The sequence below is a fragment of the Sceloporus occidentalis genome, unplaced genomic scaffold, assembly GCF_023333645.1.
Source record: "Sceloporus occidentalis isolate IW3139 unplaced genomic scaffold, rSceOcc1.0.p SCAF_45, whole genome shotgun sequence".
Taxonomy (NCBI): Eukaryota; Metazoa; Chordata; class Lepidosauria; order Squamata; family Phrynosomatidae; genus Sceloporus; species Sceloporus occidentalis.
In genome coordinates this window covers 392,587-456,170 of record NW_028317025.1, presented here as the reverse complement: position 1 = coordinate 456,170, position 63,584 = coordinate 392,587, and the positions used below count along the sequence as shown (strand labels likewise).

Here is a 63,584-nt window from a genome sequence, read left to right as displayed (position 1 = left end):
TGCTTTTGGCACGCAGGATCCAGTTGATGCGTTGGGTATGTTTGTTTGTAATGGCATGTTTGTTCCAAATGGTGTAAAATTCAATATGAACCAGTCCAGGAATTTGTTTTGTGTGAAACTGTTTGTTTTCAGCCTATTTCTCGTAGGACACACAGATACTGGGTCCATCCTCTGCATTGTAACTGTGGAAAAAACGCCATAAAAAACGCCAAGGCAATAAACCCACATGGCTTTTTCATGGCGTTTTTTCTCTCCCATAGACTTCTATTGGAGAAAAAAAGCCAAGATTTCTTGCAAAAAACGCCAGAGTGTCAACATGCTGCGATTTTGAAAAACTGCCACAGAGCCCAAAAAAGCAGAAAAACGCCAAAGAGGACTGAAAAAACGCCAGACAGAAAAACGCCAAGTGGAAATGGCATTTTGCGATTTCCTATTGAAGAACAGCTAACATCTGGCTGCAGCCGTTTTTCACAAAAAAAACGCCAGGTGGCGCTATTGGCGTTTTTATAGGCGTTTTTAGCAAAAAAAACCCAAATGGAAACCTAGCCTAAAGGTGCAGTATTGCAGTTTTTTCATGTCCAAAAAACTGCAGTTTGGCTAGGTTTCCACTTGGTTTTTTTTAGCTAAAAACTCCCATAAAAACGCCAATAGCGCCACCTGGCGTTTTTTTAGTGAAAAAACGCAGCCGCCAGATGTTAGCTGTTCTTCAATAGGAAATCGCAGAATGCCATATCCACTTGGCGTTTTTTTGTTTGGCGTTTTTTCAGTCCTCTTTGGCGTTTTTCTGCTTTTTTGGGCTCTGTGGCAGTTTTTCAAAATCGCAGCATGTTGGCACTCTGGCGTTTTTTGCAAGGAAATCTTGGCGTTTTTCTCCAATAGAAGTCTATGGGAGAGAAAAAACGCCATGAAAAATCCATGTGGGTTTATTGCCTTGGCGTTTTTTATGGCGTTTTTTCCACAGTTACAATGCAGAGGATGGACCCAGTATCTGTGTGACCTACGAGAAATAGGCGGGAAACAAACAGTTTCACACAAAACAAAGTTCATATTGAATTCTACACCATTTGGAACAAACATCCATTACAAACAAACATACGCGACACATCAACTGGATCCTGCCTGCCAAAAGCAACAGCAAACAATTTGCACCATCATTTGGGGCCAATCTTCCTAGAGGAGCAGACATTCGGAATAAAGCAGGCCTTACAAACCACAGAAAAGTGACAAAAGGGTCCGCCGGGGCGTTTAAGTAGAACTCTACCAAGTAAATGACATCAGGGGGCAGATACTTGCCATTTATCCTAATCCCTTTTAGCTGGGTGAAACTTCTAACTTGTAAAGGCTGGAAAAACTGCCTAAGGTCAAAAAAAGCAATTTCCACAGAAAGGCTAAAACGCCAGAAAAAACTCCAGAAAAAAACGCCAAAACGCAGGAAAATGCAGTGGCAGTTTTCTTGGCGTTTTTCATCAAGAAAAAAAACGCAGGACAAAAACCCAAGTGGAAACCTAGCCTTTTACTTCAGAAAAACTGCAGTAATTTTTCGTAAGGGTTGGAGGAGTGGAAATGTGTTCTATGGTGTGATGAATCACGCTTCTCTGGCAGTCTGATGGGCAAATCGGGGTTTGGCAGATGCCAGAACATTACCTGTCTGACTGCATTGTGCCAACTGTAAATTTTGATGGAGGAGGGATAATGGTATGGCGTTCTTCTTTAGGGGTTGGGCCTCTTACTTCACGTGCAGAAAAATGCTTCAACATACCAAGACATTTTGAACAATGCTATGCTCCCAACTTTGTGGGAACAGTTTGGGGAAGGCCCTTTTCTATTCCAACATGACTGTGCCCCACTGCACAGAGCAAGGCCCATATAAAGACATAGTTGGATGCCTTTGGTTTGGAAGAACTTGACTGGCCACACAGAGCCCTGACCTCAACCCCATCAAACACCTTTGGGATGAACTGGAATGGAGATTGCGTGCTTGATCACAAATGATCTACTGGATGAATGGGCAACAGTTCCAACAGTAACACTCCAAAATCTTGTGGAATGCCTTCCCAGAAGAGTTAAAGCTGTAATAGCCGCAAAGGGGGGACCAACTACATACTAATGTCTGTATTTGGAATTAGAGAACAGACCCAGTTTTAGCAACCTTCCATTTCTCCTGTACTACAGACAGATATTTAGATCTCCTGAGATTCCTTAATTTTAGTGATAATACTCAATGCAGCCTAGAGGTCACCCACAAGTTCACATCCTTGATCAGAATGTCTGCATTGATTAATTCCTTGTTCCTTTCAAGGGTAGACTGCATTTTTGGCAGTATATACAGTCAAAGCAGTCAAGGTATGGTGTAAAGTTATACAAACATTGTGAAAGCAGTATATGAAATACTCATACCTGGGAACTTATTTACTCCGGCTACCCGGAGCCTTCCCTTGTAGGACGCGGCCAGGACTGCCCTCTGGCAGTTACGGGTGCCGGCAGGACACTAGCTCCGTGAGGAACAGGGCTGGTTGGGATGATCACAGATCGCCATACCTGGGAACTTCTTAGCTCCGGCTACCTGGAGCCTTCCCTTGATGGACGTGGTCCGGACTTCCCGCTGATGTTGGTAGGCGACCCCGCTGACGTCGGGGGTGTGACGGGACCGACCTGTACCCCGTCTGGGTACTCCCGCCAAACGCTGCTTCCTCCTGCCGAGACACCAACAATTAACCCCTTCAGCGCCAGGCAGAACCAGCGTTGTAGATAGAAGGGGGGACGTCGCTGCACCGAAGCTGCATTGGCACTGTGGCTTTCTGAAGCTTAGCTACACAGTGTGGCTACAGCCCACCCCAAACATCAGACAACACTCATGTTGAGGTGAAAACAGGACTCCTTTATTAAAACCAAAGACAGAGCTATATATACACAAGTAAGAAAAGGGGCAAGACAAATATCACATGATCTAATTACCATGTCATGAAGGAAGTAATTAGATCAAATCCTGCAACACAATATCCGGGGGAAGGACAAAATGACATGAGACATAAATAATTCCATTAATTAGGGACGTAGACAGGATTAACAGCTACCTGTTATGTGATTGATAATTAGGTATGCAGTAGTGACACCTAGTCATACCTACAGGGGGTCTTAAGACAAGAGCTAACTCACACAATAACAGGAGAAACACTTCACGCCTATACAATTAACAAATCAAAGACAATCAGCCTTTTTCCTACCACAGGATGTCCAGCTGACGTTACAGTTTTCAGACTCTGAGTGCTAAAACATGGGGAACATCAGCAGAAACTGAACCCCAGTGTGAATGTCGGCAAGAAATCTGACGACACCAGTTCAATGAGTTGAGTAAGCAAGAGCTTCTTTATTCAAGTGCGCACAGGGGAGAGTCCAGTTCGCAGACTTCTCTCCCCCTCCTTAATTTTCTAACAATATATAGGTAAAGAAGCGCAAACAGTTATCTTATGTCTTATCCCGGTGCTCAGCACTGAAGCTGCGCACACTTGAAGGGAGCAATGAAGCAGAGGTTTGTAAAAAGCAGACCTCACTTTCTCTCCAGAGGACTAAAAAAGGAGAGGCAGAACGATAAGAGATGAGGAACAAGTGTGTCTAAGGGAAAGTAAGTGTACAACTGCAAGGAAGTGTGGAAGCATGTCAATTAATTTTGTGTTTTGGTTTCATCTTCCTATCTCCGATTCTACCCTTATACACAACAAGAGCCACAACGATATATACAGTGCCCCTCTCTCTCTCTCTCTCTCTCTCTCTCTCTCTCTCTATATATATATATATATATATATATATATATATGTCACTGTCACACAACACCCCAATACATGTTCAGCAACATCTCCTGAGTACAGTGATACCTCCAATGCATGGGTATGCCTGGCTGTTTGGGGGCAAAAGGGCCACAGTTGAGGCATGCGCATTTTTCAACTTTGACATTTGGTGATCCACTGCCCATGCCCTATTTGGTACATCTTTGAGCCTGGCCAATTCAATGTGCAATATAAAACCATATATTTTTGAAAACTAGACATCCCAGGGTATTTCAAATGCTGGTATTTTAACTCTTTGCATGCATACATTTTACCACCAGCCTTTGTCAAAGATTGCAGTAATATTTTTTTGTGCTTATTTTTCCCCCACAGGTTGTACTTTAGGTATGAATTGACAGCTTCTGGTACATGTCACTGTCGCACAACACCCCAATATGTGTTAAACAACATCTCCTGAGTACAGTGATACCTCATACGCACATGCCCCGATTTGGGCGGGACAGGCACGATTTTGAGCCTCTGTCCCGCTGTCCCGCCTATCCCTACCTTTGTTCCGCTTTTCAGGGGCAGAGGTAGGGGGGAGAGCCGTTCTCACCTCAGGTGACTGCAGGACTAGTTGGGAGATCACGATCTCCCTCTAGTAGGCTCAACATTAGGGAGCGCAAGGTCTTTCACTTCAGACCTCGCTTTACTGCTCCCTCGTCATTAAACGCCGGCATATAATGCAGAGTGCGGAGATATGACGTCATCCCTGCGCTTTGCAGCAATAGCCTGCGCGTAGTGATGAGGGAGCAGTAAAGCGTGATGAGGGAGCAGGTCTGAAATGACAGACCTCGCGCTCCCACTGGAGGATGGTGGAAGAGGTAAGAGATGGGGAGAAAGGGGTGTAATGGCAGTGTATGTGAATGTATCTGTTTGTAAGCTTGTGTGTGTGTGTATGGGCAGGTGTGTGTAAGAGCAGTATAGGTATTTGTAAGCTGTGTAAAAGCAGTGTATGTGTATATGTGTATGTAAGCACAATGCACGTGTATATGTGTGTGTAAAGGCAGTTGTGTGTAAGGGCAGTATATGTTTATATGTGTGTGTAAGGACAGTGTATGTGTATATGTGTGTGTTTACGAGCAGGTGTGTGTAAGGGCAGTGTATGTGTATATGTGTGTGTAAGGGCACTGTACGTGTATATGTATGTTTATGGGCAGGTGAAACTTTTTCAACTTTTTTTTTTTTTTTTTTTTTTAAAGGATGCTTTCAGCGACACCATTAAAGTTTAGAAGGTGACTGTTGATTGCCTCCTAAACTCTTTTAAAACCGTTTAACAAATTTACTTCATGTATAAATGTACCCTTATTGCATTTATTTTTCATCTTTGGTAAAGCAACTAAAAATTGAGAATTAACCATGAAATACCTTTTTTTAATTTTAGTAAATGATTTTGTCCTCTGGTTTCAGCTTTCACCAGATATACTGGCAACTTTATTAGGTACAACTTGCTAGTACTGTGTTGGCCCCCCTTTTGCCTTCAAAACTGCCTCAATTCTTTGTGGCATACTTTCTACTAGGAGCTGGAAACATTCCTCAGAGATTTTGGTAAATATGGACATGATAGCATCACACAGTTGTTGTAGATTTGTCGGCTGTACATCCATGATGAAAATCTCCCATTCCACCACATCCCAAAGGTGCTCTATTGGATTGAGATCTGGTGACTGTGGAGGCCATTGGAGTACAGTGAACTCATTGTCATGTTCAAGAAACCAGTTTGAGATGATGTGAACTTTGTGACATGGTGCATTATCCTGCTGGAAGTAGCCATAAGAAGATGGGTACACTATGGTCATAAAGGGATAGACATGGTCAGCAACAATACTCAGGTAGGCTGCATCAATTAAATGATGCTCAATTGGTACTAAGGGGCCCAAGGTGTGCCAAGAAAATGTCCCCTAACACCATTAAACCACCACCACCAGCCTGAACCGTTGATACAAGGCAGGATGAATCCATGCTTTCATGTTGTTTATGCTAAATTCTGACCCTGCCATCTAAATGTCACAGCTGTAATATAGACTCATCAGACCAGGCAGTGTTCTTCCAGTCTTCCATTGTCCAATTTTGGTGAGCCTGTGTGAATTATAGCCTCAGTTTCCTGTTCTTAGCTGATAGGAGTGGCACCCAGTGTGGTCTTCTGCTGCTGTAGCCCATCTGCTTCAAGTTTCAACGTGTTGTGTGTTCAGAGATGATATTCTGCATACCTTGGTTTCCTTGGTTGTAACAAGTGGTTATTTGAGTTACTGTTGCCTTTCTGCCATCTATACAAAAAACAAAATACTATCTGCGCTAGTGAGAAGCGCAGATAGTATTTTGTTTTTTGTATACATTGTACAGTCAACACACTGTATTTGCAGCTTGCTCACACTGTTTGGTAGGCCTCATATTATACATTTGTATTATTTGAGCCTGAGACTAGCTTAGCGCACCGACATTTTTTCTTTTCCCCCTTTCTGCCATCTCCAACCAATCTGCCCATTCTCATCTGACTTCTGAAATCAATAAGGCATTTTCTTCCACACAACTGCCACTCACTGGATATTTTCTCCTTTTCAGACCATTCTCTGTAAACCCTAGAGATGCTTGTGTGTGGAAATCCGAGTAGATCAGCAGTTTCTCAAATACTCAGACCAGCCTGTCTGGCACCAACAACCATGCCACGTTCAAAGTCACTTAAATCCACTTTCTTCCCCATTCTGATGACTACGTCTACATGCCTAAATGCATTGAGTTGCTACCATGTGATTGGCTGATTAGCTATTTGTGTTAACAAGCAATTGAACAGGTGTACCTAGTAAAGTGGCCAGTAAGTGTGTGTGTATATATATATATATATATATGTGTGATGGACCTACCAGGGACCTCAGGTTGCCCCTCTCCGCCAAGAGCGACTTCTCCCTTCAGGACAATAATTCCCCGCAACCCGTAGGCAATATCCCCAAGCAAAGTAAAGGGATATCGCTATCCAGTTCCCAAATAACCAGGCAACTGATTTATTTTAGACACAGACGGCTGGATATATCCAGCAAAACACACATTAACATAAAAGAAGATATTGGGATACAAACCGCCCCCTTAATCTGCATCCCAGAGACAACAGGGGCAGTAAAGGGATTAACAATATAAAAGGATACAGATAAGGAATACACATTGTCTTGATTAGATTATCTCCCAGACCTTAGTGTGCTGTGTAAACAGTTAGGAAATAATAAAATACATTTTTATTAATAACACACAAAAGGATAACATGGCACTCTTTACCAGGGCCCATAGTCTGTAGTAAGGAGACTGGCACTCAGTCCCCTCCAGGAGCCCATGGCACGGAGGCTTCCATGACATTTCTCCCCCATAGCAAAGAGACTAACACAGGTGGAGACCACATACGGGTTGACTCTGAAGTTAGTCAGTCCATCCCGTCCCAACTGGTCCCCTAGCCCAATTGCCCCTACAAGTGCAGTGCTCACCCGGCCAAACTCTGCCTCTCCCGATGAACATACCAGCCACTGGAGAGAAGTGCCGATTGCCCCTTCTCCCTGGAGTGTACTCAGCCGCTGGGGAGTATTGCCACCTGCATCCCCTCCCTGGTGATCCTGCTGGAGGGATGGGCCGGTTGCACAGGTTCTCCGGCACTTGCTCAGCTGCTGAGGAGTGACGGTGCCTGCGTCCCCTCCCTGGTGCTCCTGTTGCCACTGGGGAGGAAGGACAGGTTCTTCCGCTCCCGGGCTTGTGAGCTGCTGCTGGGGAGACTGGCCGGTGACGCCACCTGCACCCCCTCCCTGGTGCTCCTGCCGTTGGGGAGATGGGCCGGCTGCGCCGTCTCCCAGGCCATCTGTCAGCCTCTGGGGAGGGAGGACGATATCCTCAGCTCCCTCAATTGGGATCTGCCGCTGGAGCGGGAGGACAGGTTCGTCCGCTCCAGGACTTGTGATCTGCCGCTGGGGAGACTGGCTGGCTGAACCATCTCCCGTGCACTCACTCAGCCGCTGGGGAGTGATGCCACCTGAATCCCCTCCCTGGTGCTCCTGCTGCCGCTGGGGAGATAAACTGGCTGCGCCGTCTCCCAGGTCCTCGGTCAGCTGCTGGGGAGGAGGGACGATACCCTCAGCTCCCTCAACTGGGATCTGTCGCTGGGGAGCAAGGACAGGTTATTCCGCTCCCGGTTCTGTGATCTGCCGCTGGGGAGACTGGCCAGCTGTGCCATTTCCTGGGTACTCACTCATCCACTGGGGAGTGATGCCGCCTGCATCCCCTCCCTGGCGCTCCTGCTCAGATGCCAGCTCTTCTGCTGGGCTGGTGCCAGTGGAGACCGCAGTCCCATTCACTGCCACATACTCTAGAATAGGCTGTTTTTCAAGCTTAAACAGCCCTTGTCCACGCCATTCATATACTTGAATCCAGAGCCGATCCAACTCTCTAATAACTGCAAGGCTCACCTCCACCGGAGGTTTGGTGCTGTACAGAGACAAACGCCGTTGGGCCTTCCGCTCTGCTCCAGGTGAGTCCATCAGCTCTGCATAGCTCACCCCATTCTGTTTCCTGAAGATTGATCCTGGTGTGGAATGTCCCTCTGACTAGGAAGCAATCCCAGTGTCAGTCCTGGAGAAGTCAGATACCACCGCTGCCACCAGTTGTGACGGACCAACCAGGGACCTCAGGTTGTCACTCTCTGCCAAGAGCAACTTCTCCCTTCAGGACAATAATTCCCCGCAATCCATATGCCATATCCCCAAGCAAAGTAAAGGGATATCGCTATCCAGTTCCCAAATAACCAGGCAAGACTAGGCTTTAGGTACAACAAGAGGAGAACTGATTTATTTTAGACACAGAGGGCTGGATATATCCAGCAAAACACACATTAACATAAAAGAAGATATTGGGATACAAACCGCCCTCTTAATCTGCATCCCAGAGACAACAGGGGCAGTAAAGGGAGATAATGAAAGGACAGAACAAATAAACATAGGGAAACCAATAAACACATTAACAAATCAGAGACAATCACAGCAATTAAACACGTTGGACATTAAGATGAATGTTCATATGAAGTTCTGGTGGTGCGCCAGGAAACCAGAATCCACATTAAGTTCCTCTTTAATGGTGCTGAAATGCATTATAATTTTCATTTCAAATGTTTTCCTTTCCTGAGAGTCTTTGAAATTCTCTTTGAGTACTTTAATTTTCAAGTTTTGGATGGAGTGATTATTCTGTGTAAAATTATGTCCTACTGGGGTGCAATATTTGTCTTCCTCTGGATTTTTGAGGGAACTTCTGTGTAGGTTCATTCTGAGGTGCAGCTTAAGCCCCGTTTCTCCAATGTAGCACCCTTTGTCACATGCTGAACATTGTACACAAAAAGAAAGGTTGGAATGCAGCACTCAGTAGTGAGATGGTGCACGAGCCAAGGTACCACCAAGTCCTTCAATAAATCCAAAATAAAGAAGCAGAGGCTCAGCACTGAAATGATAAGGTGAGTTTATTTCACGCAGGCAACGTTTCGACACACGTCGAAACGTTGCCTGCGTGAAATAAACTCACCTTATCATTTGGATGCTGAACATTGTATCATGTACACCACGTTTGCAGATATACATGAGTATGAATCCTTGATGATGTATGTTTTGTCGTTATGACTGGCTGTGTCACATATATGTTGGCAAAGTTTGCAGCGGGATTTGTTGCATCGTACAGTGCCATTCTGTGTATTCTACTGTTCTTGGGCCAGTTCGCTGCGCGCTAATCTTTTCCTCAGGTAAGGTGGTTGCTTAAATGCCAGTATGAGGGAATATTTTTTTCAGTATGGGGTCCTCTGATAGTACTGGCTGTAGGTCTTTAATAATTTTGCGTATCTCCTCAAAGGTTGGGTTGTAGGTAACCGCCAGAGGGATCCTGCTTGTGTTATCCTTTTTTTTGTACTCTAGAAGCCTTTCCCGTGTTCTTAGAGCGGATTTATTTTTTTTTAGATATAGTTTTTTCCTTGTAGCCCTTCCTCTGAAATGACTCTGCCAGCGTCAGCGTGCCTAGGTGTTTGTCTCGGTCCTCAGTGTCAGAGTAAATACGGTGGTATCTAATAGCTTGGCTGTAGATGACGCCTTGTTTTGTGTGATTGGGATGAAAGCTTGAATTGTGAAAGTAGCTGTACCTGTCTGTAGGTGTTCTGTATACGGAAGAGTGTAGTGATCCAGCGGCGACAGTTATGGCGCAGTCCTGGAAGCACATACTATGTTTTGAGAAATTCATTTTGAGTTTTATAGATGGGCGGAATGAATTGAAAGATTTGTGGAATTTTAAAAGGTTTTTTTCTTCTTCTGTCCATATTATGAAAATATCATCAATATAACGATAATATTTATGTGGTTTGTGGGGGTGAGTGGCTAGGAATCTCTGTTCCAAGTCGGCCATGATAAGATTATTGTGCTGTGACATTTTGGTCCCTGTCATTTGTTGGTAGTTAGTGTTGTTGAAATTGAAATAGTTGTGTGTAAGTATAAATTCTATGAGCTTGGCAATAGTTTCACTGTTATATTTGTCTGTGGCGCTGTGGGAGGGGAGGAATTTAATGCAGGCCTCAATACCATCTTTATGGGGGATTTTACTATATAAAGATCCCACATCCATGGTAGCAAGTATAGTATTAGCAGGTAGGTTAAGAAAATCTGTGGTGTCCTGTATAAAGCTCTCAGTGTTGATAACTAGGGAGAGGGGGTAGATAGTGAGAAGCGAGGGAGGGGGTGAATAGTGAGAAGGGGGTGGATAGTAAGAAGGAAAAGAGGGGGGTAGAAAGTGAGAGTGGGGTAAATAGTGAGAAGGGAGGAAGAGGTGGGTAGATAGTGAGAAGGGAGGGGGTAGATAGTGGGGAGGGAGGGGATAGATAGTGAGAAGGGAGGGAGGGGGTAGATAATGAGAAGGGAGGGAGGGGGTAGATAGGGAGAGGGGGTAGATAGGGTGAAGGGAGGGAGGGGATAGATAGGGAGAAGGGAGGGAAGGGGTAGATAGTGAGCAGGGCCGGCCTTTGGGGTGTGCGACCTGTGCGACCGCACAGGGCGCCACACTCCAGGGGGCGCCGCAGCCGCCGCGGGGTCCGAAGCCACCGCCGCAGCTGCCGCCGCCGCTGGGTCCGCTGCTGCCCCCTCTGCACCTAAATTAACCCCTTAACGACCTTTGCCGGTTCAGGACCGTCAAAGGTCATTAAGTGACCGTTTTTCCATGACGGTCCTGAACCGTCAAAAAATTAAATAAGCTTAGAAAGTGATCAACGATGTCGAGGCATTCAGCAAGGCCGAGATCGGCATCGGGGGCCATATCTGGCCCCTCCCCGGGGCATCAACAGCCGCCATACATTGTATGGCGGTGGACGCCCGTTTTAAAAGTGTTTAGGAGGCGATCAACGATCAACTTAAATGGTGTCGCTGGAATGCCTCGATCAGGAGGCATCCAGCGACACCAAACACTTACCTTGGGATGGACTGGTTGGACTTGGGATGGACTGTGTTGCTGAACACATATTGGGGTGTCGTGTGACAGCGGCATATACCAGGAGCTGTAAATTCATACATAAAGTAGGTGTGTGTGGGACAAATACACACACAAAAAATCAGCCTTTGTCACAAAGGGGTTAAGGGGTTAAAACATCGGGAGGTTTTTTTGTTTTGTTTTTTTTTACTTTATTTAACATCCTCCATGTTAAATAAAGTTGTTTTTTTACTTTATTTAACATGGAGGATGTTAAATAAAGTTAAAACAAAGAAAAAAAAAATGTTTTCATTTATGTCCTGGGCAGGGGCGCCGAGCGGTCGCTTGTGAAGTTTTCAGCAACCGCTCAGCACCCCTCACTCTCCGTGACTCCATCGCGGTGCCGCGTTTTATGCTGAGCGCCAGAATATTCCAGCGCTCAGCTGTGAAGCGAGCACCACGGGAAGACGGACGCCTCCAGCTCCCACCGCTGGACTCAACAAGGTAAGTAAGGGGAAGGGGCAGAGGGGGGGGCAGTAAGAAGAGGGGGGGTCAGTGAGAAGGGGCAGAGGTGGTAGATAGTGATACAGGGGGATAGATGGTGAGAAAGGGGAGTTTTGTTACAAGTTTTTATTCCTTTCTTTTTCTGGGTTGGGGGGGCCAGAGGAGTAGTCTGCACAGGGCGCCAGAACAACTAAGGCCGGCTCTGATAGTGAGAAGAGAGCGAAGGGGTAGATAGTGAGAAGGGAGGGAGGGGTAGATAGGAGAAGGGAGAGGGAGTAGATAGTGAGAAGGGAGGGAGAGGGGGTAAATAGTAGGGAGGGAGAGGGGGTAGATAGTAAAAAAGGAGGGAGAAGGGGTAAAAAGTGAGAAGAGAGGGAGAGGGGGTAGATAGTGAGAAGGGAGGGAGAGGGGGTAGATAGTGAGAAGGGAGGGAGGGGGGTATAGTGAGAAGCGAGGGAGAGGGGCTAGATAGTGAGAAGCGAAGGAGAGGCGGTAGATAGTGAGGAAGAGGGTAGTAAGTATCTTGAAATAAATAAACAGTGTGAATGAGTGAGAGAATGAATGAATTAATGTGTGGATGCATTGTGTGAATGAGTGAGAGAATGACTGAATGTGTGGATGAATTGAATGAGGGAGATAATTAATGAGTTTGTGTGAATGAGTGAGAGAATAAATTATTGTGTGAATTAATTATGAGAATGAAAGTGTGAATTAGTGAGTGACTGTAAAAGTGTTTCTGTGTATCATAGATGTATAATTGATTTGTGTAAAGGTAAAGATGGCACAGGCAGGGTGTTTATGGGACAAAGATGGCACAGGCCGGGCTGTTTGGGGACAAAGGTGACTCATGCTGGGCTGTTTGGGGACAAAGATGGTAAGTCCTATGTGTGTAATTTGGGTGCTGACCAGGTTCTATGTGGGCAGTGTAAACGCCAGGGCTTTCATCTATGCCTGTAATTTAGGGGGTTTTATCTATACCTTCATTGCTGAGTTTTTATGTGATTTCCAGTTGATCTATACCTGCAATGCTATGTTTCCATACATTATTATTGTATACCTGCAATAATGGGATTTGTATGTCTGATTCTATGCCTTCAGTGCTGAGTTCACATGTGAATAACAATATTAATATATATATATATATATATATATAATTGCTAACAGCAATCACACTCCTATCATGGCCAGTCAACCAGTAAATGCTAGAACAGGGGAGTCCTACCTACGGTCCTCCAGCTGCTGCAGGACTACATCTCCCATAATGCTCTTTCAGCTAAGGGGCTGGCTGAGGAGGATGGGAGATGTAGTCCTGCAAAAGCTGGAGGGCCGCTGGTTGGACGCCCCTGTGCTAGAACCTGGGTATGCCTGGGCATGATAGGAGTGTGATTGCTGTTAACAATGATATATATATTAATATTGTTATTTAATTTTTTAATAAAAGTGCAAGATTTTTTTTTATGTTGGGGGGTCAGTTTCGGCCAAGTAAATGCTGAATTTTCTGGTTTCTGTCCAGAATTTCCACTTCGGTGCATCCCTAAGACAGACACTGAAGTGGTAGGCCTACACCACATCAATGTTTGGCTTAATATATAGTGATAGGGGTTATGCTGCACTATTGTCAATGTCTGGCTCAATGTATAGTGATAGGGATTACGCTGTACCACCGTCAATGTCTGCCTCAGTATATGGTGATAGGTGTTATGCTGTACCACCTTCATTGTCTGTCTCAGTATATAGTGATAGGTGTAATGCTGTACCCCGTCAATGTCTGCCTCAGTATATAGTGATAGGTGTTATGCTGTACCACCGTCATTGTCTGCTTCAGTATATAGTGATAGGTGTTATGCCTTACCCCTGTCAATGTCTGCCTCAGTATATTGTGATAGGTGTTATGCTGTACCACTGTCATTGTCTGCCTCAGTATATACGGTAGTGATAGGTGTTATGCTGTACCACCATCAATGTCTGCCTCAGTATATAATGATAACAGTAATGCTGTACCACCTTCAATGTCTGCACCAGTATATAACGATAGAATGGCCCGCAGGACCTCAAGGTGCGTGAGATCGGCAGCCAGGATCACAAGAGCCCTGCTGCTTACTTGTGGGAGGGTCTATTCTCTGCTCCAGTCCTGCCTCCTCTGTGGGGAGAACGAGGGAGGCCGCGCCCCCTGCTGAAGACTGTGATCGGCATTGAGAGAGCTGTAGTGCAGGTAAGGGGGTGGGTGTTTGAATGAGTATGCCTGATTGAGGGAATGAATCTGTGAATGAATGAATTTGTGTGTGTGTGTGTGTGATAGCATGGATGTGTAAGTGCTGGAACCTAGGCATGATGGGACTGTGATTGCTGTTAACAATCCCACTCCTATCATCACAAGTCAGTTTCAGTACATGCTGAAACCTGGCTAGCTGCCTCCTTGTGTATTGATGCTGCCAGCAGTATGGGGGGATCTGCACTTACAGCCACCCTGTACCAGCATGTACTTGCTGACTTGGGATGATAGGAGTGTGATTGCTAACAGCAATCACAGTCCCATCATGCCTAGGTTCCAGCATTTACTGGTTGCCTGGGTATAAAAAGAGTGTGTTTGCTGTTAGCAATCACACTCCTATCATGCCAAGTCATATTGTTGATTTTTTTTGTCCAATTGTGATGTGTTACTTTTAATGAAAGCGTCGTTACACACTAAAATTGGACAAAAAATACAATGCCCAGCCAACCAGTACATGCTGGAATCTGGGTATGCCTGAGATTGCTGTTAACAATCATAATATATAATTTTTTGTACAATTTTGGTGTGTAACTTACTTTTATTAAAAGTGTGTGGGGGGTCATTTTCAGTTTCGGCTAAGTGAACCCTGAATTTTCGGTTTTGGTCCAGATTTTCATTTTAGTGCATCGCTAAAATAAATAGAACTATTTTATTTTTACTTATCCAGAATCCTGAATTTGTAGTCACAAAACTTTCTAGGCCCAGAAATCAGTAAGAGGAAAAGTAAAGGTTTTGTGTCATTTACTTTATTTTAATCTGCATATTTTATTAAAGGCCATATTTTCTCACAGTGAAAAACGAGTGCAGCCCTCGCACGGATACAATTCTGATGAAGTGGCCCACTGCAGATAAAACTTGGACACCCCTGCGATAGAAGCTATGCAGTTTTAAAGTGTGTGTGTGGGGGGGTGCCACATACAGGATCCGCCCCAGGTGCCAAATACTCCTGATGTAGAAAGTCCCTATTTGTGGATTGGAAGGCACAAGATTTTCTAATTCTTCTTGCATATGTTTTGAGAAGGATCTGATTAGTTTAATAACTGAATATTCCCTGTGGGGTTCCGGTTTCAATTTTCTGTAGTAGAATTCATCAGACAACTCTCTGTTTCCTTCTGCAATGTAGTCCTGGGTGTTCATGATGACCACTGATCCGCCCTTGTCAGCTGGCTTGATGATGATGTTTTTATTATTCATTAGATTATGCAAGGCATGTCATGTTCCACCTTCCACAGCCTGGAATACTCAAGCCTCTGTGCTGCTCTTTTCCTTCAGCAACCACTAGTGGCCGCCCTTCTCACTCTGAAGTACCCAGACCTGATTACCATGTTCAGCTGCACCTTGTTACCTGATCAGCCTGCCTATATTAACCTGCCCAGCCCTTCAGTCAGGGCCTATGCAGTTAAGTTAGTGGACTGTTTTGCTCTGGCTCTGGCTCTGGCTCTGGCTCTGGCTCTGGCTCTGGCTCTGGCTCTGGCTCTGGCCCTGGCCCTGGCCCTGGCCCTGACGTGCCATTTGTATTCCTGTGTACCTGATCCTGACTTGTTCTTGGCTTCCTTTGTACCTGATCCTGAATTGTTCCTGGCTCCCAAGCCGAGCACTTTGCCAGTGGGCTCCCAAGCTGAGCGCCCCATCCAGAGGGCTTCCTGCCATGCGCCCCATCCAGAGGGCTTCCTGCCGTGCGCCCCACCAGCGGGCTTCCAGCCAAGAGATTTACCACCTGTATTTGTTATTCATACCATCATCTGCAATACAGATCATATCACTGTCTGTGGTTTGTTTCTTTGCGCCTGTCTGTAATATCCCTTTATTCATCATGCATCGTGGGGTACAGACGGAACCCCTTTGTATCCCCTGCACCTGGGCTCCTACCAGACCTATGTTCCCGGTTTGTGACAAGGCATTTCCTTCCGGAGGTAGCAGGTTGTGTAGGATTTTCTGTTGTGTGGTAGTGAGGGATGCTACTCTTATGTGGAAACTTTCAATATAGTTGTCCAATTTCATATTACGTCCTGTTGCAGGTGTAAAGTATTGTTCTTTTTTCTCTCATTATTAACGAGACTGGATGTGCTTTCTTTGTCAAAGAAAAATTTCTTAAGCCTCAGTCTTCTAAAGAATTCCTCCATGTTTGAGTATAATTGAATGTGGTCCAGTTTTGTGCTTGGACAAAATGTAAGCCCCTTGGATAGGACTATTTTCTCAGGTATTGATAGATGATGATTCGAGAGGTTAAAAATTTCATACTCACCTTCACGCGGCCCCAGTGGGAGAGGATATGTGTTCGCAATTACCGCTGTTCCAGGAGTGCCAGGGATCAGGAAATGTCGTACAAGTTACTGGCCCTCTGGTATCGACCCCCTGCACTACTCTCTACCTACCGCCCTGATGTTCCTGACCGTTGTTGGCGGTGTAGCGCCACCCCAGGTTCCCTCCTTCACATCTGTTGGGAGTGTCCGGGTATTATCCCTTTCTGGACTGCTATCCATTCCACGCTTCACCGCTTTACGGACTCAGTTCTCTGTCTCTGGCAGTGTATTCTCGAAAATTAAAGTACTCAAAGGGAATTTCAAAGACTCTCAGGAAAGGAAAACATTTGAGATGAAAATGCTAACATATTTCAACACCATTAAAGAGGGACTTAATGGGATTTTGGTTTCCTGAAACACTACCAGAACTTCATATAAACATTCATCTTAATGTCCAACATGTGTCTAATTGCTGTTACTGTCTCTGATGTGTTAATGTGTTTATTGGTTTCCCTATGTTTATTTGTTCTGTCCTTTAGTTATCTCTCTCTACCTCTCTGCATTCTTCACCTCCAGACCAAAATCTCACTCAATCTCAAGACCACTGTTGTGTGAAGTGAGAGTGATGAGTGGAAGCCTTCCTCTTGGCATTTTTAATACCCCTAACCTCAAGATAATGTGGGAATCCTTCACAATTTTGGCTAGGTGTTAGAATTTACAGAAGATTTTACGCTGATCCGCCTGTAGAGGCATGGTCTCCACTAGACCTCTGAAGGTGTGCTGTGATATCTAGCACCAAGAAGTTAGCAGCAGATCCTGTAAGTTGCGAGGTGATGCCTCCATGGATCAACTTGTTTGTCCAGCACATCCCACCGATGCTCGATTTGATTGAGAACTGGGGAATTTGGAGGCCAAGTGAACTTGTTGTGTTCCTCAAACCATTCCTGAACCAATTTTGCTTTGTGGCAGGGTGCATTATCCTGGTGAAAGAGGACAACGGCAACAGGAAATACCGTGTCCATGAAATGGTGTACATGATCTGCAACAATGCTTAGGTGGGTGGTAAGTGTCAAAGTAACATCCACGTGAATGGCAACACACAAGGTTTCCCAGCAGAACATTGCCCAAAGAAAACATGATTCATCAGACCTGGCCACCACCTTCCATTGCTCCGTGGTCTAGTTCTTATGCTCATGTGCCCATTGTAGGCGCTTTCAGCAGTGGATAGAGGTCAGCATGGGCCCATATGCAACAAACTGGGATGCACTGTGTGTTCTGACACCTTTCTTTTAGAACCAGCATTAACTTTTTCAGCAATTTGAGCTACAGTAGCTTATTATTTATTATTTATTGTTTTATATAGCGCCATCAAATTCCGTAGCACTGTACAATGGGTGGACAGGACATAATAACTAGTATGTAACATAACAAATTGACTAACAGAGACAACAAGTGAGGAGGACCCTGCTCAAACGAGTTTACAATCTAGAGGGATTAAGGGTGTATTGCACAATAGGTAAAAGTGCCGTTGTAAGGGATAGACCAGCCACACTAGTAAAAGTATTGCAGGAGAGGGACTAGGAAAGGTGAGCTAAAGGCATATGGGAAGGGATTAATGTGCTATGTTGTAAGCATCCTTAAAGAAGTGGGTCTTGAGGGATTTTTTGAAGGAATAAAGGCACGGAGAAAGACGGATAGGCCGGGGGAGGGCATTCCAGAGGATAGGGGGCACCACTTGAGAAATCTTGTAAGCATGCATGAGAGCTAGAAATCAGAGGAGAGAATAGAAGGAGATGGTTGGATGAGCGGAGAGACCGGTTAGGAGTGTATTTAGAGATGAGTGAGGAGATGCAGGGAGGGGAACCACTGTGAAGGGCTTTGAAAGTAAGAGTGAGGATTTTGAAATGAATCCTGAAGTGCACAGGCAGCCAGTGACGAGACTGACAGACAGGAGAGACGTTAGTAAAGCAATGTGAGAGGAAGATAAGTCTGGCAGCAGCATTCATGGTGGATTATAGAGGGGTGAGACGGTTAAGAGGGAGACCAGCTAAAACAGAGTTACAGTAATTAAGACGGCAGATAATCAGGACATGGACAAGAGCGTTAGTGGCATGCAGTGTTAGGAAGGGACGGATGCGGGCAATGTTTTAAGATGGAGATGACAGTTTTTAGAGACAGGCTGAATATGGGGATGTGAACAAAAGGAGTCAAGGGTGACACCAAGACAGCGTGCATGAATAGACAGGGAGATGATGGCACCATTAACATTGAGGGAGATAGATGGGCGAATCTTAGCATCCCGCAGTGCGGGAACATCGTCGTAGAAACGTGAATGTCGTAGAAACGTGAATGTCGTGAGGAGCGAGTAGTAACTGGTGCTACATGCTTAAGAGCAGATGTGAGAGTGGAGTTATAGACAGAGGTAGTATCGTTAGGGCACAACATGTTTGAGATTGGAGAGAGGAGAGAGAGTAAATTGATTGAGAAGTTCTGAAGGTTAATAGAGCTGAGGTCTCTGTTTAGGTGGGGTTGGGGTGCAAGGAAGCGAGTATGAGGCAACGTTAGAGAAGAGGAAAGGAAGTGGTGGTCAGAGAGGGGGAAAGAGGAATTAGAAAGGTTAATGAGAGAGCACATGCTTGACATGGGTGTCAACTGGGATGTTGAAAACCCCAAGGACAACAGAAGGAACATCGGAAGAGAGGAAGCCATGAGGAGAAGTGATCAAGAAAGATGTTAGCCGGGCCAGGGGGGAGATATATAACAGCAATGCGTATGGAAATGGGATAAAATAGTCGGATAGCATGGACTTCAAATGAGGAGAAAGAGAGTGATGGGGCAGAGGCAATAGGTTGAAAAGTACAAGTAGGGGAGAGTAGGAAGCCTACCCCTTCACCCTTCCTGTTATCAGGTCTGGGAGTGTGAGTGAGGTGTAGGCCACCATAAGAGAGAGCAGCGAGAGAGGCGGTGTTAGAAGAGGTTAGCCAGGTTTCAGTTGGAGCGAGACGGTGTAAGGAACTTATCTATTGGATTTGATCACACCAACCTTCGCCCCCCACGTGCATCATTGAGCTTTGGTCACCCATGACCTAGTTTGCTGGTTTACTGCTTTTTCTTCCTTGGACCACTTTTGATAGCTCTTGACCAAACAGACAGGGAAAACCCCACAAGAGCTGTAGTTTTGGAGGTGCTCCCACCCAAACGTCTAACCATCACTATTTTGGCCCTCAAAAAAGTTGCTCAGATCCCTGGGGTTTCCCATTTTTCCTGCTCCTAACGCATCAATTTTTGAGGATGACATTTGCTGCCTAATAAAGATTATCAGTGTTATTTACTTCTCCTGTCAGTGGTCATAATGTGTATGGAAATCAGAAGCCTGTGAGATACAATGTATTTTCTGGTAAAATCCTAGAAAATTGGATAATAACAAATACAATTTAAAAAAGACTGTTACGTATGGGTAATTAAATGGGGCCATAGAGACCATCAGCTTTCTGAGGTGACACAGATTGTAGTCTTCTAATTAAACCCAAGAGAGCTTGGGTGCAAATAGCATAGTACCGCCGGGAAACTGTGAGAAGCTATATCTGTGAAGAAAATGAAACAAAGTATCACTTTCATGTACATATTCTGTTTAAAGGCTGTCTAAATTCAAATTCTTTAATAGCTGAAAACTACATTTTCCATCATTGGTGTATGTTCCACAACCCATGCAACTTATTTTAAAATTTTTATGCTTTAACAAAGTGTTTTATTATTACTATATTCATATTCGAAGGTGAGATAAATGCATTTGCTGGAAAAAAATGTAAGTAGGGTGAATATCTTATACTAATATTTTTACTCAAACACCTGTATAAATAATGTAATGAAGAACTGCAAAGCACATGGTATTGTCAGTGGGACAATGTAGTGGCATATACATTCTCATTTAGTAATCAAAACATTTATTCACACTAAGTTTTCATGTCTAGTAATTATATTGATTTTGAATAGTTTATTTAAAACTGCATGTTTTGCCTTATGATGTGTGGAGTAAGGTATTCTTTAATAATTATTTTTAGTTGCATTTTTAATTTCCGAGTTTAAAGTGTGTGCTAAAATTTGGACTCTGGTGGGTGAAAGGCTTTCACTGTGTTGAAAGTGTGCTTGGAGAGGTCACAGCTACAGATGCCAGGACCCTACTCATCTAGGTTGTATGATAGCCCAACCTACAGACTTCCAGGGTTTTCATTATCCAAAAAATGTGATGACATGGTTTAATCAGCTGTTTGCAAATAAGGGGCCCAGAAGAACATTATATTGACTATTAAAGAGAAAGAGGAATTAAAATTACATAAAAAACTGTGTAAATCATAGTTTATCAATATTTAGAAAAAGGATCAGTTATCACGTTCTCTATAGTTCATAAGTGCCATGAGTGCTTTGTAAGATTCCTAAAATAAATATGCAAATTCATAATCTCTTGATGGCTAATTTGTGTTTTGTTCCTAAAATGTTTAAACTCCAATTAAAACATAAATTAACCTGAATGAAAAGCTAATATGACATTTTCAGCTGTTTTTGTTCTTCGTTCTGCTGGATTAAATAATTTGGGACAAATAATAAAGTATTCTTGTGTACTTTTTATTTTATCAAGTTATATAAAAAAATCTATGTATCAAAGAAATTGATTTTTCATTAAAATTCTCTCCTTTTTTCACTCTCTCCTCACAGACAATGAGCAATTACAATAACACTATAGTGACAGAATTTATAATCATTGGTTTTAAGAACCTTCATCAGGTCAGAACATTACTGTTTATTTTCCTGCTTCTTACCTACATTATGATTTTCATTGGGAATTTCTTTATTATTACTTTGGTGCCATTTTTTACCCACCTCCATACTCCCATGTACTTCTTTCTGGGTAACCTTTCCTTATCAGATATTTTGATAACAACAAATCTCATACCCAACATGCTACACATAATATGGACAGAAGAAGGTTCCGTGCCAATCACTGACTGCATAGTGCAATTCTACATTTTTGGTTCTCTCACAGCTACAGAGTGTTTATTACTAACAGTGATGTCTTATGATCGCTACTTGGCCATATGCAGCCCATTACGTTATTCTTCGATCATGACCATTCCTCTGTGTCGCTATCTTATAGTTTTTTCTTGGCTACTTGGATTTACTCCCACTCTACCAGTTGCTATTTGTCTATCAAAGTTGCTGTTCTGTAACCTTAACTCTATTGATCATTTCTTTTGTGACCTTGCCCCATTCCTGGAACTTGCATGCTCAGACATCACATTAGTAAAATTTGTATCCTTTATTTTGTCTTTTCTTGTTACATTCTTCCCATTTTTTATTATTCTAACATCTTATGCTTTTATAATATACACAATTGTCAGGATGCAGTCGGAGAAAGGACGACAGAAAGCCTTTTCCACATGTAGCTCTCATCTTACTGTGGTTTTCATATACTATGGAACTTTATTCATTCTGTATGGGGTTCCTTCACAAAAGCACTCGCTAGAAATCAACAAACTACTTTCACTCTTGTACACTATTGTCACACCTTTACTTAATCCTGTTATATATTCGCTAAAAAATAAAGATTTTGCTGAAGCTGCTGAAAAAATGTTTAAAAAAACATTTAAAAAATAAATACACTTTTACTTTGCATGATGACTGGTTTTGTGTTTTTTCTAATTACACTGCACAGCCAGGTAGTGAACCTAAATGTTTTTATTGGGAGAGACTGGTTGAAAGGTTTATGACCACTGATTTGGGAGACAACCAGGTAAAACTTAGGACAGTATACCACCTTAAAATTACCACACTATCTCATAATGTTCCCCCAAAACTGTTCAAATATTGGTATTAAGGATAGTTGTCTTAAATCCAGCAGAACATGCTGGTGATCCCAGCAATTGCTGGGAAGAATATAATAGTGGAACATCATATATGACCATTCTGTGAACAAACCCATGTTTGTATATCCTCTATTAAAAAAGAATATATATAATATATATATTCTGTACTGGTACTGCATACTGAACCTCGTGATGTTTGTCCCAGCTTCTTCAGCAGTTAAGGTCTCTTTATAAATGCTTGTATGTTTTAACCTAAATAATAATAAAAAAAAAAATTGCATGGCACTCCCTTCATGAACACAGACAGAACCCTGATCAGTTTATGAGACAGTTGACACTTTTCACCATATTGATTTACTTTGTTATTCCTAATCATACTTCAAACTGCAGCCATTCTAGAGATCTCATGTCTTATGATGCTAAACCGTACATGTCGGCACTGATAAAGATGACTTTGCTGGTGAAGCCAAAGAAGTGGTGAGACTTGGATTGAGAGGCGAGTAAAACACACTGTAGCAAAGAGTGACTGGAGAAGTGCCAATATAGCAGAGTATTGCGTAGGATGTGCATCTGTTATGCCTATGCATAACATAAGTACACACATCATTTAATACTGTTACTCACAGGGCTATATGTCACATCCAATGCATACCTATGGAACCTTTCCAAACCAACATTTGAAAAGCTGTTATGTGTACATGTAATATTCTAGCATAGGCTGTTATCCCTTGCATCATTAGGCATAAAAACTACCTCACCCCTCCCATAACCTCAAATATTTCTTTCTCAATATGTGTACAAAATTACCCTTTATGCAAGTGTCTAGCCTACCATATAGGAAATCTATCCCCGCTAATACATCAAAACATTCTACAAAATATAAATCAATCCAAGACCTATTATCCCAAGAAGGCCTCCAGTCTACAATAGTTAAGAAAGCAGAAAAGACTTCTTCATTGACATTTTGAGCCATAACCTCTCTATCTAACTCCAGTGTATCGGGGGCTTTTATTAAACATACATGAAAATGTTAACCACCTACCTAGAATTTTGAGAGGCCACTTTAGGTGTAGCCATACTGTACTTGTTTGCCATGAGTGTCCCCAGGTAAACATTTCAAATGCAAGTATGTAAACACACACACACCTAGCTAAATACCTTATATGTCTAGTTTTTACTAACATGTACATTATATGGGGTAGCTATTTGTGGGCCACTAAAAAGCCTCAATCTGAGCCCTGCAAATCAATCTGTGAAAATAAATTGGAAAATCCACCTGTTCTGACTTTACCAACTGACAAACATACATGTGGACACTGATATTTTTCTATGCATGCATGTATTCTATGCAAGAAATCAGAACAAAATACAGTAGGTTTAGTTAAAAACAGAGAGAAAGAGATCATTTGGCCAAGATCAAGCTTAGGTTGCCCCCATTAACGGTCACCATCGTTTAGAAGTGGAGGTCTTTGCAGCTGCTGGCACAGAAGTCTCCATTAATACTTCTTCCAATATGTCTATGCACCATCTATTGAAGTCGTTGCTCAGTGCTTAGCAGCTCAGCAGCTCAGCAGCAACCAGTATATAGACCAAGGAATTAGCATTAGGGTGGAGGTCCACAGATCCAAATCTCACAACCACCTCATTTTCAGATGGACAGGCCTGAATTTCATGTACTGTGCCTCTTTCCTGCTGAGCTGCCCCATTGCCCTGTTGTTGCAGGTGTCTGATAATGGGTCAGGGAAGGAGATCATCTGATCTTATCAAGAGCTGTTACATTAGAGTGAGACCTTTGCAGTTCTTAATTCAGAAATTGTGGATCAATGCAAAATCTAAGCTTCTCAGGCTTCTTCACTGCCACCATATTACTTATCCAATGAATTGTAATAATTCATACTTCTACAACCGACTTAAAGGCTGCTGGCACATTGAATGCATCATCATAAACATAGCTGCAGTTTGGTCTATCAGCCCCAAGCACTGACATGTTAAAATAGTGGATTTTTAATCTCAAATTCGAGTGCATATGTGTCCACATATTCAGCAGTTTGAAAAAGCTTGTATGATTGAATTAGTTCCCCTTCAGTTTGGTAGCACTAGGCTGTAGAGGTTTCCTAGGGACTAGCTTCAGGCTGTCTTTTAGACTCATAAAGTGGTGTCGCTACAGGATTGCAAGGTTATTCCTTGCCCCCCCCCCGTTGCCCCCCCCCGCCGAATTTGGAACCATCCAGCGGATTGCTAAATCCTGGGCAGCCTGAAAAGCCTAGCAACCGCTCGGCCCCCCTCACTCTCCTCCACGAGGCCTCTACCTCCGCCGCAGTGCCGGCGTTTCATACTGAGCGCCGGTATATGACATCATATCCGGCGCTCAGGAGTGAAGACAGAAGCCTTGTTCTCCCGCCGCAGGACTTTAAAGGTGAGTGAAATACAAAGGGGGTGAGTAGGGAAAGAGGAGGGAGAGGGGTTAGAAAGTGATAAGGGAGGGAGAAGGGGTAGAATGTGATAAGGGAGGGAGAAGGGGTAGAAAGTGATAAGGGAGGCAGAAGGGGTAGAAAGAGATAAGGGAGGCAGAAGAGGTAGAATGTGATAAGGGAGGCAGAAGGGGTAGAATGTGATAAGGGAGGCAGAAGGGGTAGAATGTTAATGAGTGAGTATGAATTAATGTGTGGATGCATTGTGTGAATGTGTGAGAGTATGCATTAATGTGTGAATGAATTGTCTGAATGAGGGAGAGCATGAGTTAATATGTGGATGAATTGTCTGAATGAGGAAGAGCATGAGTTAATATGTGGATGAATAGTCTGAATGAGGGAGAGCATGAGTTAATGAGTATGTGTGTATCATAGATGTGTAAAGGACAAATTCTCTCTGACAGCGGGGGAAGATCTGCGCGATGGACGCAGACAACCCCCCTGCTAGCCGCACCTCCTTCCGGCTGCAGAGGAAGTCTACACGCTGCCCGGACAACACACCGGAAGTCAGAAGCACCGGTAAGTTTTTTTTTGGGGGGGGGGTGTTAAATGGGGGGCATAAGGCATTTCTGTAGGCAGAGTGCTCTATGAAATGCCTTTTAACCCCCTTAATGCCACTCTGCCTCCAGAAATGCCTTTTAACCCCCTTAATGCCACTCTGCCTCCTGAAATGCCTAATACCTCCCTATATGCCACTCTGCCCCATAATATGCCTTTTAACCCCTAAATGCCAGAGTGGCATATAGGGGTATAAGGCATGTCTGGAAGCAGAGTGGCACATAGGGGGTCAAAAGGCATATAATGGGGCACAGTGGCATATAGAGGGTTAAAAGGCATATCATGGGGCCCAGTGGCATTTAGAGGGTTAAAAGGCATATCATGGGGCCCAGTGGCATATAGGGGTTTAAGGCATTTATGGGGCAGAGTGACAAGCCTGGGGGCAGATGTGCATAACTGGGGGCAGGTTGGAAAATAAAAGGAATTAAAAACAAAATATTTTTCTCAATCATAGCTTTTATTAAAAAAATAGTTTACATGAATTAACATTTACTATAGGAGACTTTTTTCCTATAGGGTCGTCTTATATTCAGGCTTTTTCTTTTTTTCCTAAATTAATATTCAGATTTTGGGGGGTCGTCTTATAATCAGGGTTGTCTTATAATCGAGCAAATACGGTAATAACTGCAATGCTCTTTTCATGTATTTATTTGATCTATAGCTGCAATGCTACATTTTATATATTGTTATTGTATACCTGCAAATACAGGATTTGTATGTCTGATTCTGTTGATTTGATATATATACCTTCAGTGCTGAGATCACAAGTGAATTTCAATTGATCTATGCATGCAAAGCTGGGTTTGTGTGTTAATGTGTTGATCTATACCTGCTATCGGCAGCAGGGTCTAATATATATATATACATATATTATATATATATGTATATATATATATTATATATATATGTATATATATATAATATATATATGTATATATATAGGCAGCAGGGACTAATATTAATATATATCGGCAACTGGGGCTAATATTTATATATATATATATCAGCAGCAGGAACTAATATTAACGAAACTGCCAGTTCAGCTGTAATTTTGAAATCATGTTTTAATCATAGTCTTTACTTCAAAGAATTAAGTACTCATTATGTAGATAAAAATGCATGTCTAATGCATATATGTGATGGGCCATCACATTAATCTATACTAAAAGGGTGCTGGCTGGGGCATCAATACACAAGGGTCAAAAACACTAAGGGGGTATAAACAACAATGCAGTGTGAAAAATGCATCCTGATGTAGATGTCAGTGACGTAGATTGTGTCCTGCTGTTTGTGTGTTTTTGGTTATCAGTGTACCAGAGCCTGTCCTGGGGTGTGTGTGCGTATAGGTGTTGGTGCGGCACAGCCTGTCCTGGTGTGTGTGTTTTGGTGTCCGTATGGCATAGCCTGTCCTGTGTGTGTGTTTGGGTGTCGGTGTGGCAGAGCCTGTCCTGGTGTGTGTTTGGGTATTGGTTTGGCAGAGCCTGCCCTGGTGTGTGTGTCTGGGTGTCAGTGTGGCAGAGCCTGTAATGGTGTGTGTGTCTGGGTGTCGGTGTGACAGAGCCTGTCCTGGTGTGTGTGTCTGGGTGTCGGTGTGACAGAGCCCGTGTTGGTGTGTATGTTTGGTTATCTGTTTCCTGGCAGTTGGAATTATTTAATTTATACTTATCCAGAGATAAAATGCCCTCCTTAAGTTGTTAAGTTGTAGTGACTTCAGGGGACAAAACATTCAAGGCCCTGAAATCATTTAGTGGAAAAGTTGAGGTATTGTGTTATTTATGCTATAATATTTATTTCAAGGATTAGTCGTACTAAATTGTGGCTTCAGGCTTCCCATGTTGAATGACCGAGTATTATGTTAGTCCAATAACAAAGTATCATTCCATAGCACATTACTTTTGGCAATATATATATATATATTCTCAGTGGTATGATTTAATGGTGGAAATTATGAATGCCCCCCCAGTTTGACTGTGGTATCTTGTGTGCCCCCCCTATATATTGTTTCTAGAGTCGCCACTGGACTCATGCCTTTACATGTTATCCCTAATTGTCAATGTTGATCTTTACTATTCAATCTGAGATTAACAAACCATTTCTGGTCCTTAGATTTTCCAGCATCAATGAGTTCTTTGGAATAAATAATGTCAATGTTAAGCAGGTCTGCATCATTTAATGCAAATTGTGTCACATATTTATTTCTTTTTGTTGACCCAAAAAAATGAGGCTTTGCAATAAAATAAACTGGGAAAACATTTCTGATGCAGTCCCTGTAAGTGGTATATAAATTATATACATACATTACAGTAGTACACTACAGCTTCTCCAATCCACCCCACATCAGTATTATTACTTTACAAATTAACTTGCATTGTATAATGAGCATCAATCTCAGCCTCTGCTAAGCTAACTGTCACTGTCTCACATTCCAACTCTCATAGGTCTGTAACTGCTGTTCCTTAAAATGGGGTAAGCACCCTTCCTCTTCTAAATGCTGATTGGCTTGAGTGAAAAAGTATCATCAATTTGCAAGAATGTGTGGAAACAAGGAGGTTAGAAGAAACTAAAAATTCTGTTGAATGATCACATAACTATAAACAGTAGTTAACAAGCAAATAAATATTCTTGCAGAATAAAATTAATAGCTTGCAATATCAAATTGTGATTTTTTTATTTTTGCAGATATTAAGTAAGTACTAGTGTGTGTGTTTAATTTATACTATTATATATACTTATTTTTTATACAAATATTTTGGCTTATTATATGCCACTTTTACTCTGTAATATATAAACCAGCACCTACAACTTTTAGGTTTGAGGCCATCCAAAAGAAGCATTTCAAGGGAATCCAAACAATTATTCGAAACCTCATACATGACTGGTAAAGAATATGTTTCTTTTATTCTGATCCTTAGTCCACTGTCATAAAAACCATTCGTAATGAGGGCTATGCCAACATAAAATCCTCGATAGGTTTATGCTTAACGCGTTTCACACCTTGTGCTTTCTCAAAAGCAGCCTAAGAAATGATAACCCAATCTTTACATACATATACAGTGAAGGAAAAAATTATTTGATCCCCCTACTGATTTTGTACGTTTGCCCACTGACAAAGACATGATCAGTCTATAATGTTAATGGTAGGTTTATTTGAACAGCGAGAGACAGAATAACAACAAAACCATCCAGAATAATGCATTTCAAATAAGTTATCAATTGATTTGCATTTTACTCAGTGAAATAAGTATTTGACCCCTTTGCAAAACATGACTTAGTACTTGGTGGCAAAACGCTTGTTGGCAATCACAAAGGTCAGATGTTTCTTGTAGTTGGCCACCAGGTTTGCACACATCTCAGGAGGGATTTGTCCCACTCCTATTTGCAGATCCTCTCCAAGTCATTATTGTCATCTTCTCACGAAGCTGCTTGGTGATGGTCTTGTAGACAATTCCAGCCTTGTGTAGGTCTACAATCTTGTCCCTGACATCCTTGGACAGCTCTTTGGTCTTGGCCATGGTGGAGAGTTTGGAATCTGATTGATTGATTGCTTCTGTGGACAGGTGTCTTTTATACAGGTAACTAACTGAGATTATGAGCACTCCCTTTAGGAGTCAAATACTTTAAAGTGAGTTGAATACAAATCAATTTATAGTTTATTTGAAATGCATTATTCTGGATTGTTTTGCTGTTATTCTGAAGTTCATTACTAATAATGGTATACTAATAATACATTTCAATCAGATGTCCTCTGAATACACTGGCGAATAATTCAACCAATGCCACCAAATGTGCAAGTTCTCCCACTTACAAAGATGAGAGAGGCCTGTAATTTTCACCATAGGTACACTTCAACTATGAGAGACAGAATGAGACAACAAAGTCCATAAATCACTCTTTTTAAGTGGGAGAACTTGCACAATTGGTGGCTGACTAAATACTTTTTTGCCCCACTGTATACACATACACACACACATACACTGCCCTTACACACACCAGCTTACAAACACACTCATATATACACATACACTGCCCTTAGACTCCTTTCTCCCCATCTCTTACCTTTCTCATCTTCCATCCTGTTGTGATACCATGAGGTCTGTCATTTCAGACCTCTGCTATAGTGCTCTCTAACCACTATGCACCGGCAATTGATGCAGAGCGCCGGGATAAGACGTCCCTAATGTTGTGCAGGTTAGAGGGAGGTTGTGATCGCCCCAACCAGCCCTGGTCATCAGGCGCCTCCTACCCGATTAGCAGGGCTGGTTGGGGAGATCACATTCTTATATCTGCCTCCGCACGGCCTTTAAGACCAGCTCAAGGAAGGCGACCTCTCCGCTTGCCCCATCCCCTATAGATACGCTACTTTTTTAGGCGCTTTGTGGCTTTTAGGCAGCAATGTGATTCACCATGGGGCCCCCAGAATGCGGGCCCTTGACCAACTGCCCAGTATGCCCATACGTTTAGAAGGCACTGTGCCATTTGGTCCTGCAGCTGGGGGTTTCTAAATTCGGTGGGGGGGGGCAAAATGAATAATCTAGGAAGGGAACAATTGCCCCTCTGCCCCCCCTTCCCCCTGTAGCGACGCCTATGCTTAGTACTCAATTTAAAGATCCAAAACACCTTCTGTCAATTAAGGTGCATTTCCAAATCACCTCCTCTAGGTGGAGTAGTAACACGTTCCTGCCTAGCACCTGACCGGGTCCTAACTGTCCCACCATGTCACTCTTTTGGGGTTATACTGTGCTCATGGTGGGCCACAACCGGAGGTGGTTACAGAGAGGGAGCTCATTTGGGAAACCTGGTTTTATTTGCCATCTTTAGAACCAGGGTTTACCCAGCAGCGACTCTGGAACTCTGACTATTTCTGTTCTGCCACTCAGGGTTCCAACGATGGATCAAGTCGCTTATTGCAGCATAATATCCTTGGACCCTGAGCTCTCCATTGGTACCTCGGGATTGTCTCCACTCCCTCTGGATCGCCACAAACTAGTGACTCTTTAAGGGTGGGCATTGTTAGCCATAAAACTGTATGGGGCACCGGGCTGTCTGGTAGTTGATGGGATTTATACTCCTTGTCTGTTTGTTTGTGTATAAATATCCATGTTGTTTTCAGTAAACCTAGTTCTGTTTGGACCTTACACTAAGTCTCGACTAGTGCATGGGTGATTACAAAGATTATTCCCTTAGCAGCAAGGAAGATCTCTATGGCAGAGCTACTCAGTTGGAGTACTGTTCTCCATCACATCCACTAGTTCAGATTCATTTTGATCTTTGTATTCCTACTTTGATATTAGATTTTTTGGTAACATGAACTTGTGTATTGGAAGCACCAAGTTTATTTTTCTACAAATGAATATAATACATCATGTGTCAAAGGATATTATAATTATTATACAATTACAGTTGCCTGAAGGACACATATATGAGCATAGCAAACAGGCCTATGATAATAAATTTATAGCTGTATTCCAGTTTGCATCACAAATTAACTTTCAGTGTGACAAAGACTTAGTAAACGTTTAAGATTTAATCTGTCCACATTGGCAAAGCTGTCATTAAAATGTAACAGAAGTGGAAAAGTGTTTTTTTTTACATTCTAGTCTCATATTGTACATAGACTGATGCAACAAATTCTTTTTCACAGCATGCTGCCTGGTTTCTCTGAAGGGAGCTGACTTTCCTTGATTGCTTTTTGAGTTTATTTCCTGTAAAAAAATAGTATAATAATATTTTTTTATTAGAAAGGATTTGATTGTAAAGCTTTTGCACAAACTCTGCACAAATACCAGCTGTATTTTATATGGATCCCACATTTTGTAATCTGTGCAATCAGGGCCGGCCCGACAATGGAGCCGAGTGGGGCAACCGCTCCAGGCCCCCAAGCCCTTTTTTTTTTTTAAGCGAAAGAGAGAGAAAGGGGCGCCGAGTGGTTTTCGCTTACCAAGCTGTCAGTACCCGCTCGGCGCCCCTCTCCTCTGCGGCGAGTCTCCCTGTTCGGTCTCGGTGCCGGCTTGTAAAGATTTCCGGCGCTCAGCATTACAAGCCGGCACCGAGACCGAACAGGGAGACTCGCCGCAGGACTGCTGAAAGGTAAGTACAAGGGGGCGCGGCAGGGACGGAGGAAGGGTAGATAAGGGGGGGGGGGCGGCAGGGACGGAGGGAGAGGAAGGGTAGATAAGGGGGGGGGGGGGTGGCATTTTAAAATTCGTCCCAGGCGGCATTTTGCCTTGGGCCGGCCCTGTGTGCAATAAAAAAACTTTGCAATGTAAAGAACTGACTACTGTGCATATATTGTGCAGGGCCAGATTAATTTAGGGGCTGATGGAGCTGCCGCTCCAGGCCCCTACCTTAATATAGGCCCTGTCAGGACCAGACTGGCCCACCGGGAAATTACGGCACATGACTGCTCTGTTCCTGCTTTTCCTGGGCGGTAGAAGAGAAGTTGTTTGCACACAGAGGGAAGCAGTGGCCCCTGCTGAAGTTTGTGAGTAGCACCAAGAGATCTGTAGTTCAGGTAAGGGGGTGTATGAACAAGTATGTGTGATTGAGCGAATGAATGAGTATCTGTGAATGAGGGAACGAGTACCTGAGAATGAATGAGTATCTGAATAAATGAGTATATGTGAATGAGTGAATAAATATCTATGAATGAATGAGTACCTTAAAATAAGTATATGAATGAGTGAATGAATGTTTGTGAATGAGTGAATGAATGAATATGTGTGTGATAGCATGGATGTGTATTGGCACAGAGAGGCTGTTTGAAGCTAGGATGCCAAAGATGGAATGTCCTATGATACCAATCTGGGTGTTGGGCAGGTCTTGTGAATGCAATCTGGGTGCCAGGGCTGAAATGATACTAAATGAGGGGGCAATATGCAGGGTGTGGGGGTATTAATTCACAAAGGGGTGCTGGCTGGGGGCATCACATAAATCAATACTAAAGGGGTGCTGGGATAAATATACAATGTGGGACAAGCTGGGGGCATTAGGGTGACTACATTTGCCATGTTTCCCAGGACACATATAACTTTTACATATGGCTGACCAGCCCAGATAAAACACTGCCCTGCAGTATGGGGATGTATAGACTCATGGAAGGGAAGCAATTCGTCAGATATAATTAACCCATACTGCAGGGCATCATTTTATCTGGACTGGGGCATCAATACACTAGGGGGCGCCTAGGGCCTTTACATAAATCAATACTAAAGGGAGGGGCAGGCTGGGGGCAATGCACAAGGTGGCAAAAACACGAAAGGGGTGTCAACGACAGTGCAGTACAGTGAAGTACAAATGCAGTAAAACTGCAGTAAATGTGCAGTAATACTGCAGTAAAAGTGCAGTATTGCAGTTTTTTCATGTCCAAAAAACTGCAGTATTACTTCAGAAAAACTGCAGTAATTTTTTCGTAAGGGGCACTCTGCCCCAGCACTTTGCACTGTGCCCCTGCACCCAGTCTCCAACTCTGCCCTGCACCCAGCCCTGCCCCCACACTCACACCCTGCCCCCACACTCTGCCCTGCACCCACACTCACCCCCTGCCCTGCATCCCCACTCTGCCCCCCACCCCCACCCTGCCCTGCACCCACACTCACACCCTGCATCCCCACCCCCACTCTGCCCTGCACCCAGTCTCCCACCCTGCCCTGCCCCCCCACCCCCACTCTGCCCTGCCCCCCCACCCCCACTCTGCCCTGCACCCAGTCTCCCACCCTGCCCTGCCCTGCCCCCCCACCCCCACTCTGCCCTGCACCCAGTCTCCTGCCCTGCCCCCCCACCCCCACTCTGCCCTGCCCCCCCACCTGCATCCCCACTCTGCCCTGCACCCAGTCTCCTACCCTGGCCTGCCCCCCCACCCCCACTCTGCCCTGCACCCACACTCACACCCTGCATCTCCTGCCCCCCCACCCCGCCGTGGACACCCACTCCGCCGTGGACCCCCACTCTGCCGTGGACCCCCACTCTGCCATGCACCCCCACTCTGCCGTGAACCCCCACCCCCACTCTGCCGTGGACCCCCACCCCCACTCTGCTGTGCACCCCCACCCCCACTCTGCCGTGCACCCACACTCCCACTCTGCCATGCACCCACACATTCGCACAGAGCCACTCGCACATACACATAAAGAATACTTACCTCCGCTACGGACTCGTTCCACTTCCAACCTTCAAGTTTAAAACTTTATTGAACTCTTGATTGAAGCGCGTCACATCCGAGGTCACGTAGCTAAAAGAAGGCGGAGACTGCAGAGCGTGTAGCAGAAGCGGGGAACGCTCGCGGAGGTAGGTAAAAGGAGCCGAGTGCTCCAACAACGAATCGATCACTCGATTAATCGATAATGGAAATCATCGACAACGATTTCCGTTATCGATCATTATCGATTTTATTGATTCGTTGTTTCAGCCCTAATTGAGTGCATATCTTTATTTATAATTTTTTCCCACTGAAGAGAGTGTTTTTTCCGGTTCATATGAAATGTCTTGTCAGAGATTAGATAAGTCAATCCTTTAAGGATTGTCACACTTTTTAGATATGCCATCTTGAGCACAAACATCTCAATGAAAAATTAAATAAATTACTCAGTTTTAAGTAAGGGTACAGAGAATTCATGCTCTGTCTGGAGCTCTGCCTGCAGCCCTTCAGGACCGGATTTGTGCAACCTTGCATTGCATAGATATTATAAACAACATTATACATTATCTGCAGTATCTTTTATCTAAGACTTGCTAATTTCCTCCTACATCTTATTCCATCTAAATACGGTTTGCATGTGAATTGTATGCAGTAGCGTACCTAGCGGGGAGGGGTCCCACAGGCAGGGTGTTTATGGGACAAAGATGGCACAGGCCGTGCTGTTTGGGGACAAAGTTGACTCATGCTGGGCTGTTTGGGGACAAAGATGGTAAATCCTATGTGTGTAATCTGGGTGCTTGTCAGGTTCTATGTGGGCAGTGTGGACGCCAGAGATGGCTTTGGGTTGTGCAACCTATCATCTATGCCTGTAGTTTTATCTCTTGCTATGTTTCCATACATTATTATTGTATACTTGCAAATACGGGATTTGTATGTCTGATTCTATGCCTCCAGTGCTGAGTTCACATGTGAACAATAATAATAACAATATATATATATATATATATATATATATATAATTGGTAACAGCAATCACACTCCTATCATGCTAAGTCAGCTAGTGCATATTGGAATCTGGGTATGCCTGGGCATGATAGGAGTGTGATTGCTGTTAATAATCATATATATAATTTTTTTGTCCTATTTTGCTGTGTTACTTACTTTAAATAAAAGTGTGAGATTTTTTTTTATGGTGGGGGGTCATATTTGGATTCGGACAGGTAAATGCTGGATTTTCGGTTTCAGTCCAGAATTTTTGTTTCGGTGTATCCCTAAGCCAGACAATGAAGTGGTAGGCCAACACCACATCAATGTTTGGATTAGTCTATAGTAGTAGTGATAGGAGTTATGCTGCACTATTATCAGTGTCTGGCTCAATGTATAGTGAAAGGGATTACGCCGTACCACCGTCAATGTCTGTCTCAGTATATAGTGTTAGGTGTTATGCTGTACCCCCGTCAATGTCGGCCTCAGTATATAGTGTTAGGTGTTATGCTGTACCCCCATCAATGTCTGCCTCAGTATATAGTGGTAGGTGTTATGCTGTACCACCGTCAATGTCTGCCTCAGTATATAATGATAACAGTAATGCTGTACCACCTTCAATGCCTGCGCCAGTATATAACAATAGAAGCTATGCAGTTTTAAAGTGTTTGTGGGGGGGGGCACAAACAGGATCCGCCCCAGGTGCCAAATACTCTAGGTACGCCCCTGATTGTATGATACTGTGAATAATGAACTATATAATTACCTTTTCCAGTGTCCAGAGTTCTTCCAAAAATGAACACAGTTCCGGCCATCAAGGCAGCCAGCGTTAAAATAATTAGTAGTATGGCCCACCAACGTGCCTAAATAATACAAAAACGTAACAGGTATAACCTAGGTAACATGAATATTTAATTGTATTTAATTGTAAATCTGTGCAAACTACTATTGTACATGATAGTGAATAGAGAGGGATTCCCAATATATACACTTTAGCCTAACATTCATAGAAATATCTGTAAATCTGAATAAGTGTAAATCTTTTGTCAGTGAAACAAAAGTTACAAACATATGACAGTTTGTCCTGTATTTTTCACATCTGCAAAGAGAGCTCATTGCCAATACATTAGAAGAAAAAACCTGCACACCAACCTAAAACACTGTTTTGTAGAGGAATACGTTTGCCATCCAACAACTATGTATATGGTGGAATACTGTACTTCATCTCATGGTATAGATTTTGCTGACCCAAAAATTCTTACATGAGAATTTATTTTCATTGTCTGTATGTCTCTTCCTATTTAACTGTTGTCTGAGTTGCTCATATTATTTCCTAGTAACATGTAGTAGGAGATAAATCCACCTATCCAGGCAAGGGCAGGAGGTGCTAATACTGGAAAGGGAAGCCACTAGAGGCTGAAAATAGACATGACTACTAAATTAATATAGGCAGAGTCCTAGCAGGCAGGGTGGAACCCTGACAAGTCTCTCCTTCTGCAGCCACCATCTGGAAAAATCTGTCTCCATAACAAGAATCTAAAAACTGCATCTTTGTCATTGCATAGCTGTAACAGTCATGTTATGAGGTTCTGGGTCTTGCTGGTCTGGATGTTTGAAGATGGAACCTCTTAAACATCCATCTAAAGTCTTCCAGAGATTTGAAGGTTCTGATTGCAAGGTATTCAAACTATATAACATGAAGACCTTCAAGAAAGACTTTTGAGACTATATGTAAAGTATCAAATCATTGCAAGTTCTCTCACCTGAAGATCAAATTCTGAAACACAATTCAAACACTGAAAATGCAATTCTCAAATAAGAGCAAAATGCATTTCTGTCTCTAGGGGTGCTGCAGAGAAAACAGTTTCAGTTTAGATTGTGGCCAGGCCCCATCTTGTTGGTATACAGAAGTTGATTGTTGGTATACAGTAGTTGCCTCGGGTAAGAGGTTGCCTCGGGTAAGTTTGTTTGAAAAATTAGGTTATGTTTATAACCTTTATTTAAATTATTCTTATTAATGTTCTCCCCAATCCCAGTGTAATGTTTACCTATAGTTTGAGTCTGGACAGTAAATTGTTTTTTCTTTTCCTCCTCTCAGTAAAATGGTGAGACCAACATAGTATGTAAGTATTTACTGTAGTTACCTTCATCCATGATGCAGTATCTTCCAGCTCAATTAAGTTTAGGAAGGATTTTCTCAGTCTTGCAATAGGCCCGTCTGCATCAACATATCGACAAATGTGAAACTTGTCACAGTAGCCTTGCCTGTGACCACACGCGGTACCTGGAGGCAGCTGGATAAGAGTCCTGTTGAATAAATGCTCAAGTTCCACTGATTTTGTGTTCTTGCAGGAATAAGGACTGCCTGGTTCAATGATATTGCTGTATTAATTATATGAATACAAAACTGTTCATTTTTATTAAATAATTGCCCAATATACCGTGATTAAGACCTACTGGACATAGTGTTCATTATGCTGCAACCATAATTGGCACAAATCTAATCCAAATTTCCCAAATTCCGCACCAGTCAGGTGTATGCTGACAAAAATGTCATCAAAACATTAAAGATGTCATAAATCATAATGATGGTTTTTGCAGTGTCACTGTTTCCTTAAACACATTAAAAAGACTGCTTAAAAAATTAAAAAGGTTAGCATACAGGGCACTTTAACTGCTAGTCCTTACTAAATGAATATGGCGACTACACAAGTTAAAACATTTAGACAATAAAACCATGCCATAATGCATTCGGTGGAGCCATGGATCCACTCAAAAGATGGTGCAATTTTTATCTGAGATATTGTAACAGGGATGGATTTTTTTTTTCTTGAGTTTTAATCTAACACTGTAATGTGTTGTAGATGCTTGCAAACACTGCAGCAAGTTTGGTTTTAATTAATTCACCAAATATATCCATCAGAATATCTAGGAAGAGAAGTATGGCAGTGAGGCATTCAGAAAGTGAAGAAAAGATCCTCCTGAACTTTTTGGATTACCTGGGTATTGACAGCATAGCTGACACTTCTCATGCATTGCGTCACTATTACAGTCACACTGCTCTAGTCCATATTTGAGACACACAGACTGGCGGCATATCTGTGGAAAACATAAGGTATGCATTGCTTAAAATAGCATTTTGTAGCCACGTATAGATATATAATGTTTTTAGTGTATTATGGTTTTCTCCAAAATCAAGGGGTGTTGGCAGAATGGAGATGTCGCCAAATACAGACTCGATGGATTGTGTGCCTCTAGTTTGTTGCACAGTGCTGTTTTTTAGCAAATCCAGTTTCAGGTTAATACTAAACACAATACTTATTGATAACACTGTGCTTTGCTTCACTATACAATTAACACAAGTTGTTAAAACTAGGAAGGTTTGTCAACATTGACTAACAGAATTTTTTTATAATAGTTTTCTTATGTTTTGTATCTCTACTGATGTCTATTAAATGTTTTATTTTACCCCATTTTGGCAAATTCTTGTTCCAAAGTTGCACAGTGTGTAGTTCCTTTTTGGGGATGGTTTTGGACATTTAGCAGATACGCCAGTGCAGTAAGATTCAAATGTACATTCAGCTTCATCTTGACACAGTTCTCCTTCTGATTTGTAAGAACATGCATGACTGCAGCACAGTCCTTGGCTAAAACTTCAAGGCAGAATAAATAAAGGTTGTAGTCAGCCATCTTGAAACACAATCAGACTAAACAAAAATATATAAAAATACTGTATATTTGCATAAAATATAAGGTCCCATTGGACAAATTTCTAAATCAGGTTTTGGAATTTGGTAGACTTGTATAAATGGACCAAAAATGATTTGGACAAATTTTTTGTTTTTGGTCCGAACAACAAATTTGTTTAGATTCTCCGCTTCCATAGCCATGTCTCCTTGCCGCACACCACCACCCCTTCTCTTGCATTTTCTTGTCCTCCTGTCGTCTTTCTGTGTCTGCTTCTTGTGGAACTTCTGCAAAGGGCGGAGCCTCCAGGCACACCCTCTCCTCCGACTGGCAGAACAGAGGAGAGGCTGTCCAAGTGGCTGAATAGAGGCCAGAATAATGCAGATAGATTAGTGGAGAAAGAGTTGCAGAAAATGCAAATCTGCCTTCATTATTCTATCCTCCTGGTGAATTTACCCAAAATGGCAGAGTGAATGGCACACTCTCTCCTCCCGTTCCTCCAATTCTTTGACATTTTGGCAGGCTAAACAATATATGGCCATATATGTGACAGAGTACCTATATTAATGCTTAAGACATATGTTATATGGAGCATTTGCTAGTTGTGCAAGGGTTCTTGCTTTGTTTTCTGTACACATTGGTCACATCAGCAGCACCCCAAAATCTGTACATATAAGTGTTCTAGGGTGTGCGTCCACATTTTGTATTTTAAAATATAAATAACTTTACCTGCACTGTTTGCCAGGTCTTAATGTGCACTGAAGTGGATCTCCGAGCTTGGCACCATAACAGCAGGGGTCATTATCCTTAAAACCTACATCACATTGTTCCCCATCTTCAACAATCTGATTGCCGCAGCTTGGACGACCGCTCTCTAAAGGTAAAAGAGGAGAACAGGTGAATAGCAAACGCATGTTCCCAATTACTTAATATATTCAAGCCAGATGTCACCATTCAAGCCAACAGCATTCAAGGATATAAAATTTTTGGGAAGTTTAATTAGCATAAGTGAGAAAGAACAACTCAAGTGGCTGCAGAGTGGGAAATTTTTCCTTCTTTCAAAGTTTAACTTAGAAGGAAAGGTTTGTATAACTTTTACTATGTATATCATTATTTATAGTTTGTGAGAGATCTCATTTAAAGAACTCCCAATAAATCCAGTATTTATTCTAACATAGTAAATTCCCAACCATGTAGCACTAATCCATCAAAAATAATCTTGCTTACCAACAAAACATTGATCCATTTTTATATGCAGAAGATTTGAAATATAGTTTATTGAACAAGGGGAAAATTTATCATTATTGTACTGAATTCCATCCATGGCATAAGGAAACATTAAATAATTTCCTTTATTATCAGGAGTGATTGGGAACTTTGCACATTCTTCACTTCCATCATGCTGAAAAGAATAAGACACATATTTAAAAAAAAATGCTATGCAAATAATGCTTTCCTGACAAAAAATGTTATGGATAAAACATTAACGCCAGAGAGTTCACAAGCCCAACTCCCAATATTGCAATCAATTGTCCAGAGTGTCAATATTATGAATATCTTGTGAATTTGGGTAAATGGTAGACATGCGCATTCAAGTTCGCATGAATTGCAAATTTAACAAAAATTGCTTATATTGTCAATTCGTACAAATCTCCAAAAAAAAACAAAAACTAAGCCATACCTCCATGAAAACAAGGCAAAATAGTCTCCCAGCAGAAGTCATGGAGGCTAGTACAGTGAGGGAATTTATACAGGCATGGGATAAACATAAAGCTATCTTTACTATAAGACCTGACCAAAAAGTGTGGAGCTTTCTGAGGTCTTTAAACACATTCTATACCATAAAACCATAAAAGAATATTGGTGCATTCTTCCACTAACCACCCCTTACAATCACAAATTTTATAGAGACCCTTACCGGAGATCCCAAACTGTGGCCAAACTCATGTGCGAGTGTAATATGGATAAGCCTGGGTGGTAAATACTGTCCATACTTCTGGATTGTTACTACCCCAGTGTTTAATGAGTACTGTGTTTGTAGGTCATCTTGAAACTTGTCAAATTTTGAACATATTCCACCAGAATTACCTGAAATTTAATAGAATGTTAGGTTGGTTTTTTTTTTTGCAAAACTATGTTCTTTCCTATTTAAATAAAAACCATGTTTCAGGCTTTCTGATTAAAGCGTGTTAGGCTATATGGGACATCTGTAAGCGCCAAACAATTTTTAACGCATGGTATTGTTATCATTTATACATTTGTGCATAAAAGGTCCATTTTAAATTTAATCAAGGCAACTTTATATTATATGATTCTAACTGATGCCATTATGTTACATACATTCTTATATATATATATATATATATATATATAATTACATAACAGCAGTTCTAAAGACCTGCTTTACCTGGTCTTCCATTCCAAGCAAGTCCAAGGACCCCATTGTAATCTCTGTTTGTTAATAGGTATGAGAGGCAGTAATTGTTCCAGTTAGATTCTGAGTGTAGCATCAGAAGCTTCTCTGGCCCAATAAAAGCAGAATCCATATTACCAGAGGGGTCTTTGTCTTGAATTACCTAACAATGTGATGGTAAAATCAAATAAAAATATCAGAATAAATATGAGAAGCGTTGTATGGTCCTTGTAATAATTGTAATATACCAGATACAGTATTAATTCCTTAAATAGATGAACCCAAACACCGCCTAAGTTATCTTAGTTTATTCCTATCAATTTGTAACCTGGAACAAGTGAATTAAACGTACTAAAGAGTTGTTTAGGGTTATGAGACAGGGAGATGAAGTGGGTCAAGTAGGTTTCCTTAGCAAGGTTAAGAGCAGAGTAGTAGGAACGTAGCATTCATTTATAGTGCAGAAAGTCAGACATGGAATGAGACTTCCGCCAACTAAGTTCAGCAATGTGGGAACAACGTCGTAGGTGTCGGGCTACAGTCGTGTGCCATAGTTGGAAACGTCCACGTCGTGAAGAGCGAGTAGTAGCTACATCCTTAAGAGCAGTTGTGAGGGTGAAGTTATAGAGAGAGGTAGCGTTGTTGGGGCACAACATGTTTGAGATAGGAGAGAGGAGAGGGAGTAAATCAGTAAATACAGGTGAGGTCTCTGGTTAGGACGGGTTGGGGTGTAACAGAGCGAGTAGGAGGCATGGTTAGAGAGCAGGATAGAAGGTGGTGGTCAGAGAGGGGGAGGGGAATTAGAGATGTTAATGAGAGAGCACATGCTAGAAAAAATAAGGTCCAGGGTGTGACCATCATTGTGAGTAGGCGAGTTAACATGTTGTGTAAGATCAAAAGAGGTAATAGAAAGAAACTTTGAAGCCCTGGGAGTGAAAGGGGTGTCAACTGGGATGTTGAAGTCCCCAAGGATGACAGAAGGAACATCAGAAGAGACAAAGAGAGGAAGCCATGAGAAGAAGTGGTCAAGAAAGATGTTAGCTGGGCCCGGGGGACGGTATATAACAGCAATGCGTAGGGAGATGGCATTAAATAGTCAGATCGCATGGACCTTAAATGAGGAGAAAGAGAGTTTAGCGTCTTGCAAATAAAAATGAAGTACTATTGAAGACTATTTAAGATTATTGTTACTTTGCTATTAGCCAAGCACCCGGCACCATGTTTTTTGAACTAGAAATCTAGCATTTGTCACTTTGTTTATGTTTAGGTAGGAGTGCAGGGCTATTATAAACTGAGTTTATATATAGAAAGGATTATATATATATATAATCCTTTCTAAATATAAACTCAGTTTTAAGATGGACAAACATGTTTGTAATTTTATATGGAAAGTTTGATATGATTTTATGCAAGTATTGTATCATTAAATTAATGTATTATACTTACATTTAACATCTTCACTTTAAAGTTGACATGTTTGATACCATCAAAGTTTACACTGTCGTAAATTGTATTTACTGACACGATAAATGCTGCAATCTGTAAAAAAAAAAAAAAAAAAGAAAAAAGGCAGGCTACTTACACAAAAGTACAGATAAGCTGGTGACAAGGACTTTTGTAGTAATGGTATCCGATTTGCTCCTGTCTCCCCGTGCCGGGTCAAAATTGTTTAGTAAGGGCCCTTTCGACCTGGACCACATGGTTCCATGCTGGTGGTGAACTACTAGATTTTATTGAACAATATGTCCGACAGAATAAAACCTTGCAGCAAATTTTTCCGTTCGCTTTTGACCCATTTGTTTTCGGGCAACAAATTATGTTTTTATGTTTGGGTGAAAATCGTGGGGCATTTTTATTTGGGTACTAAATTTATTGCCTGGTGCCCACATTCACGCTCATTTAGTCTCCCACACTCACTCTCATCGTTGTTCCATATATCTCTCTCATCCTCTCTAAATGTTTCACTACCTTCTATACCAACCACTTACGCTTCTTCTCTCTTTCATCTTCTATCTTCATCCACATCTCCACAGACATAACCTGGCATGAACCGTGCTTTCAGTGACATCATCTCCCTCAATCATCCAATCCAGGAGAGAACATGACCAAAAGCGCCTTGATCCTCCAATTGAGGATTCACACCAGGTTATGTTCACGGAGGTGCGGATGAAGATAGAAGAGAGAGAATAAAAGAGGATAGAAGATGAACAACAAGAAGATGTGGAAGCAAAAGTGTTCAGCAGAGAAGGTAGGGAAACATTTAGAGAGTGTGAGAGAGATAGAAGATGAATAACAAGAGAGTGAACAAGAATGAGAGTATGGGTTGACGTTGGTCTGTGGCCAATCGGGTATTTACCTGGTGGTCACTGTCTAAACCAGGGGCGTCCAACCTGTGGCCCTCCAGCTGCTGCAGGACTACATCTCCCATAATGCTCTTTCAGCTAAGGGGCTGGCTGAGGAGCATGGGAGTTCTGCAGCAGCTGGAGGGCTGCACGTTGGATGCCCCTTGTCTAAACTGTCCTTTTTCAATCACAAAGGAGTATTCAATATAAATAATACAAATTTAATACATTTCAATGGAGTTCCACTCAGCCTTGAGGAACAAAGTAATAAACATGAAATTACACTCACAGTATGTATAATGCTGAGGAACTCATTATATATTTAATGCAAATGTATCTGCAGTATCGATATAAATCATAGAAAGGCACTTCCACTCAAATCACAATGAAAAATGTCGTACCTAAATTATGTCATCAGCAACAAACTATGTTCCTCATATCAGTGAAGTTGTTTTAATGTTGTGAAATATTATATAGCATATAACAGCCACCAACCAGTTTCAGCATGCACCATTTTCAAGGTGAGCAGTTAACAACGCCAAACCAAAAGTATGGATGTGCACACTCTGGGTGCAAAGTGAGTGCAATGGCAAGTCCATTATTTTGCAATATGGGTGCAATAGAAAATCCTGTGGGTGCAAAGTGAATGCAATGGCAAGTCCATCATTTTGCGACATGGGTGCAATAGAAAATTCTGTAGGTGCAATGGCAAGTCATTTTTTTCAATATGGGTGCAATGGAAATTTATGAGACTCCAATTTGCACCCACATAAACTAACATTGCACCCATTATGAAAATAAATGACTTGCCATTGCATCCACTTTGCACCTCCATAAATTGTACTTGCAACAATGTTGTACTTAAAGGGCTTGTTTTATTAATACATGTGTGCAGGAATGTTTTACTGTTATACAGAGATATCTCTGTTATGGTAAAGATACTTTGTAAGATGTGAGCAGATGAGTTTGGGCTCCGACTCTGTGTATGAAGATTTAACAGCCATGCACAAAATGGCCGCCAGCAATCGCCAAAATGGCCACCACCCATGCGCAAAACGTCACATGCAGACGGGGACACACATCTTTGAATGGATCTGATCAAAATATTACTATTGATCATATTATCTGATTTCCTAAAATAATAATAAAATATGACTTTTTATATGAATTTATAATATTAAAACTTTTTCTCACTTTTTTTGTGCATAATTTCTGTAGACATAAAATGTGGCTTTTAGGGATATTGGAGGATGACAAGAATTAAAATAAAGTAGTGAATTAACTACCATAGGCTTCCTATATTAAACATGTGGCTAAAGCATAAGTGGATTTATATACAGCTATGTTTAAAAACTCTGTGGGATGGAGTTTAAGCTTAAAACCCCCAAAGCCCTGATTAACATATTGATGTAAGCATGTTAATTGGTCTACTTTGCCTCTCCAAAAGAATATGACATCATCTATAAATCTATGCCAACCAGAAATCCAAGCCAAAAAAGGATTACTGAAGGTATAGATCACAGACGCCTTATTTTACGCCACATACAGATTTGCAACATTGGGAGCCTAACAGAACCAATACAAGCCACCAGGCCCGGACTGGGACAAAAAATAGGCCCGGGCATTTAAGACTGAGTAGCCCATTTTTATTTATTGTTAAAGCCCACCCTTCATGTACCATCTTTGCATTTCCCCAAATCACTTAAACATTCATGATAGACATAAACACTTACTCACTCATTCACACAAATCATTAACACATATTCATTAATGCAGTCTCACAAATCATTCAAGCAATTCATCCACACATGAATTCATTAATTCTCATACGCATTCACACACTTCATCCACATTTACTCATTCATTCTTGTACGCATTAACACTACCCCCTCTCCCCATGCCCTTCTTATCTGCCCCTTCTAACTATGTTCCCCCTTATCACTATGTACCCCCTTATCACTATGTACCCCCTCTCACTATCTATCCCCTCTACCCCTTTCTATCTAACCCCTCTCCCCCCTCCCACTGCACCCCCCTCCCTCACCCTACTTACCTTGTTGCCGGAGTAAGCAGCAACTGCGACCGGGTCCGCCACTCTAGGGGGCCAGGCAGCCCCCACCAGGGCCGGCCTTAGGGGTGCGCGGCCGCACAGGGCTTAAATTAAAACATCGGGGGGGTTTTGTTGTTTTTTTATTATTATTTATTTAACATCCTCCATGTTAAATAAAGTTAAACAAACTTTATTTAACATGAAGGATGTTAAATAAAGTAAACAAAAAAAACCCCCAATGTTTTAATTTAAGCCCTGTGCGGCCGCGCACCCCTAAGGCCGGCCCTGGTTGGGGCTGCCTGGCCCCCTAGAGTGGCGGACCCGGTTGCAGATGCTGCGGTTATGCCCTGCGTTAATGCGGCCGCATAGGCCCAGTCAGGACCCGACTGACTGAGCCTATTTTAAGGTAGGGGCCTGGAGCTGCAGCTCCATCAGCCCTACGTCAATCCGGCCCTTGGCCGCCCGGCCCACCGGGAAAATGCCCGGTGTGCCCGATGGCCAGTCCGGGCCTGCAAGCCACTATGGGTCTGCCCGGTGGCTGTGTTACTGATTCCATCATTTTGGTATGACGTTTTTCGTAATGGTTTAAGAGGTAGTCCCTTTCTATGATTTATAAATATTATATCATCCTAAACATCTCTTTTGATCAGTAGTTATAACAGATACCCAGCATTGCTAATTTTGTCACTTAAAGCTTACAAATTACATTTCTTAATTTTTTACCTGTGAAATCACTTTCTCTATACTTTTAAATCTGTTGTAGAAAAAGAAATCTGCCTTTATATGAAGTAGACATGTTGTAAGTGTTATATCCAAACTTCTCTTGGTCCTGATAGGAGATTCTACCTTAATTAAAAACAAAACATTATAAATATATATATGTTTATAAAATGTTTATGATCATATCATTATTTGCAATATAATGTTTAATAGCTGTATTTTATTGGAATTTTGCCTTGAACTGCTTGAGGTCAGCAAAACAGGAGTGAAAACATAAAACAGCAGTGGACATGTTTTGGATTTTGGTCTGCAATGTCCTCAAAGCCTGACAAGTATGTGCATGTAAGGCATTAGCTCCGTATATTGTAAGCTCTATGACGCAATGACCTCTTTTTCTAATGTATTCATACCAATTGGAACAAAAACTGGGTTAACCTCAAACTAGCCCAGTAGATACACTTTCCATGGAAAACAAACAACAGGCTGAACAGAACAATGTTTTCTCTCTTTCAGAAGTTATGGGGTTTACACTAAATAGAGAGTTGGAATGATGAGCTGCACAATGACTCGCTCACCTCGCTGTTGATTATGAAGAATCAACTAGCAACTTTCCCAAGTAAGAAGGGCTGAAACAATCTACTATAATACATAATTGAATCTATAACAATACTTAGATGATTTTATAAATTATACATTATACATCTTCTTGTTGCAGAAGCTCACTTGTGTTGGCTGTTCACAAAGTATAGTTGAGTCAAGGAGCGGAAACACACCTTTGCTTTCCTTGTCATTTTTTCCAACAGCTGATATTTTTGTAAAGCCAAATCAAAAGATTCTGCATCTTTCATAAGAGAGTAGTCTGGAAAAAATATAAAATATTGAACACACATTTATATATAGGATTAGATAGATAGATAGATAGATAGATAGATAGATAGATAGATAGATTAGCCTCTTCTCCCCTAACACATATATGAACAATACAGAGTAATGTGCTACATTATTGTGGTTTTAATACATAACATTTATTACATTGTCAAGAACATTAGTGAATATATCCATATCTGTATCTGATTCCTCGGACTCTGGAGAAGTAATCTGATCTCCATATGGGGATGTTTTAAGTGATGTATTCTGGTCTAGGTAGACTAGAACCTAGGGTGCGAGGTCTAGGGGGGTGGCCATATCACTATGAAGAACTGTGTTGAGTCTTAGTTTCCTTCTGCCTGGTGGTGCACTTCCTTAAAAGGTGTAGCTCAGCAGTAAGGACAGTGGAGCAGAGGGTATGGCTGGTGATGCTGCTCTGGGTTAGGGATACACCATTGGATGTTGTTTTGCCCCTTCAACTCCCATTTTTTGACACTTTTACTCATTTCCTCTTCTGCAAGCTGTGGCCTCCCTGTTACACTATAAGCAGGTGTGTGGATATATATGTATATGGACACGTGTATGCGGGTGTATGGATGTACATGTGTGTAAATATGCATATGTATGTATGTGTGTGTGTATATATATATATATATATCATGGTTTCTGCTAATACTAGTTAAATCAGGATGCATGGGAGGTGGCTGGGAATGATAAATATTTGGGAAACCTTTTGTCTTAGTTTAGATAACACTGATATGCGTGATGAAGGGTGTGTGGAAGAAAGACAGGTTTTCTCATGAAATAGATTGAATCAGGTCAAGAGATCTTTGGGTTTTACTGCCCCATGATTGTAAAGACCCCAGGGTGTGGTGTTGGCCAAAAGGAATCACTTCAAAGTGTAACTACGGCAACCACCGGGTCCAATCAGGGATCTCCTAGTAGACCTAATTAGGACCCTCTAGTATATCAAGGGACAGGTAGTGAAAGTAAAGAAGAGGAGAGGAGGAGAGAAAGTAAAGAGACAAAGGAACATCACTAACCTGGAGCTCTCAGGGAAGGTAACTATGAACATGCATGTTTGAATATTGTAAATAGGAACTTATATATATGTATTTGTTGTAAGCGTGTCAATTAATGTGGGGATTATTGTTATTGTATTGTTATTTGTATTGTTTTATATTTGGAACGTTCTAGTAAAAGTTTGTATTGTTATATCAGAGCCGCATTGTGGATTCTTTGATATCCTGTTGTTGTTTCCAAAATATTCTGTTGCATTCTGGAAGAAGCGAAAGTTTTTAGTTCAAACCTTAAAAGTTAGAAGAGATAGAACAGGGATTGTTTAACTAAATAAGCCAGTGGGTGGGTTTATCGGTGCATATTTCATAAGTGTATCCATATACCCATTCACCTGGATAAGTGTAGTTATTGTAGTTAGAAAACACATTAGCCTTCAGGAGATATATCCGAATACATATTGTGATTTCATTGATATGTGTTTGGATGTATCTGTTGTTGGATCAGTTGTAATCTTAAGCACATAACACATTCATAAGTCTTTTAGATGGTATGCTGTAGATAAAGCATTAATCCATTTGATTGATATTTTAATAACACAATTCCCTAGTTCCCTCAAAAGAAAACTTAACACTCCCCCAGGCTTGTCACCAATATATTCAGCTGTAATGTAAACAATGTTCAGTACCAAAGCACTATAAAAATGTGTAGTTGAAAATGTATCTGCTCCATAAAAGTTTTTTGTTGTATCTAATTGCCTAGTCTGTATGTTAAGAGAGTGTTTGCAAACTTGTACCTTCATGCAGTTTACTGTGAAGTTCTGTGAAACGGATATTGGTTGCAGACCTCTTTTTTATCAAGAGAGTAGGGGTTACATTTATTTAGGGAAGAAGGCAGATAGAGTAAACAAAATATGTTAGATCAACATATTGCTATTTTTTTAAAAATTGCATGGAACAGTTTAAAGAAAAGGTTGACAGTTATCAAACATATACAGAATATATTCAATATATATATATTGTGACATTCATGTAGGATTGGTGGTGGAAGGGAGGAATGTTTCTCCTAGATTCCTTTCCTATGTGAAGTAACACCTGAGTCTTCCACCTGCTAGGTGATTAATGAGAGGGCGGATATAAAAGGGAAGCCAGGAGGGCAGATAGCTCTCTGGCTGAGGACACAGAAAGCCTGTCTGTGGGAGAGACATGCAAGTAAAGTTTGCTGGATGTATTGTGTTAAGTTGGCAGAGAGAAGCTCTCCAGCTGGTAGTGAGGGACATCCCTTGTATAGTAAGTGCCGGACAGGCAAGGTATTTCTTTTGTTGCTGTGTTGTTATATTTCTTTTGTCTTTGCAACCTTTCTAATAAACCTGACCCTGTGTCAGATTGCACAAACTTACTGCTGTTTGCCTGGTTTGAATGAAGACGGGCACTTGTCCCTTGACCTCAACGAGGGGCGATTCCTGACCTATCTCACAATATATATTTATCAGTTGACAAGACTCTGTGAACCAGTGTGGGTTGTTAATTAATAATCTCATTTGTACTTAAGACATGATAGTTAAGCAAACTTTGCAAAGATAGATAAAAAAACATATAGGAGGATAATGATCCACTTACCGATATCTGATTCGTGATACATGTATGAATCCACTGTGGCATTATTGTGATTCTTCTCATATTCTACATAGAAAGTACCATTTCTTGTTTCAATAAATCCTTCAAAATGACCTTCGATGATAGCCCCATGACAGAATGATTGCTTTTCATCTGTTTCAGGTAGTAAAATATTTAGATGGGGTTTGATAACATCTTAGAGAGACACAAGCAGAACAAACAAGATGCAAAAATATCAAATTATTTTTTATCATTAGCCTCAGAGATGTATCTTGGCTGGGTGATGCCTTTGGCCTAACCCAGGGCAGTGCCCCAACCATCCCCTACCACTTACCTCCTCAGTCTTTACCAAGAAGGTCACTAGGAACTCACAGTGTACAATATTGTATTCACGCCAGTTACAAGGGAAAATTCTGATTTCCTCAGCTGGCCGAAAAATAAGTGGTGTACTGGGGTAGTGGTTTACTGTCCTCCCTCCCAGTAAAGTCAAACTTTCTTATATTGCCTCTATTATGTCCTTGTATTCTAACATTTCTCAACCTTTGAATGAACCTTCCTCTTTTACTTTTTGAAATCTGTTTATATATTAAAATCTTTCTATCGCATTGTCTCCTGCAAGCTACATATTGAGATTCCTAAGTCTTTCTATTTTGCTAACCATTTATCATTTTACTAGCCCTCCTCTGAACCTTTTGGAGAAGGGGTCTCCAGAACTGGACACAATACTGTATAGTCCTGATAAGGACTAGAGTTCTTTAAGGTCTTACCAGAGTTCTGTAAAGCGATATAACCGCCTCCCCCTTCTTGCTACTAATGTCTCTAGCTATACAACCCACCCCTCTGCTTGTTTTTTTTCATCAGGTTACTCTAGCACAGGGGTGTCCAAGTTTTTTCTGCAGTGGGCCACTTCATCAGAATTGTATACGTGCGTGGGCCGCACTCATTTTTCACTGTGACAAAAAATATGGCCTTTAATAAAATATGCAGATTAAAATAAAGTAAAATGACACAAAACCTTTACTCTTCCTCTCACTGATTTCTGGGCCTTGAAAGTTTTGCGACTACAAATTCAGGATTCCCTAGATTTATTCTAGGGATGAACTAAAATGAAAATTCTGGACCAAAACATTCAGGGTTCACTTAGCCAAAACCGAAAATGACCCCCACCTTTAAAAATAATAATAAAAACTCACATGTTTAATAAAAGTAGGTAACACACAATTGGACAAAATTAGCAATATGACTTGGCATGATAGGAGTGTGATTGCTAACAGCAATCACACTCCTATCATACCCAGGCAACCAGTAAATGCTGGTACATAGGCATGATGGGACTGTGCTCGCTGTGATTGCTGTTAGCAATCACACTCCTATCATGCCAAGTCAGCCAGTACATGCTGGTACAGGGTGGCTGTAAGTGATGTGCAGACCCCATACAGCTGGCAGCATCACTACACAAGGGGGGCAGCTAGCTAGGTTTCAGCATGTACTGGCTGACTTGGCATGATAGGAGTGTGATTGCTAACAGTAGTCACAGTCCCATCATGCCTAGGTTCCAGCACTTACACATCCATCCAGTAAATGCTGGAACCTAGGCATGATAGGAGTGTGATTGCTAACAGCAATCACAGTCCCATCATGCCAAGTCAGCCAGTACATGCTGGTACAGGGTGGCTGTAAAGTGCAGACCCCATAATGCTGGCAGCATCACTACACAAGGGGGGCAGCTAGCCAGGTTTCAGCATGTAATGGCTAACAGCAATCACAGTCCCATCATGCCTAGGTTCCAGCTATCCATGCTATCACACACACACACACACTCATTTATTCATATAATCATTCATTCACAGATTCATTCCCTCAATCACACACACTCATTCAAACACCCTCCCCACCCCCTTACCTGCACTGCAGCTCCTCGATGCCGCTCACAGACTTCAGCAGGGGGCGCGGCCTCCCTCTGCCTTCTCTGCTAAAGCACAGAGGAAGTAGGATGTCACGTGAACTCCGCTTCCTCTGTGCAGTCCAGAAGACCCTCCCACAAGTAAGTAGCAGGGCTTGAGGTGCGGCTCGCGTAAGATCGGTTGCCCTGGCTGCCGATCTTACGCGGGCCGCACCTCGAGGTCTCGCGGGCCGCATTTGGACGCCCCTGCTCTAGCAGGAAGCAAACACTGGAATGAAAGCCAAATCCTGATTGGCTTCTTGGTGTTTTTGGATGGTCACAATTCCAAGCAGAATTCAAGTGTTGGCCAATTACAAAAAATGAACAGATGAGAATAAATTATAAATTATACCTATAAAATTGAACTTTCACAGTAATGGAATACAGAAATGTAAGAAACTTATGTTGGCAGCAAGTACAACTTGGCTTGCAAAGCCTGGGTCTAACTTGGCTTGTTCCACACAACTAGTTTAGTTTTTCATTTTAGCCCAAGATGTTAAATGGAACACTTGAAGGGAATTACTAGATTAAAAGAGAAATGACCTATTTTGAGAAAACCTAATTTATGGGTGAATAGCCTCAATTGTCTTTTTTTTATTAATATAAAAATAGCAAACAAATGCAGTGGTACTTGGAACCAAGCTTTATGACATACCTGTGAGTGCACCCGTGTATATAAAAGAGACATCTACTGGCACTGTTTTTTCATTGGACACAATTTCAAAATCATCAGCAAAAACTGTTGAATCTTTTTTCAGCACCAGCTCAAATTTTCTAGAACATGAACAATGAAGTCAATTATAGTTAATTGGCTGATTTTTATGTTATCACATTTTGTTTTTATATTCATAAATATTTTATTGATATTTCTTATATAAAAAGAATAAATACATACAAATATACATTGCACAGTCATTATATAGACCCCCCCCCAAAAAAGTTTTAAGCTTCAGATTTACACTTTGCTGTCGTTAGAGATGCATAATTTGTACAAATTCTTACGGTTTGCAATGATTAAGAACTTTATAGATTATACAGAAAATTCTTCAACTTAATTTGTTAAAATCAGCGATTAATTATGACAAAAAAGAATGATTTAACTATTATTACATGTTACAAATGCTAACAGATAATGCTCAGGTTATTTTGCTCTATATGTTAAGGTAAATGGATAGGTTTCTTGGAAAGTACAGTCAATTGCACTTTTTTTTTTTTTTTACCCTAACTGAATTGTATTAGAACTCTGTGAAAATACAGCAGGATAATCATTAAACCAAGGACCAATGGTGGTCCATGAGTGTTAGCTTAAGAAGCACTGTCTGAAATTACTAACTTAGAAAGGGAACTTTGAAGATTGGTTTCAGACCACTGTGATACCACATATATATTGGTCAAATGGAATGTATGTACTATGGGAATATTAGTAAGCCAGGATTCTTTAGCCGTGTTCCAATCAATGACAATATCTTAAAGGGGTAGAATTTTAGGAGGTGTACATTTGGTAGAATGTGGGCATTAGACAGTTGGGCAGATTCGGGTATAGCCTACATGAAATTACTAGTACCTAGTGAATTAGACTCTGTCCACAGGGGACGAGACTTTTTCTATGGATTCCAAAGTTTTTAGGTCAATTTCAGAGAGAATAAGAAACAAGCTTAGTAAGATGTGGTATCTTCCACAGCAACAGTGCTCCAAGTGCCACACATTACTACCATACCAAGAGATTGTAATTTGGATTCTTTACAAAAAACATTAAAACATTGTTACCTTTAATAGTATCTGCATATGGTTAAAACAAATGTAAAAATAGGTGCCAAAAACACCTAGTACAGGGGTGTACAAGTTTTTTCTGCAGTGGGCCACTTCATCAGAATTGTATGCGTGCGAGGGCCGCACTCATTTTTCACTGAGAGAAAATATGGCCTTTAATAAAATATGCAGATTAAAATAAAGTAAATGACACAAAACCTTTACTTTTCCTCTCACTGATTTCTGGGATTTCTAGGCCTACAAATTCAGGATTCTGGAAAAGTAAAAATAAAATAGTTCTATTTATTTTAGGGATGCACTAAAATGAAAATTCGGGACCAAAAATGAAAATTCAGGGTTCACTTAGCCGAAACTGAAGTGAATGCAATCTCAGGCATACCCAGATTCCAGCATGTACTGGTTGGCTGGGCATTGTATTTTTTGTCCAATTTTAGTGTGTAACCACACTTTTATTAAAAGTAACACACCACAATTGGACAAAAAAAATCAACAATATGACTTGGCATGATAGGAGTGTGATTGCAGTGCAGACCCCATACTGCTGGCAGCATCAATACAGAAGGGGGGCAGCTAGCCAGGTTTCAGCATGTACTGGCTGACTTGGCATGATAGGAGTGTGATTGTTAACAGCAAACACACTCTTTTTATACCCAGGCAACCAGTAAATACTGGAACCTAGGCATGATGGGACTGTGATTGCTGTTAGCAGATTGCTGTTAGATGTTAGCAATCACACTCCTATCATCCCAAGTCAGCCAATACGTGCTGGTGCAGACCCCATACTGCTGGCAGCATCAATACACAAGGGGGGCAGCTAGCCAGGTTTCGACATGTACTGGCTGACTTGGCATGATAGGAGTGTGATTGCTAACAGCAATAAAAGTCCCATCATGCCTAGGTTCCAGCACTTACACATCCATACTATCATACACACACACATTCATTCACAGATTCATTCCCTCAATCAGACATACTCATGCTCTACAGCTCTCGATGCCGCTCACAGACTTAAGCAGGGGGCGCGGCCTCCCTCGTTCTCCCCACAGAGGAAGCAGGACTGGAGCAGAGAATAGACCCTCCCACAAGTAAGCAGCAGGGCTCTTGTGATCCTGGCTGCCGATCTCACGCGGGCCGCACCTCAAGGTTTCGCGGGCCGCATTTGGCCCACGGGCCGCATGTTGGACGCCCCTGACCTAGTACCTCATACAACTAAAATATTAAGTTAAAATAGCCTTCCCTGTCACCTCCCCACAGAAAAGTTTCACCACCACCCTGAACTGTTGATACAAGGCAGGATGGATCCATGCTTTCATGTTGCCAAAGTCTGACCCTGCCATCTGAATGTTGCAGCTGGAATCGAGACTAATCAGACCAGGCAACGTTCTTCCAGTCTTCCATTGTCCAATTTTGGTGAGCCTGTGTGAATTGTAGCCTCAGTTTCCTGTTCTTAGCTGACAAGTTCTGTCTACAAGTCATGGATTTATTGCAGTCACTACTAACAACTTGCATCTGAGCAGTGCTTTGGAGTCAGCCTTGGCACACTTTGGGCCCCTTAGTACCAACTGAGCATCATTTAAACGTGACAGCCCACCTGAGTATTGTTGCTGACCATGTCCATCCCTTTATGACCATTGTGTACGCATCTTCTGATGGCTACTTTCAGCAGGATAATGCACCATGTCACAAAGTTCACATCATTTCAAGCTGGTTTCTTAAACATGACAATGGGTTCACTCCAGTGGCCTCCACAGTCACCAGATCTCAATCCAATACAGCATATGTGGTGGAACGGGAGATTCGCATCATGGATGTGCAGCCGACAAATCTGGAGCAACTGCGTGATGCCATCATGTCCATATGGACCAAAATCTCTGAGGAATGTTTCCAGCACCTTGTAGGAAGTATGCCGCAAAGAATAAAGCCAAAAGGGGTCCAACCCGGTACTAGCATGGTGTATCTAATATAGTGGTCAGTGAGTGTGTATGTGTATATATATATATATATATATATATATATATTGGATAACCTACACAACGTCTAATTGGAACACAGGAGAGATGGTTGCTGATAAGGGCCTCTGTACGTCTATGAAGACATTACATTAAAAAGCAGCCATTTCCAGATACAATAGTTATTTATAACATTGACAATGTCTACACTGTATTTCTGTTCCATTTCAATAGACAGAATTTGCCTTTCTTTCAAAACCAAGAACATTTATAAGCAAACCCAAACTTTTGAATGGTAGTGTATATACAGTAGCTAAAGTAATGCCAAAAGACAGAAATTGATCACATGTACCTTTCGTATGCAAAAAGTTTCAATTGTAATACATGTTCCTCTTCTTTGGTAGCTCTTTTTGATCTTTGATGATTCTGAAGTAGGGCATCAGTGTCATATGATATTCGCTCATAATATTTCAGAAACGGTCTTTTCTTTTCAAAGGTAACCACTAGAAATGAACATAAATATAAATCGAACATCTTTAGTTATTAAAACATTTTTATCTACACTATGTTCATAGGGTTCCACTGGCATGTCTTTAGTCCTAGTTAACACTCACTTCTCATTCTCAGCCTTTTCTTTCATGTCTCAGACAACCCCAGACCTTACCCACTATTTCCTTCCTTATTTTTCCATAACATTTTCCCCCTTTATGCCAGTCTATGTTTATTTTGACCTTGTTTCCCTTCATCTATGTACAAATCTTTTCTTGTGAATCAAAGAATTGTCTAATCAAATCCACCTTTCCCCAGGATCTTATTATGCACGACTTTAGAATTATCCTTATAGAAAGCCATACTTATAGTCATAGTTTAATCAGAAGGAATTAGGCAAATGTAAGGTTAACAAGGAATTGAATCCTAACCTCTTACTAAAAGATAACATTAAAACATAACATTTATTGAATACTCCCTGAAAGAAGAATTGAATGCCTGGAGGTTGTGGTTATTAAAAGATAGAAAAAAGAAAGTACTGCCTCACACCATGTATCACCCTGGTAAACATGATAAAAGATGGCAAAACACTTTCTAAACAGGGACTCAGGCACCTACGCAAATACCATGCAATTGTTGTGATAAATATATATAACAATATTTTACAACTATTTGCACAAACATATCTAACCACCTCAAAATACTGTATACATATAAACAAATATAACCATTTGAGGAAAAGGGAAATGTCTAAGCGTATGTAAATTAACTTAGCCATGTATGATAGGCCTGTGGTATATTAAGGGACCTCAATCATATAAGCTACTTGCATATAAGTATTATATGGTACAATTGCACTACAGTCCTTTACATTTTTTTTGTTATTCTTTCTATTAAACCTCATCATATCATAGGCCAAAGTCCATAATGAAATAAACCAACTGACATTCTGCAATAGCATTTACTTGGGTATCAAACTTTCTTGGCCTGTTCCATATTACTAAAGTTAGTCTTACCTGGGCCCTCAGCTTTCACAATCAGGATTTCAGTTATAAGGAAAACAGGAAAATACTGGAGCGAGTGCATTGTACTAGAATACTGATCTTTCTCAGCGTGTGATGTGAAAAATATGTATGACTGCAGGGAACAAGGAAGTGAACTGCCATGCCCATTAGTATACATGCATAGACATGCTTCTGTGACATATCAGCTTATTTAAATATCATGCACAGAGTTAGGTTTATTTAAACTGCCTTTACTTCAGTAAAACATTTCATATTATTTGCATTAATGATTTGTAAATGTATTTTACAGTTTAGTTACTTGTATTCTTGTATGTCAAGTGCATAATGTAGTTTATCTGGAATGTTAACCGCACAAACATGCTTTTAATTTTTCTTGTCAGTGCAAAAAAAAGTTTTATACATACTGTAATAGTCTCAATTTCATACTAGGTATTTAAAGAGAAAGAAAAGATGCAATGTGAAGATGCCAAAGAAGCTTTAATCGTCCGTAAAGAAAAATCTGTAACAAGCTATATACTGTACTTTATACTACACCTACACAGCTGAAAGACATCTACTTGCAAAAGAACACAACTTGTAGTATTTACAAGTAAGGTCTTGTAAAACTCCCAGCACTCACAGAAAAACAAGTATAGTGCCAAAAAAGGGAAAAAGTAAAAAAAAAAAGGGAGGTACTCAACTCATACACGCAATAACATACTTTACACAAGAACACAACTTACAGGAACAACTCACAGCTCGCAGACACTTCAGCACACAAGGCGAGGCACAAACAAGCTACCCCCAGTCACTCTTTTCAATATTCATGTCACAGCAAGACATTTCATATCACTTACTTTCTGTCATAATACCCCAGGTATATAACATCTCAATTTATCATCTTTTGTTTATAGGGCACCAACAATTTAAACGTATTTTACAGTACATACATGTAAAAGTTATGACAAGACTAGAATGTATTAATCGAATATACCGGTATATACCGTATTGGCCCGAATATAGGCCACACTTTTTCCCCCCACTTTAAGTCTTTAAAGTGGGGGTGCGGCCTATATTCAGGGTCTAGCGGCCTACGCCCGGGACATGCCGTTCCCGGCGCCGGGCAGGCAGCAGGTTTAGGATACAGATCCCCCGCAGCGGTGCAGGGGACCTGCATCCTACTCTCCGATACGCCCAGACAGCCTCCCCTGCCGGCACTTTCAATGGGGGGAGTGCCAGCACGGGAGATTGTCTAAGCGCATCGTGCAGACGTTCACCGGCTGCGACGATGCGCATAAACAACCTCCGCGGCCGGCACGTCTGCACGATGTGCTTTAACAATCTCTCTTGCAGGGAATTCCCACGAGGGGAGATTGTTAAAGCACATCGTGCAGATGTGCCGGCAGCGGAGGTTGTTTACGCGCATCGCCGCAGCCGGTGAACGTCCGCACGATGCATTTTACCTCTGCCCCAAAGACTTACCAGAGCAGATTCCCGGGTGTCTTGCGGGGCCGGCAGGGGACATCTACGCAATACGCGTATACAACTTCCGGTGCCAGCACTTCCGCTGAGTACCGGCACCGGGAGTTGTATACGCGTATTGCGTAAATGTCCCCCTCCGGCCCCGCAAGACACCCGGGAGTCTGCTCTGGTAAGTCGGGGGGGCAGAGTGGCAGCATATCTCGAGGGGGGGGGTACAGAGTGGCAGAATATCTCGAGGGGGGAGGACAGAGTGGCAGCATATCTCTGGGGGGGGACAGAGTGGCAGAATATCGGGGGGGCAGAGTGGCAGCATATTTTTATTTTATTATTATTATTATTTTTTTTTTAAAAGCACCAAACTTTTAGGGTGCGGCCTATATTAGGGTGCGGCCTATATCCGAGCCAATACAGTATGTAGCACCTTGGCATGGCATATTATAAAGCTAGTTTATGTTTAAGGGAATGGACTGAGCAATCAATTTGTATTCTTCAGTGTTTTATGTGTTTAGCTTTCTAGCAGATGTTTTAAGGTCTCTAACAGTTTCCTGATGGGAAAAATGGGAAAGTATTTCATATACACATTCTGCAGCAGCTGTTGTTTGCCGATATTTCATCTATTATACATTGATCAGCTATAACAGTATGGCCACTGTAAGGTGACGTGAATAACATTGATTATCTTGTTGTTATGGAAACTGTCAGTGGGTGCAGTGCAGTGCAGGGGACCTGCATCCTACTCTCTGATACGCTCAGACAGCCTCCCCTGCCAGCACTTCCCACGGGGAGGTTGTCTAAGCGCATCGTGCAGATGTTCACCGGCAGTGGCGATGCGCGTAAACAACCTCCGCTGCCGGCACATCTGCACGATGTGCTTTAACAATCTCCCTTGCCGGGAATTCTCACAGGGGGAGTCCCGGCAAGGGAGATTGTTAAAGTACATCGTGCAGCGGAGGTTGTTTATGCTCGCATCGCCGCAGCCGGTGAACTTCTGCGCGATGTACATTAATGTTCCTTGCCGGTACTTCCCACGGCGGAAGTGTCGGCAACGGAAGTTGAATACATCTTGGGGACAGAGTGGCAGCATATCTCGGGGGGGTAGTAGAGGGGGGGCACATCTTGGGGGCAGAGTGGCAGCATATCTCGGGGGGGGATAGAGTGGCAGCTTATCTCAGGGGGGCACATCTTCGGGACAGAGTGGCAGCATATCTCGGAGGGGGCAGAAATATTTTTTTCTTTAAAAAAGCACCTAACTTTTAGGGTGCGGCCTATATTCTGGTGAGGCCTATATTCGAGCCAGTACGGTATATATATATATATATATGTCCGTATGAAAGTCAGTAATGACTGAAACGTCGACTTGACTTTGAATAAAATGAAATTGTCTATTTAAAGACCTGGAGTGCTGACCATCTTTTTGAAAGTGTTTTACATGGAAACTGCTGGTTACTAGCACCGGGCTTGGAATATTTGGAATGGTGTGCAATGGACTCTGTGAGTAAATATATATATATATATATATATATATATATATATATATATATATATATATATAATGTCCAAAATTAACAATTGCACACCAAATCATAAAACATCCAAAAATAGTTACCGGCACTCCAGGGACTTCTTTAAATAATCACTCGAGAAACTGCAGTTTTCTAATCAACGTTTCAGTCTGTCCTGATGAAAGTCTAATAAACAGACTGAAACGTTGATTAGAAAACTGCAGTTTCTCGAGTGATTATTTAAAGCATATATATATATATATATATATAGGGGATAGTAGAAGTATTATTAAACACTCATCTACAGACACCAGACAAGCGAGAAGGCTTGCTTTTCCCTCAGAAATCTCATGGTGCTTTCACAACCACAAGGGATTCTGGGTAGGCACATGCAAATAAGGTTAACAATTATCACCTTTGCCTCTATATCCACTTTATACATGGATCCCTTGAAAGTAATTGCCCGCTGTACAAGACAATCTTTAGACAAAACTCAGGAAGAGGTACAATAGCCAGATCACCACTCATGGACAGCTGTTTCGTCCTTCATAGGACTCGTCAGCATGAGGTTGTGATACTGGCTTAATAGTTGAGGCTTGGGGTAGCTAAGAAATACTATTACATAATTTATGGTGGGTAAAAGGTAATGGAAACCCTTCCACTCAAATTTAAGGGGTAGTAGAAGTATTATTAAACACTCATCTACAGACACCAGGCAAGCCAGAAGGCTTGCTTTTCCCTCAGAAATCTCATGGTGCTTTCACAACCACAAGGGATTCTGGGTATATAATTGTTTGCAATCACACTGGAACCTGGGCATGATAGGAGTGTGATTACAGTCTCCCTATGCCATGCTATCCCCCCCACTTATACATCTATGCTATCACATTCATTTACTCATTCACAAACATTCATTCACTCATTCATATTCTCATTCATTCACAGATACACATTCATTCCCTTAATTACGTAATAATTACGTAACATACACGCTTACACAAATTAGACACACTTACTCATACTCACTAACACATACATTCACACACAATTACACATCCATGCTCTCACACACAGCAACATCCATGCTCTCACTCACACACACACAATTAGACATCCATGCTCTCTTTCACACACACACACATCCATGCTCACACACAAACACTGTTACACATCCATGCTCTCACACACACACATAATTAGACATCCATGCTCACACACACACACAATTACACATCTATGCGACAATCATACATACAAACATTCCCGCCCCGCTTACCTCTCAACGCTCCTGCAGCTTCCTGCTGAGGCGGGTGCGCGACAGGAAGTGGAGGAGAGAGAGGAGTGCCAAGCAGTTGCGCAAGAATAAGGTTTCAGCAACCGCTTGCGCACCTCAGTCTACTTCGTGAGGCCTGTGTCTTGCTCACGGTGCTCGTGCTTCATGCTGAGTGCCAGAATATGACATCATATCCTGGTGCTCAGCAGTGAAGCCACGCAGACCACAGCAGAACTGCAAGACAGAGGCATTCGCACTCCCACCACAGGACTTCAGCAGGGTAAGTGAACTACAAAGGAGGAAGGGTAGGTAGTGAGAAGTGGGGGAGAGGGGGGAGATAGTGAAAAAAGGGAGGAGAGGTAGCTAGTGAGAAAGGGGGGGTAGTAAGAATATTGAAATAAATAATGTGAGAATGCATGAGAGTATGAGTGAATTAATGTGTGGATGCATTATGTGAATGAGTGAGAGAATGAATGAATTAATGTGCGGATTAATTGTGTGAATGAATGAGAGAATGAAAGAATTCATGTGTGGATAAATTGTGTGAAGCAGTGAGAGAATGAAAGAATTAATGTGTGGATGAATTGTGTGAATGAGTGAGAGCATGAATTAATGTGTGGATGAATTGTGTGAATGAGTGAATGAATGAATTTATGTGTGGATGAATTGCTTGAATGATGTGTGAGAATCCATTAATGAGTATGTATAAATGATTTTTGTGAATGAGTGAGATAATATATAATGTTGTGAATGATAGTGTGAATAAGTAAGTGAATGTGTGTATCATGATTTGTGGAAAGGCAAAGATGGCACAAGCAGGGTATTTATGGAACAAAGATGGCACAGGCCGGGCTGTTTGGGGACAAAGGTGGCTCACGCGTGGCTGTTTCAGAAAAAACATGGCAAATCCTATGTGTGTAATTCGGGTGCTGGTCAGGCTCTATGTGGACAATGTGGATGCAAGGGCTGGCCTTTGGGGTGTTTACTCTGTGATCTATGCTGGTAGTTTAGGGGGATTTTTTTATACCTTTTAATGCTGAGTTTTTGTGCAAATTCCATTCGATCTATACATGCAATGCTGGGTTTTTGTGTTATTCTGTTGATCTATATCTGCTATGTTTCCATACATTTTTTACGTATACCTGCAAATATTGGATTTGTATGTCTTATTCTGTTTATTTGATCTATATTTTCTTTTATTATTAATATTTCTCTTTTTTTATTTATAATCAAAAAAGTACATTTAAAACATACAAAAACAGACATGTATAAACATAACAATCGATTTGTTAGCTGTCTACCTAGATTCTTACATAGTGTTATTTATAATCGATCATACTAACATAAACAGCAGCACATACCAATAAAGACGAACAAACAAATATGATATAAACCAACCAGTGCTGCTTGGCATTTGTTATGTCATTATATTATGTTTATAACTCGAATTATCTGTAATTTGCCCTTACTTTTATCTTAATAAATTACATTCTAAACAGATAAGTATATATTATAACGAGTTAAATAGTAAAATAAATGCCATACATCCATTCTTTCATCAATTATACAGCTATGTTTTTGGTTGACAGGTATCATTAAATTTATTATATTACTAAACTTAGTTGTTAACTTATTCAGTGGGTCTTTCTTTTGATTGTGCATGGGTTGTCCATGGATTCCATATCTCTAAGTATTTCATTTTTTTCCCTATACTCATGTAGTAGCCCTCTTCCATTTTACTCTGGAATTGTATTTGTGCGTTTATCTCTTCCCAAGATATTTTTCCTGTTTTTTTCCAGTTTCTAGCTATGACCAGTTTGCTGGCTAATACTAATTGAACTATTAACGTTTTTTGTTTTTTTTTGTAGTTTGTGTAGACCAATATGAAATAAAAATATTTGGGGTAATGGAACAATTTTGAGGTTTTCAAGGGACGGAAGTGATGCGTGACGTGTGACGTATGCTCCGAGGAGGAGACGAAGGGCTGGGCTGCAACACTGATGCGGTGGGTGCTGCGATGCTGTGATGCCGGGACGCCGGAAAGCGGCGATGAGACGCGGCGCCGAGCTTCGGCCAAAACAACGGCCGCGCAGCTCCATTGGTACGGGACGAGCTAGACATGAAAGTCTCGCCCGCCCCCGGATTAACCTGCTCGTTCTACTTACGTCTGGACGAAAAAGGCTGGACAAGAGGTCGGATAAGGAGGAAGGTCCATTGCCTTAAAGAAGCCGCCCGCAAGCATACTTAGCCTGCTCAATTCTCGGCCACCATACCTACCGAGATGCAAATTACGGAGACGCAGCAGGATAAAAACACAAGTCACTCCCCCCTCCTTCGCGCTCAATTTGAGGTTAACGCACACCAAAGATCAATGCTCCTTAAAACAGGAGCAAAGAACGATACTTCGGCCAGAGAAGAACACCTTTATGAAAAGCAAAAAGTGAGTAACCAAGAAAGATATGAAGCTGTATATTAAACATATTGTTTAAAATATTGAAAAAATACTAAAGTAAAAGAAATTGGAATGGAGGGGGGATGTGCTCGTGATTAACAGACTCTGTAATATTGAAAATATACTTATTAACTCGCAATGACATCAATTGCACTCTAACTTAAGACCAATTATCAAGAGGCCTTGAAGTGGAGGCGGAGGGATAAATGAGCGTGAGGATGAGATAGGAGAGGAAAGGAAGGAGATGAAAGAAACACCATTTATATATATAGATATATCAGAGTAGCGTTGGAGAACTTTCTTACAATTAATTTTTATTTAGTCATCCAATTTTTAAAATTATGTTTAAAATCATGTTTTACAATATAATAAATATAAATTGATCCATAGGAAGCGACTATTATCATTAATATTTAGAAATAAATTGGTATATTGAATCAATAAGAGTACATTTAATTATAACATATACATATTTATATTAAATGCAGATACAGCCACAAGCTTACAAGGAGAAAGGGAGGGGAAGGAGAGGAGGAAGGGTGAGGGAGGAAGAAAGAAAGAAAGAAAGAAAGAAAGAATCATAAGAACTAAAATCAAAATCAAACAAAAGACATCAAGAGGCATATAGTCAGCGAAGGGAACTGAGGTTTCCAATTTAAAAATTAAATCAAACAATGGCTCCCCAAAAAGACAAGGAAAAAGATAA

General features: G+C 41.6%; 2 protein-coding genes across 2 annotated transcripts in view; both read right to left on the bottom strand.

The window, feature by feature from the left end:
* Positions 1-7,975: 7,975 nt before the first annotated feature.
* LOC149289407 (disintegrin and metalloproteinase domain-containing protein 10-like) lies at positions 7,976-56,251 on the bottom strand. Its single transcript, XM_089490503.1, has 17 exons — positions 56,182-56,251; positions 55,029-55,179; positions 51,613-51,731; positions 49,019-49,168; positions 46,289-46,374; positions 45,519-45,641; positions 41,850-41,942; positions 40,401-40,569; positions 39,912-40,081; positions 39,221-39,395; positions 38,723-38,867; positions 37,776-37,959; positions 37,306-37,405; positions 36,451-36,671; positions 35,073-35,169; positions 9,970-10,034; positions 7,976-8,401 (listed from the first exon to the last, which is right to left on the bottom strand). Exons 1-17 carry the CDS (start codon positions 56,249-56,251, stop codon positions 7,976-7,978), a joined length of 2,544 nt encoding a protein of 847 aa, XP_089346629.1.
* A 5,911-nt stretch (positions 56,252-62,162) lies between these two features.
* LOC149289406 (olfactory receptor 5AR1-like) overlaps positions 62,163-63,584 on the bottom strand; it is a 9,421-nt gene continuing 7,999 nt past the window's right edge. Inside the window, exon 2 of the mRNA XM_089490502.1 lies at positions 62,163-62,204. Within this exon, the coding sequence (XP_089346628.1) occupies positions 62,163-62,204 (42 nt within the window). The remainder of the gene's footprint in view (positions 62,205-63,584) is intronic.

Bases quoted from the DNA above. Each gene is read 5' to 3' on its own strand.
- LOC149289407 (XM_089490503.1), bottom strand. From the start codon at position 56,251: ATGCACTCGCTCCAGTATTTTCCTGTTTTCCTTATAACTGAAATCCTG. The intron at 49,169-51,612 runs GTATGTCATAAA...TACCTGAAACAG, and splicing joins ATACACGGGTGCACTCACAG to ATGAAAAGCAATCATTCTGT. The intron at 39,396-39,911 runs GTAAGGGTCTCT...TATTCTTTTCAG, and splicing joins GCCACAGTTTGGGATCTCCG to CATGATGGAAGTGAAGAATG.